This window comes from Lycium barbarum, chromosome 8, assembly GCF_019175385.1.
Source record: "Lycium barbarum isolate Lr01 chromosome 8, ASM1917538v2, whole genome shotgun sequence".
Taxonomy (NCBI): Eukaryota; Viridiplantae; Streptophyta; class Magnoliopsida; order Solanales; family Solanaceae; genus Lycium; species Lycium barbarum.
In genome coordinates this window covers 118002408-118074496 of record NC_083344.1, presented here as the reverse complement: position 1 = coordinate 118074496, position 72089 = coordinate 118002408, and the positions used below count along the sequence as shown (strand labels likewise).

At 35.1% G+C, this 72089-nt stretch overlaps 1 protein-coding gene across 1 annotated transcript; it reads left to right on the top strand.

Moving 5' to 3' along the window:
* Positions 1 to 37248: 37248 nt before the first annotated feature.
* Positions 37249 to 42544, top strand: LOC132606884 (adenosine kinase 2-like). The gene is made up of 12 exons (XM_060320553.1): positions 37249 to 37405; positions 38163 to 38216; positions 39388 to 39434; positions 39553 to 39584; positions 39675 to 39776; positions 39937 to 40001; positions 40224 to 40300; positions 40376 to 40473; positions 40558 to 40628; positions 40708 to 40774; positions 40855 to 41038; positions 42008 to 42544. Exons 1-12 carry the CDS (start codon positions 37323 to 37325, stop codon positions 42145 to 42147), a joined length of 1020 nt encoding a protein of 339 aa, XP_060176536.1. The 5' UTR covers positions 37249 to 37322; the 3' UTR covers positions 42148 to 42544.
* The last annotated feature ends 29545 nt before the right edge of the window (positions 42545 to 72089 follow it).

The window sequence follows — 72089 nt, the reverse complement described above, 5'->3', positions numbered from 1 at the left end:
ATTCAAGAAGAAATCAAAGGACGACATTAGGTTAGACAACCTAGTTTGCAAACTTTCCTTGAACAAGCGTACGAACTACGTTTCGACCTGATTCCCGTGGTGGGATACGTAGGCAGCCCACATAGGGTTCGGTTGCATTAAAACAGAAAATCCAAAAAAAAAAAAATCCTTATACAAGGAGAACTATGCTTAGCCTGATTCCCTCGACGGGATTCGTAGACTATCAACATACAGGTCAATCATATTTAGATAGAAATCCTACCAACCTTTAGCCAGTTACATAACAGAACTACGCTGACCTGACTCCCATGGCGGGATACGTAGGCAATCCATATCGGGTTCGGTCCCTTTATTAGAAAATTTCGAACCATTTTTTTTATGTACTCATGAACTACGTTCTGACCTGATTCCTTGGTAGATATGTAGGCAACCTTTACAAGGTTCGGTCACACCACAACATAAGTTTAGCATACCCTTTTGAACCCAAAACTGGGGCATATTTTGAAAAGATATAGACGAAAGAACGGTTGGACATCGACAATATTGAGGCTATCAGACAGGAAGTATTATAGACCAATTACTTTAGAGGTGTCACAATCCGAAGTTGGCAAAATATTTTACAACTTACATATATATACATTTACATATATATCTTTCCTTACATACATACATTTACATATACATATTTCACAACTTATATACGTATAGTTACATTTCCCTATACATATACTTACATACCTACCTTTCAAATGAAATACTTTCTTTCAATTATTTCACTACTGTTCATCTACCGAGGCTTGAACGGAGATCACAAGATCCAAACAAACAAGACAAATGGAACGCCAACAACGTCAAGCTTCGAGTCAACACGAATCAACTTCCCCCTCCCAAACTAAGAATTTTTCTTTGAGTGCAGGAACCTAAAAGCGCGAGATCAACAGTCAAGTCTATCAATCATGGCAGAAAAGCATCCTTTGGCCCATTGTGGCCTCGCCTCAAAAAAATCCATACGACTTTACTTCCAACCTTATCTTTTAAATTATTTTTATCACAATAATTTTATGACTTTATACACCTGTTTTTGTAGGTTGACGAGATTGAAGGCGAATTAAATCAGGATTACGTGCCCTGAACATCATGAGCCATACGGCTATTCCACCACTTTACTCCATACTTTGTCAATTAGTTTATCATATACTTTACCAGCTTTAACCATTTTACTCTGAACTTTGCAGGAATCATTGTTAAGTCTCCGAAGACAGCTGGAGGCATCAATATCACCATCTGAGGATAACTACACACTTTAGGCTCGTCCGCCTTTAATAGGACATTTTAGGCTCGTCCGCCTTTAATAGGATATCATTTCTTTAAATGTCTCACACGACATATGCATCATGTCCTCGAAAACAATCGGAGACATACTTGGGTTTGTCCACCCTAAAATAGGACATATTGGGTTCTTCCACCCTAAAATAGGATATTGGGTTCTTCCACCCTAAAATATGATGCTTGGGTTCGTCCACCCTAAAATAGGATATTGGGTTCTTCCACCCTAAAATAGGATGCTTTGGTTCGTCCACCCTAAAATAGGATATATTGGGCTCTTCCACCCTAAAATAGGATGCTTGGGTTCGTCCACCCTAAAATAGGACATATTGGGTCATTCTACCCTAAAATAAGAATTCACATTTTTTATCTTGAATTTTACAGGATTGGCGTCGAGTCTTTGAAGACAACCGGGGGAATCATTCGGCTATACAGTCTCATATGCATAAGCACACTATCCACTATCGCCAGTCCCAACCGTAAATGAAGTGTACTCACCCCTTTCCACTCCATCTCTCAGCTTTGCCAAAAGTTCATCATCATATTGCTTGAATTTAATCCCTTCTACAATGTCAGACCGTGATGGAGTGATTCCCACTAACTCTCCATCTTCAGTTTCATCAAGCCTAACCCCAAGACTGGCGAGCCTTCGAATCTCTTTCCCCATGGGCATGTCATGGGCACACAAATAAGCCAACGTGCCCATAGATTTTCTACTCAAAGCATCAGCAACCACATTAGCCTTACCAGGATGATACAGAATATTCAAGTCGTAGTATTTTAACAACTCCAACCACCTCCTCTGCCTGAGGTTCAACTCTCGCTGCTTGAAGATATATTGCAGACTCTTGTGATCAGTAAAAACATCACAATGCTCACCATACAGGTAATGACGCCAAATTTTCAAAGCAAATACCACAACAGCCAACTCCAAGTCATGAGTCGGATAGTTCTTCTCATGCTTCTTCAACTGACGCGAAGCATAAGCAATCACTTTACCGTTCTGCATCAACACACAACCCAAACCAATTCTAGAAGCATCACAATACACCACATATCCACCAGACCCCGAAGGTAACGTCAAAATAGGAGCCGAAGTCAACCTTGTCTTAAGCTCTTGGAAACTCTTTTCACAAGCTTCAGACCACTGAAACTTAGCAGTTTTCTGTGTCAATTTAGTCAATGGAGAGGCTATTGATGAAAAACCTTCCACAAACTTTCGGTAATAATTTGCCAAACCCAAGAAACTACAAATTTCAGTCGCACTAGTGGGTCTAGGCCAATCCTTCACCGCTGTAATTTTCTGAGGGTCTACTTTAATGCCGTCACTAGTCACCACATGGCCCAAGAAAGCCACAGAATCAAGCCAGAACTCACACTTAGAGAATTTTGCATAAAGCTAGTTCTCCTCAAGTGTTGTCAAAGTTATCCTCAGATGATTAGCATGATCCTCACGATTCTTAGAGTACACCAAAATGTCATCAATAAACACAATAATGAATCGGTCTAGATACGGCTTAAAACACGGTTCATCAAATCCATGAATGCAGCAGGCGCATTAGTCAAGCCAAATGACATGACTAAAAACTCAAAGTGCCCATAACGGGTACGGAAAGCAGTTTTCGGGATATCCTCCTCCTTTATCTTCAATTGATGATATCCAGACCTCAGGTCAATCTTCGAAAATAACTTAGCACCCTGAAGTTGGTCAAACAAATCATCTATCCTAGGCAAGGGATACTTATTCTTAATGGTCACTTTATTAAGCTGACGGTAGTCAACACACATTCTCAGGGAACCATCCTTCTTCTTAACAAACAAGACTGGAGCACCCCAAAGTGGAACTTGGTCGGATGAAACCCTTATCCAACAAGTCCTTCAATTGATCCTTCAATTCCCTTAGCTCCGTTGGAGCCATACGATAAGGTGGAATAGAAATAGGTTGGGTGTCGGGGATAACATCAAACCCAAAATCAATAACTCTATCAGGAGGAATACCAGGAAGATCTTCAGGAAATACTTTGGGATAATCACTGACTATGGGAACAAATGCAAATTCGGGTACTACAACTTTTGTATCATTAACAGCAACCAAATGGTAAATACACCCCTTAGTAATCATCTTATGAGCCTTAAGATAGGAAATAAATCTACCCTTTGGCTTAGCAATTTCACCCTCCCACACAATAACAGGCTCATCAGGAAAGGCGAAACGAACTAACTTATGGCGACAATCCACATTAGCACAACACGCAGACAACCAGTCCATCCCCATAATTACATCAAAATCCACCATCTCAAGTTCATACAAATCAGCCACGGTCTCACGACCTTTAATCACAACAACACAATTTCTATACACTCTAGAAGCAATAACAGGAACACCCGAAGGCGTATCAACCGCAAAGGGTTCCAACAAAGTTTCGGGTTTCATACCCATATCAAGAGCAAAATAAGGAGTCATATAGGATAAATTTGAACCCGGATCAATCAATGAGTAAGCATCATGAGAACAGATGGTAAGGATACCTGTAACCACAGCGTCAGAGGCCTTAGCTACCTCCCTACGAGTCAGCCCATAAAGTCGAGCTGTCCCTCCACCAGAAGTATTAGCAACTTCCTTTCCTTTGCCGTTGTTACGAGCATTCTGATTATTATTGTTAGCATTACTAGCAGGCGGATTTCTAGCAAATGCAGAAACAGGCGGAACCTTCTTTTGGTTATTCATAGCAGCCACCTCACGTAGCCACTTTCTGCATTCCCTCTTGACGTGGCCTGTAATCCCACAATGATGACAAATACGCTCTTCCCACCCTGGCGGACGACTACTTCTTTGCGAAAACTTACTATTATTATTGTTTTTCTGGCCTTGCTTACTAGAAGGCACACTAGCATGGGAATAAGCTCCAGACTGAGCAGGTGCAGAATACCCTTTACTCTGCCCTCCCTTATAATTATTACCACTGAAACCACCCGCCGATCGGGCCTTCTTGTTTTGATCTCGATCTATTCTCTCCTCATTTTTCCAACTCTCTTGTTGCTCAGCAAACCCAACCAAAGATGAGAAAGTACAAGTAGGAGACATAGAAACAGCAGCACATGCAGACTTGATACGTAGTACCAAGCCTTTCAGAAAGCGAGTCAACTTATGCTTTTCAGTCGGGATCATGTATAAAGCATACTCTGACAGATGAGTGAACTCCAGCCTATACTCACGAACCGACTTGTTACTCTGCTCTAGCTTTTCAAACTTCGTAGCCATAGCAATTCTTTCCCCATCAGACAAGAACCTTTCCACGAACGCCTCTTTAAATTCAGCCCACGTCAGAGCTAAAACAGCGTCACCTCTCTCAGATTCCCACATCTCAAACCATACGTGAGCAACATCCTTCAACTGATACGAAGAAAGCCTCACAGCTTCTGGATCCTGGGCATCCATTGCCCTCAATGCCTTAAAGGTCTCATCTAAAAAGTGTTGGGGGTCATCCACCTCTCGTGACCCAAAGAACTCTTGTGACCTTAAGTCTAGGAACTTCTTAATTCTGCCTCCACCATGAGGTCCCACACCTCCACGCTGCTGCTGAGCCGCAACCAAAGTAGTCAACATTTGAATAGCCGTTTGCATAGTACCAATCTCAGGCACACCCGCAACAGGAACAACAGGAGCAGGCGGTGCTGGGGGTATTTCCAGCTTCATTTCCATTACCAGCATTCGTTCCCCCAAGATTTCGGTTAACTTTCATGGGACGTCCTCGTTTACCATTTTTGGATCGCATCAGAGTTATTTCTGCAAGGCACGAATTAACGAGCGAATTAGAACGATCTAAAAGGACTTTAAGCTCTACAGCACAATCTAGAATCAAGAAGAATAGGAAACACCTATAAATGTCCTGGGAGTTTCTCGGTCATGCAGGTGATCAGGCTGCACAAGGAAAACTCCACTAGACACAGCTCCACAGACACCGACAATAATCCTAGGACGTATTTGAACCTAGGTTCTGATACCAAGCTTGTCACGCCCCAAAACCCACCCTAGACGTGACCGGCATCCGACGTCATGAATAATATCGGAAGAACCCAAACAACACAATAACAATACTTGAACCCGCCAGGTTCAACATTCGCCTCTAACAGTTTATAAAATAAAGGTAAACAAATCATGCATATAAGAATTAAATCAGCGGAAGTCTTTAGTTATCTATACTTGTCAAACATGACAACGTGCCCAAGAGTTAATCAATAACTCAATAACTACCCACAATGTATACTAGGGAGCTTCTAAGATAAAGGAATAATAGTCTGACTCATCGGGACGCAGCCCGGACAACTAATGTAATAAATAAGCAAATCAATAGGGTGTCCCACGAATGAATGTGTTGGCTCACCAAATTAGCCGCAACAGCAAGTCTTTCCTAAGCACCGGGAGTATCAAGAACCTGCTCTTCTCCGTTACCTAACATACCATAAAAAACAACAATGGTATGCCTGAGTACTTCATACTCAGTGAGTGCCTCGGGGACAATGAATAATACGAAAATAAAGTTAAATAATACATGAAGAAATCAGTCTTGGAAATCATATGAACCCAACGTAAGAACAATTATTCAATCTATGTATCTCAATAGTAAGTATCAAAACCCATTTATAAAGCCTCTTGTCAAGTTACAACTTCAAATATGCCTTTTTAATCAATTAAGATAGTCCTCAACAATTCCATAAGAGAATAAAATGTCACACATACCACACCGGAACATATAATTCACGATACCTATCCTTCCTCCTGAATAGCTAGGTATAAATCACACCGGACTATGTAGTACGCGGTGGCTATCCTTCCTCCCGAATAGCTAGGCATAAATCACACCCTGGGTAGCGAACCCAGCGGTGGCCACTCTTCCTCCCGAATGGCTAGGCAATGACACACTAGGATCCATAGTGGCTACTCTTCCTCCCGAGTAGCTAGGCCAAACATCACAACAAAATTCATAGCATAGAAGCCGATTCACAAATTGTCTCAAAGTTGTCACACCATCAATAACATTAACGTTCATTATGCATATCGAAAGAATAAATCATTCCAATCAATGTTTTGAAAACGTACAACTCCTTTACAAAGATTTCCATGTCCCAATTCACCAATGAGAATGTCATTACCAACTCTTAACTAGCATTACTAAGCATCTCTCATAGAGGAAAACATTCATAATAGCTTATACATACATAGGGTTTGTTACAATCTAGGTTTAATGTGGGTTTTTCCCCTCACACACATTAACCACCATTTAGACATGAATTAGAGTTCAAGGAAACATGAAAATATTGCTTTTCCTTTCATTCATTAAAGAATCTTGAATAAAATTTATACTTCCAACAATAGTTTCAAAAAGTGATTTTCATTCAAAATAAGTTTTTAAAAGAGAGACATACCTTAATTTGTTAAACAAGGTTTAAAAAATCACTTTTCTAATGAAGAACACCCAAAACCTAGCTTGAATCACTTTGGGAAGAATTATGTTGCAAACCCTAGGTTTTGATCACAAAAATCATGTTAAGAATCATGGGTTTGATGTTAGAATGATTTAGTAATGTTAAGGATGCCCTTACCTTTAATTTGAATACTTAGGGGAATGATTTTCGTCCTTAGGGTTGTTTAGGAAGTGGAGGAATAAATAAAACAAAGGTCTTATTTATATTTTTCTGGTGAAAACGGGCCTAAGGACGCCTCTGAAGGACGGACCGTCCTTCGTGTTACGGACCGTCCCTTAGTGGAAATTTCCAAAGAGTTTCTGGAAATTTTTGAGACGTTACGGCCCGTAACACGTGTTACAGTTCGTAACACAGGCAAAATTTCCAGCGAAGACAGGCTTCAGTAAAACGGGCATAACTCTTTGTACGCAGCTTTGTTTGGGCTGGACGACCTACCATTGGAAAGATATTTCAAATATATACAACTTTACTCAAGGAAATGTTTCCAACTTCGCAACACATTTTCATGAAAATCGCCCAGAAGACAGACCTACCAAAACTTAGGCGAATTTAAGAGCCCTTAAGAACTTCACTAGTTGGTTTGACTTCAAAACAACCATCCTCCACCAGAATTCATCAAGAATGGATTCATATAGATATAATATCATCTTAATACTAGATTTTTGCACATTCACACCTAGTTTAAGTTTACGAGGTGTTACAAATAGCTATTGCCGCTTGACAATCACAGCGCATAAACACAGGAGGCAACTCATCCTTCATTGAAGGGATATTCGCTAAGAAATTTATTAGGCAATCATCCTCAGAACCAACTAACTCCAGAGTTACAAACTTTGACTCCATAGTCGATCTAGCAATGATCGTCTGCTTAGCTGATTTCCACGATATTACACCCCCACCAAGGGTGAACACATAGCCACTAGTGGATTTTGTATCATCTGAATAAGAAATCCAAGTTGCATCACAATACCCTTCTAAAGTAGAAGGGAATCCACTATACAGGATACCATAATTAATGGTTCCTCTCAAATATTTCATCAGTCTAATTAATGTAGATCAATGCTCTTGATTGGGATTATGAGTATATTTACTCAATCTACACACACCATAGGATATATCAGGCCTTGAAAAATTCATTAAATGCATCAGACTCCCAATAATCTCAGCATATTTAGACTGAGCAACTTAGTCACCATTATTCTTTTTCAATTAAGAGTTAGCATCATAAGGAGTGGCCACAACTGTCACCTCAAAACATTCAAACTTCTTAAGAAGTCTCTCCACATAATGTTCTTGTGACAGCAATATATTATCATTACTGCTCACAACTTTTATCATCACTCCTTATAACTTTAACTCCCAATATCATATTTACTTCACCCAGATCTTTCATATCAAAGTTAGTAGACAAAAATAATTTGGTACTTTCCACAATATTTAAATTTGTACCAAATATGAGCATGTCATCAACATATAAGCATATTATCACTTAATCTTTGTCTACCACTTTAGTATAAACACATTTATCCACTTCAACAGAAGAAAAACCGTCTCTCAATAAGACTTGATCAAATTTCTCATGTCACTGTTTAGGAGCTTGCTTAAGGCCATAAAGTGATTTCATTAATTTACAAACTTTATTTTCTTGTCCGGAAACTACACATCCCTCAGGTTGACCCATATAAATCTCTTCTTCTAAATCACCGTTTAAAAATATTGTTTTTACATCCATTTGATGGATAAAAAGCTTGTGAATTGATGCTAAGGCAAATAAAACTCGAATAGAAAAAATTCTAGTCACTGGTGCAAATGTATCAAAATAATCAATATTTTGCTTTTGAGAAAATCCTTTTGCTACTAATCAAGCTTTATATTTATCTATAGAGCCATCAGGATTAAGTTTCTTTTTGACAGTCCATTTACAACCAATAGGTTTTGCACCAAGAGGTAAATCAATTAAAACCCATGTATTATTTTTCATGATAGAATCAATTTTCATTTTTATTGCGTCTTTCCAAAATTTAGCATCAGAAGAATATATAGCTTCAAAATAATTTGGTGGTTCATTATCGACAAGAAAAGTTTGAAAATTATTTTCATAAGAAAAATATTCTTTCCTAGGCCTTTTGCTCCTTCTCAGTTCCTCATTAGAGGTAACCTCATTATTTATTTCAATAGGTGCATGAGAAATTTTATCAAACAGTGGAAAAATATGTTCAAAAAATTCAGCATTCTTTGTCTCAATTATAGTATTGCAATCAAGCACATCACTTTTCAAAACAAGAAATCAGTATGCAACACTATGTTCAGCATATTCAATCCACATGCAATCAGCTGTCCTAGAACCTATTTGAACCTATTTTTCTCTTTTTTGATTCAGGCAAAAGAACTTTAGCAAGACAGCCCCACACTTTTGAATATTTCAAATTAGGTTTATAACCTTTCCACAATTCATAAGGAGTTTTGCCAGTTCTTTTATGAGGAATTCTATTTTGTAAATGACATGCAGATAAAATAGATTCACCCCACAAATTATCAGGTGCATTAGAACTGACTAACATGGAATTCATCATTTCCTTCAATGTTCTATTTTTCCTTTCAGCTAATCTATTAGACTGATGTGAATATAACTCACTTTAAATCACCTAAATCAGTGTGAATCAAAGATAATAATTCAGTGTCTCTATTTACTGAAAAACTAGACTTTTTAGTAATTTTAGCTTCAACGCATATTTCACACTACCAGATATTAAACCCAACAACTGCATCTTCTTTATATATGCGGTATTAACATGTCCTAGTCTAGCATGCCATAAAGAAATAGACTCAACCATATAAGAAGAATTAAATTTTCACAGATATCAATAGAAAAACATTAAACATAAATAGGCCATGGTTACAAGATCCTTTGCCTACCAAAATATTATTTTTGGTCAACACAACCTCATTTTCTTCAAAAGAAACCTTCACTCCAACTTTTCCTAATAATCCCACAGAGATCAAATTAGTTTGGATATTAGGAACATGCAACACATCACTCAATGCTAGAATTTTACCAGATGTGAGTTTAAGAAGAACTTTTCCTTTCCCAAGAACTTGAGTTGTCCTTGAGTCACTAAGATAAACAATTTCTTCTCCTTCATCAACTCGGGTGTATGACACAAAATTGTTTTTATTTACACAAATGTGCCTACACTACAAGAAACTTAACTTTTAGCGACCATTTCTTAACGAAGGGAGATAAATTCGGTCGTTCTAAGTATATTTATAATGACTAAATTCTTTTCCAGTTGTTAAAGATATTTTTTAGTTCAATATTAACGAGGGGACAATATCCAGTCCTTAAAAAACATAATATCCGGTCGTTCCAGCAAATAAAATAGGGCGCTAATTTTTCCCACCTTTTTTTCCTCAACCCCACCCTCCCCATATTCCCACCATTTTTCCTCAACCCCACTCCCCTTCATACGCAACACCCACCCCTCAAAAGAAAATAAAACGACTTCTTAATTTATAATGCTTAGATATACATTAATTAATTATTTCTCTGTATGCTCAATTTTTTTAGAGGAGATTCACACTAACTTAATTAGTTAGAAAGAAGGGTAACTATCAGAATCAAAAGAGATAATTGAGTAAAAATGCAGTAGAAGGAGTTTGCAACACTGCTACACATACGGCTAAGTCCTGGCAAGCGGCTCTATTTCAGGAATCCCGCAACAGATTCTTTGGATAAACACCAAGGGCTGCTGAACAAACTGATCTGAAGATAGGATTGAAAGGTAAAACAAATTCGTTGAGATATTTGGGGAAAGAAAATCCCGTTCTTTCTGCACTGAAATTTCAATTTGGATAACAAGCAAAATTTGTGGTTTGGGTGTTATGCTCCATTTCCCAGCCCAACCCATATAAAAACCTAATTATTTCTCTCTATTTTGATTACACAGACAGTTTGGTACAACTTAGTGAAAAGAACCAGCTTTCGAGAAAGAAGCTTATCTCAACAATTTTACAATTTCCTTCTCCTTCACATCAAGGTAAATATCTGTCAATTTACTAAATATTGTAATTATTGATTGTGAAATTGGGTATTCCTTTCCTGTTCGTATGAGTTCTCTGTTTGATTATATTTTTTCGATTGTATTGATTAATTGGTTTAGTGATACATTTTACTATTAAATTGGACAAACATGGATTGCTGGTATTTTGTGCTTGAAGTTGTTTTCCTGGATATCAATAATTTGTCTTGAAAGCCTTTTTCTGATTTATAATGAGCTGAACCCTATATCTGTTTGCGCTCTGCCTTCGAATGATATTATTTTTATTGGTTGTCATTCTACTAATAATGAAAGAATCGAATCTTTGCTTTATTTACTGAAGTTTTACCTTATTTTAATCAATTAAAAAATAGCACAGAACTTTGAAATTTTTCAGAAATACACTAAACGCATGCCTGAGTAACGTTTATACATTGTTTTATATTACATTTCGAACGATGAAAGTGTCACGCCCCGAACCTAGGCCTGGACGTAACACGGCACCCGGTGCCTGACTGCATGTGACCGAGCGAACCAACTGGCTGACTGAATCAACATGTGATATCAAAACATAACTGAATGTGGAAACAACTAAACACATGATGATATACTAAAGGTCTGACTGAAATCATAATGCGGAAATACTTAGACAATCTGAAATATATCTGACAGTAGCTAACATGGCTAAACCAAAACGATTGAACAACTGCCAACAAGGCTAACATAATAAATATCTGACTGTCTGAACTGTGTCTATGAAGCCTCTAAGAGTACTGAATGATAGAGCTGTCTAAGAACTGAAATAACTGGATAGCTGACAGCGCCCCGAGGAATGTGGGGCTCACCAGTAGCTGATACGTGCACTCCTAATTAGCTGAGTCGTCAACCTGTGTATCGTTACCTGCATCGCGAGATGCAGGCCCCCAAGCAAATAAAAAGGGGCATCAGTACATTTGAATTGTACTGGTATGTAAAGCAACTGAAGCAATAAAATACTGGAACTAAAACTGAAACTGAACTAAACAGGAAAGCAAGAAGCTGAAGTACTCCCTATTCTGGATGAAGAATCACCTGTAAAACTGTAAATATAACTGTGGCCTGGGGCCCAAATAATGTGCACAAAAACTGTGGCCTCTGGCCCAAGCAATACGTATGCATAAACTGTGGCCTAGGGCCCAAAAGTACAGATACAGGTGTTCAACATTAACAATTTACAAAACTGAGACTGGCTATAGCTGATAGCATGATAACTGTTTCTGATTATAGGACTTATGCAAATAACTGGTTATACACTGACTGAGACTCATGTGATAACAATGCATAAGTCTATAAAGATTACGTGTTGAGTTCATGATGTTTAAAGTGACAACCATGAACGAATTCTGTAACTGCAACCCTAGAAGATAACAGTTCTATATCATATCATGAAACTAGGGCTAAACTATATTCTGAGTCAAATTGCAGACAAGTATGAAAAATGAGGCGTAGGGAGAATCATGAACATTCCCTAACGTAGATAGTTAGCCTCACATACCTTAATTCCAGCCTTTGAGCGTAATACAATGTCCTTCAATCCCTTCAACTTTAATCTATAACAATACAGGTCATAGGGATTCTATATTAGCAACAATATCCATGCTTTGATCATCTAAGCATTTTATCAAACACTTGGTGGGCATGAAACTCCACAACCTTCGTTAATGGTGTTTTCTTCACCAAATCCCCATTCTATTACTTTTAGCTGATTCTACAATCTCAATTAGATGTAATTAACATCATTCTTCATCACCCATATGAATACAATAATCCCAAGTCAACAATCCAAAAACCCTAGCATAGTTCATATAATTCTCTTTATCAAACCCATTTACTATTCTCCCAAGAATTCATCAATTCACAACTATAAATGATTAGGGAGTAGAAACATTACCTTTTTGAAGTCCAATCCTCTTGAATTCGGGTTCTAGGGTTTTCCACATCCAACAATAATGTTCCAATCCTAACTCTATGGATTAGAAGAGTTTACTCAAGTTAGAAAGGGATTAGGGACTTGGATTCAACCTAGAATTATGATAAAAACTTACCTTGGAAGTTCTTGAAGTTTAGGACTTGTTCTCTCTAAATTTGGAGTGAGTTTTCGTGAATGGGGTGTGAATAAATGAAGTGAAAAGTGTTAAATGAAGTTTTAAACTTATTTTCAGACCCATTTTACGCCCAATTTTACGTCCCGTACAATTTGTACGGACCGTATATCATACCGTATAATCATTCCAGTGATTTGGACATTCTGGACCAATTATACGGCTGGAATATACGACCCGTATAATTTTTACGGTCCGTATTTTCCACCGTATAATTTTTACGGTCCGTATGTTTCCACCGTAAACTAACAGAACTCTGTTTAGTAAAACGGGCATAACTCTTTGCACAGATGTCCGTTTGGGGCCCATAATATACCGTTGGAAAGATATTTCAAAGGGATACAACTTTTATCAAGGAAGGTTTCCCAAATTCCAAATTAATAATGGGTTTATGGTCGTTGGAAGTAAGACCTTCTATAAACTCACTTGCAAACATGCCCCATAGAGTGGTTTTCAACTTTGCTTTGCCCAAAGACTCTTCTCATGTATTGATTGGGTTTCAAACATCATTTATACACTACTCAAATTGGGTTTATTATACCCCCATCTTATGACACAAATCTTAGCCCGAAGCTACGAGGTGTTACAGAAAGATTAACTGTTGAAGACATTTGAAAAAATATTCGCGTAACCAACAGTTACAACACATAGTTAAAACATATGCACTAGCAACGTTTATTTACAGTAGGGCTGGGTGTTGACACCCAATTTCGTCTCTCCTTTATTCCTATTTATTCCATTGGGTTTCTAAATTTATTAACGAGCTAAATACTTTATTTTTCATCACTATTTTAACACTACTACTATTAATACTATTATTCTTTTTATTGTTATCTTGACTATTTTATTGTCAATGACAATAGTATTATTTTATCACCATTTTAATAGATTGTGGTTATTTCATATCAAGATTCGACTTGTTAAATTAATTATGATTCCTACTACTATATTAATATTTTTAAGTATTAATACGTCGTACATCGCTACGTACTTATTATGTATTGATCATAAGATATAACTTAGGTAATATTTTTACTCTATTATTACTTTGCTTATATTTTATATACTAATGATAAGATTATTATATTAACGCTAATTATGAAACTTATTATTATTGTTATTATTATTATTACTACATAATATGTTTGATCTAACTTAGAAGCCCAAAATATTAATTCAGTCCGTAATTAACCCTAAAACCCATTTGGGCTAAGGCCTAATTCGGCCAGCCCAACTCAAATGACCAACCCACAAAATCCGCATCCCACATGTTAAATTCGATCAGCCTACGCCCGTTTCCTACCCGATCCAGCCCACTCTTTCTACCCGACCGGGCCCACGTCGTCTACATCTAAACCTATTCTTCACAAAAGATCTGCCGCATCCCTCTTTCTTTCCCCTTCTCTCTGCCCTCTCTCTCTCTCTCTCTCTCAACCGACGAATGGAAAATTCGCAGAGACCTTTCGCAAAAAACAGGCCATGCACGGCTATTTGAGGAAAAGGAATTAATGGCCGGTCCTTTCCCCCTCAGAATTTCAACGACTGAAGGTTGGGTTTTTTTTGTTTTCTTTCGCTGTCCTCTGCTTGCGATCTGAAACAACTTTAAATGTTTTTCGTCCATTTGTGAAGGAAAACCTTTTCTTTATCTGTTCCTTTGTACAAGTTTTAAAGGGATTTTTGTCCATTTTCTCTTTTGTTCTGATCGTGTAAGTTGAAATACACACAATATCCGAACGTTGAACAAAAGAACCCGGCCCAATTTTTGAACCCCGAAACCCTAAATGCTTTGCTATAAATAATCGTTCTCAAGTCATTTAGGACAGTTCTTTCAGCGGCCTTAACCCCTCTTAAAGTATTTATATTTTAATCACTATATCTTGAAATACTCATTTTGGAGTATTAAGTTGTTCACTCTTACCAATTCTGCTACTACTTTGGAGTCGAGTGTAGATCGGAGACTTGAAACCCCGTTCACTGCACCCGAAAGAGGTGATTTTCTTTCCTTTAGTTTATTTTGGTATTTTACCTACTTGATGGTTGTGTGTGCCGAATTACTAGTGTATGCATGTTTGTGTTAATTGCTCTTCCTATTCGGTCAGATTATGTGTTCAACTACTAGTTTAGGCATATTTATGCATGTTGGTTTAATTCTTGTTTGATTTAGGTTTAGTATGCTTCTGTTGTCTAATGGATAATCTGGTCCTCATTATGTTGTTTGAATAATATTAGTATGGACATGAATGTTTTGTTTGAATCTAAAACTTGGTTATTGTATAAGTTATTCAAGTAGAGTGCATAATATAGTCAAATCTAGTCTTGGTTTGCTATTTAGTTATTAGTTTAGTCTTTATTGTGTTTTAGCTTAATTTAGGCAGTACTGGATACTATTGCTGTGTTTGGTTTAGTTTGTGCTCCTGAGATGCCTGCGTAGTCAAGACATATGTTATGCTTAGTATAGTGGTTGATTGGTTTGTGTTCATATTCGTTTGAGCATGATTAGTTAGCTGTCAAACTCATATTTTAGTTTAGACTAGGTTAGTCATATTCAACTGCTCTTTAATATCTGATTAATACATCGTTAGCTTATCAATCATAGGAGATTAGTATGCATGCATGTTTGACTGTCTGAAGATCACGTATGCCTAAATGTTTCTTTTAGAAAGCTTAAGTCTGAATGTTAAAGGGGGAGTTTTGATCTGGTTTGAGCTAAACTAATTTACACTTTCTCTTCCCAAAATAGTTGTGAATGCCTTCAAGAATGGCCGCATTACCCTTTCCTTCGACAAAACACTAACTTCAGCATTAGCCTATCTTTCATTTTATTTAAAGTATTGTTTCTAAGCTGTGTTAACAAGCCCATGTTGAGTTCTACATGATTTTCTGTGAAACTTTGGCTACTGATTGAATCGGTTTCTTTGAGTTGAACATTATTTCTTTTCAGTCTCCCTTTCCTGACTTGTTTAAAGAAGTGAAAATTTAGCTTGGTTGTTTAAGGTTTTCATTCTTCACTTGAAATGTTGGTTTCTTATGAAATTCAGGGCTGAATAGTTAAGGACAGAATTGGTGCTCTCTGACCATTTTAACTAGTACATGATATGTTGAGGTGCTTAAGCATTGAGTTTGTTTAATATTCTCCTTTTCTGTCTGCTTCTTCTGCGGTCATTGAGTTCTTTGCTAAAAGATTGGAGTAGTGACTAATACACCATGAAAAAACTATAACTTAGCAATCTTAACTGGTAAAAAATCTGAATGTATTTATCTTAGAAAATGTGCTTTTATTCCTTTCCTCCGTCTTCTGTCTTTTTTTTTCCTACTTGGGATTTTCATAATACATATGAGGGAGGTCTTATAATTGCCTAAAATTGTTCATGGTTGTTGATTAAAATACTGTCTGTTAGCACTTCCCCCATTCTGCCTAATTGCTAAAAAGATCCAACATGTATATGTGAAGAAACCTTGGTTATCTAGATAGAGGAATACTAAAATATGATACGCTGCTTTTGTCTGTTATTCTGTTCAGTGTTCGTCAGCTGCTGCCCTTTTAGATACATCCACTGCTACTTTGTATTTTCCATGGTGTCCTGATACATCCAATGATCTGTTCAGATAATGAATTTGTTTGAATATACACAGTATATGTCCAGTCCACTGATTTGTCTTGAATTTGTGTCATATACATTTTACCTTACTTCATGGTTACATGCATTTCTAATTATTTATTTTTGTTTTTTTTTACATGTACACTTCGGAGCGAAACGGAGTCTTCACAAAGACTCATTGCCCGAACAGTCTCATTTTGAGACTAGGCAGCCATTGGACTTTGAATGCGCATTTCCCTTCATGTCTCTCGAACGTTTCTGAACAGAAAACAGGAAATCCAAGATTTTCATTCGTTTCTCGATTTGCCCCTCTTCCTTTTCTAGAAATGGTTTGAACGAAAGCAAGAGGAGGAAGGGAGAGGACAAGAAAGGCTACTATGTTTTAAAACATACTTTGGTTTGCTTAATTATTTTGTGTTTGTATGTGATTTGTTTTAGCTACCTTAGAATATCTAATTTAGTCGGGTTAATGGGACATTATAATAGTGGAAACATTCTAATTCATTTCGCAAAATATGTTAGCGCATCTTCAAAAAAGAGATAAGTTTTCAATGTTTAGAAACTTTCATTTTTGCCAAATGCCTGAATTAACCAAAGAAGGGGTCTTCTTATAAAGTTATTTTCAAATTTATGTTAGCTATTGACCCATCTTATATGATCACTCAATATATTTCTAAGTCGTTAAAATCAATTGATACCTCGCCTATAAGCTATATTTTGACCTATAATCAAAATCTTTTCTACAAACTATTGTCTTATTTTAGGTAGTATTATTATATTTCCATTTATAACTTTAATAACATTTGCGAGCTATTTTCTTAAAATATTTAAAATGCTATTTTTGTATATTTTTAGTCCTAATTAATTAACATAAGTCCGGTCGGTTAACCATTGTTAATGGGTCTTAAAGGATGCCTAATACATTCCCTTTAGATTAATTGAACCCTTACCTAGAATCTTAAGTTTCGTAGACCTTAAAACGGAGTTAAATTTTAGAAAATAGCTTTAAATGAACTTTAGGTGTAATTCACCATAAATAATTAGGTGGCAACTCCCTAACTTTAATTAACCCCAGAATTACCGAAATGTTATAAACCATTTTGACTCCAGTTAAAATGGGGTATAACACTGGGCATAAACACCGAAAATCAAAAAATCGGACCGAACCGAATTAATTCAGTTTTTCGGTTTTGGTGTTTCTGTTCGTTTTTTTTATAACAAATCCGGTGTTCGGTTCTGGGTCACCAGTTCTTCGATATTTAAATTTCACTGAAGAGTTACTCAAAACAATTTTTTTTACAATTATTTTTGGTCTATGACTGAATCTGTGACATGAGAAATTTTGGAGAACATGTTATGGGCTTATGATTCCTTGTTTCTAGTGTGGATATAAAGTGGTGCTTTTATTGAACTATATGGTGCCACGTAATAGATGGTTTTAAACCAAGCTGGTTGTACTTGTTTACTGAAACGTAATAGCTTGGTTTATTGGTATTAAACCAAGCTGATATTGGTTTTGCTTTTGGTGTTTCCCCTGAATTATCCATATCTGAAAGTTTGTTTTGGCTAGTTTAGAATGGTAGTTATAATCAGTAATAGATGGACTGCCTCTTTAATACCTAACAATTGTTGGAAACTTGGAATTATCACTTTTCCATAGTAGCTTAACAAACGAAATTACTGTCGTTGATTGATACGACAATGAACATTGAACACAGTTGAAGTTTCAATCTTGGTTGGTTATATGGAGTAGTAAGTTTTAAAATTTGCTGGTCTTCTGTGAACCATTGCCACTTCTTCTTGTAGTGCTTCATTAACATAGAAGTCAATATTTTGGTGATAATGTTTACTTATCTATTATATGAAGCATCTCAATTTGAAACAATTAATAAGCATTCAATACTCTGCACAACCACTAAATTGACCTTACTCGATAAAATGATTATTAAGTGATAAAAACGCCCACTCCTAATTTCACAAGCAGAAATTTGATTTCAGGCCCATGCTAGAAAAAACTGAATTAGAAAAACCGAAACCGAATCGAACCGAACTTTAAAAAACCGAATTGATTTGATTCGGTGTTCGGTGTCCACTTTCAAAAAATCAGAACTGAAAAATCAAACCAAACTTTGAAAAAATTGAACCGAAAAACCGAATGCCCACCCCTACTTTATACTCGCTAAAATTAAGAACTTAGTTGTCCCTATGGTTGAGTCCTAAAGCATTATCTGGAAATAGAGATTCCCATCCGTCTTAGAGTTCTGTAGCCAGATAATGTCATTTTCAGTGTTCTGTCTTTGTTGCTCAAATCCTATGCCAAGAAGGTTGGCAAAACAGATATAATAGAAAGAGTAGGTGAAGGCTGAGAAGAAAAAAAAATGAAGGCTGAAAATTTTGCTTGAATGTTGTTGAAAGAAGATGAAGGCTGAATAACATATTTCTGGAAATGGCAAATTTCTTTTTTTTAATCTATTCAATTGGAAATGACAAATGTCAATTAGCAAAACTCTGCTTCTTCTTTGGGGATGAAGTATTTATCTATTCTTCTGTTGTGTTATCATCCTGTTCATTCACCCTCTTGTGGATAACTCTTGAATTTGAGCAACCTGAACTATCTTTCAATTCTAAGTCCGTACATCCATTTTCTGAACTTGATTACAATTTATTGTCTTTTGAATCTTGGATTTTGCTGCCTCGAGCAAGGTTGTTTTGTAGCCTATCATTTAACTTCCAGCTGTTTGAAATTAAAAAAAAAAAATGAAGAGAGATCTGGTGGATTCATCATATTCTAGAATTTTAGTTTCTCTAGGATTCATCAAAACAGAAGTCTCAAAAGTAGCAAACCATGAAGGTTTGCAAGGCTGATTTTCCATCTTCATCCCTCTGAAAGTTCATTTAACGGTTTTCCAAAAGCGTTTGCAAGGTGATCTTGAGCTTGCCACCTTGATTTTAGCAACCTCCTTTCCACTAGGATCTTTAATTTCGTGATATGTAGATCTTTCAACATTTTTGTAAGCTTTCTCAGCACATATCTTGCAAAGATTTCTTATTTTCATGTTCCATCAGTGAGATAGTATCATATATAGTCCTAAAGGACCAATATGCCGAAGTTTCTTCATTAGAGCTCTATGATTCCATTATCAATCATATACTTTAGGCTCCAATGATCATATTTATGCTTGTATGACCAATATGCCCATCCAATGGTTGCTCTTCCATATACATCTAACTGTGCTTTGCCAAAGTTCTAATAATCTTGTCATAGCATCTAATCCATGGTTCTACTCATGCTTGGTTGACGATATAGTTGTATGCTGAACATTACTAAGATTAGGAGAGGAACAAATTGTTGCTTCATGGTGTAGTAGATAATACTTGGAATTAACATAGAGAAAATAAGAAGTACTTTTAACTCTTCAAAATTGTCTTATTATTACTATGCTACACATACTTATCAGAATTCTAAAAGATCTATCTTTACTGCATCTTCTTGATGCCATTTACAAAAGTTCTTACTTCATTAATTTTTTTTATCAGAATCCTAAAAGGAATTGACAGTCTGTTATCATCAAAGATTCTGGTTTTTCCTTCAAAATTAAAGAAGAAAAGATCCTTAAATTCAGAATGTGGTGTGCTTCACTTGACCTCTCCCTATGGTGATACCAAAAAGTATGACCAGGTATTATCCCATGTACTATCAAATGTGACCTAACCACCGCACGTGTTCTAGATGTTGCATTACCACATTTGATGCATTGACAACATATCAATTGTGGTTCTCCCAATCTTGTAAAAGCATAATCTAAAAAATTCTCCACCCAATCTATGTAAGCATTAGCAAGTCGATCATTAATAAGTTCCATCTATTGCTTATTTGGTGCCATAATCATGGTACATGTAAAATAGATATAAAACTAAATTAGAATAACAACCAAGGAATAAGAATTAAACATTTACTCTAGAATTATGGATTCATGAGCATTAGATACTTGTAGTTATACTCATTTCCGGAAGCGTGCAGTCACAAAATACATAAATTTAGTTGTAGAGAGAGAATAAAATAGGAGAACGTAATATAAATGCAGAGAGATAATAAAAGAGGGGAACGTAATATAGGGACAAAGCCCCGTAGAAACTCGAGTTAGTTCTGTTATTCGTGTTTCTTATTGGTTTATTAGTCCAATGTCATAGCTTAAGTTATCTCTACCTCTTTTTTTGAATTTTCCTTCATAAAACTCTCTTTGGGTGTCCTTTATTTTTTAAAATTGTCTACTGGAAAAAATTATCATTTTATACCTATAAAAAAGTTCATCGTTTTTCAGTACAACGAAATTTATGTATTTTGTGATGTTGCATGTTTTCGGAGACGAGTATAACTATATGTATCTATTTCTCATTAATCCATAACTCTAGAGTAAATGTTTAACTCTTACTCCTTCGTGGTTGCACTAATTTATTTTTATATCTATTTTACATGAATCAAGATTATGGCACCAAATAAGCAATGGATGGAACTTATTAATGATCGACTTGCTGATGCTTACGTAGATGGGGTGGAATTTTTTTTAGATTATGCTTTTACAAGATTGGGAGAACCACAATTGATACGTTGTCCCTGCATCAAATGTGGTAATGCAAATTCTAGAACACGTGTTGTGGTCAGGTCACATTTGATAGTACATGGGATAATACCAGGTTATACTCTTTGGTATCACCATGGGGAGAGGTCAGGTGAAGCACAACCAGATTCTGAATTTATGTATGATAATGACATTGAAGAGGGTGATGGTGAGGATGAAATACATGGGATTTTGAGAGATTTATATTATAATGGAGATAATATGAACAATAGTGGTGATGATTTTGTCGAGGAGGAACCAAATCTTAAAGCAAAATGATTTTATAAGATACTGGAGAATTTTGAGCTACCTTTATATGAAAGTGCAAAAGTTTCTAAACTTTCTATTTTGGTTAAATTGCTTCACATTAAAAGTATTGGTCATTGGAGTAATGAGTCATTTACGATGTTATTAAAGTTTTTTAAAGAATAATTATTGCTTGATGGAACAAACTTGCCGAATATTACGAGGCAAAGAAGGTTATTCGAGATCTTGGTCTTTCTTATAAGGAGATTGCTGCGTGTAAGAATGATTGCATGTTATATTGGAAGGATGATAATTGTTTTGAATCTTGCAAAGTTTGTGGGGCATCCAGATGGAAGGAGGATAAACATAGTGCGAAAACCAAATTTAAAAGTGGAAAAAAGATACCATACAAGATTTTACGTTATTTTCCTCTAAAGCCCAGACTTCAAAGATTATTTATGTGCTCAAAGACATCTCGTCTTATATCATGGCATCATGATAAAAGAGTTGATGATGGGATTATGAGACACCCAGCTGATTCAATGGCATGGAAAAAATTTGATGAACTTCACCCATCTTTTGCTGCTGAGCCTCGTAATGTAAGACTTGGGCTTGCTAGTGATGGGTTTCAACCATTTGGAATGTCCAGAACTCCATACAGCATTTGACCCGTGGTACTTATTCCTTATAATTTACCACCTTGGCTTTGCATGAAGGAAGAGAATTTTATTTTGTCAATGCTTATACCTGGTCCTGAGAGTCCTAGGGATGCAATTGATGTCTATCTTCAACCTTTGATAGATGAGTTGAATGAATTATGGGAAACTGGAGTGGAGACCTTTGATGCGTCAACGAAAAAGAATTTTACGTTACATGCATCTTTGTTATGGACCATCAACGACTTTCCAGCATATGCAAATTTTTCTGGATGGAGTACAAAAGGAAAATTGGCTTGCCCATGTAACAATAAAGGAACTGTTTCCACAAGGCTAAAAAATTGTAAAAAACGGCCACAGACGCTTTCTTCCTCTTGATCACAAATGGAGGAATGATAAAGCGTCATTTGACGGCACTAAGGAGATGAGACTACCACCAAAAATGTTGTCCAGTGATGATATACTTGATCAAGTTGTTGATTTAGATGGGTTACCACTAACAAAGGATCCAAAGCAGAAGAATAAGATATCACATGAAAGTAGGGGTGATAATTGGAATAAGAAGAGTATATTATTTGATCTTCCATATTGGAAAAATTTGTTGTTGTGACATAATCTAGATGTGATGCATATTGAGAAAAATATTTGTGATAATATATTGGGGACAATCTTAAATGTCAAAGGAAAAACCAAAGACACCGTGAATGCTCGGTTGGATTTGCAAGCAATCAACATACGAAAAGATTTGCATCCAATAAAAAATGGGGATAAGTATGAGTTACCACCAGCATGTTACACATTATCTCCTAAAGAGAAGCAAAAGTTTTTCAATTTCTTAAAGAATCTAAAGGTCCCAGATGGATTTTCATCAAATACAGTGTGTGAACCTTAAAGATCGCAAAATTGCAGGGTTAAAAAGTCACGATTGTCATGTTATTCTACAACATTTACTCCCACTTGCCATACGTGGTATGCTCTGCAAATCTGTGTCTGAACCACTTATTGAGTTGTCTTTATTTTTCAAAGTGCTTGGGGCGAAATGTTTGAGTGTGGATCTGTTGGAACAAATAGAAGCCCAAATACCATTAACTTTGTGCAAGTTAGAAAGGGTCTTTCCTCCTGCATTTTTTGATGTCATGGTGCACTTGACAATTCATTTACCTGATGAAGCTAAGATTGCTGGACCAATTCAATATCGATGGATGTATCCAATAGAGCGCTACCTACACTTTTTGAAGTCTTTTATTGGTAATATGGATCGCCCAGAAGGTTCGATTGCAGAGGGATATTTAGCAACTGAATGTATGACTTTATGTTCAAGGTATTTGAATACAATGAAGACAAAATCTAATTGCCTTGAACGAAATTATGATGGTGGTGTTTTTGAATCTGAGGGAGGTTTGACAATTTTTTGTTAACCTGGAAAACCTATAAAGGGTAGGAAGGGTAGCGAGCAAGATAAACTTGATTCAACTGAAATGGAGCAGGCACATTTTTATATATTGAAGAATTGTGATGAAATTCAACTATTTCTCGAGTAAGTAATGACTTAATCTAATAATTTACTGATACGTTGTCCATATATTTCATTTAAAATGACATGTAGTTACACTTAAATTATTTGTAGAGAGTTTTCACAAATTCATGTTGATACCTCTCAACAAAGTTCAGATGTGGAATGGAATAGGCAATTCATTACTTGGTTGCAAGAAAAGGTGAGTATCATTTAATCAAAAATTTCCTGAATCAAATATGTAAATAGTATTTGTTAAAATATGTAGTCGATGTTGTTAGGTTGCAAGATTACACAAACACGATGATAGTAAGAGAATAGAAGATTTACTCTCACTGGCACGTGGTCCTTTTCCATATATGACAAGATTCAAAGGCCACATTATTAATGGATATAGGTTTCACGTGTAAGAGTATGATAAAGGGTTGAGAACTCAAAATTCTGGGGTGGTTGTAGTTGGTGAGACTGATGAAGAACAAAAAGAAATGGATTACTATGGCGAGTTAACCGAGGTTCTTGAATTACAATTTGTTGAGGGAAGAAGAGTTATTTTGTTTCGATGCACGTGGTTTGATGTGTATGATCAATGGAGGGGAGTTAAAATGGATGAATATGGTTTTGTGAGTGTTAACCGCCAACGATTTTTTAAAACAAATGAGCCTTTTGTATTAGCCAGCCAAGCATCACAAGTATTTTATGTTGTCAATCATTCCAATAAAGATTGGCATATTGTACGAAAGGTTCAACCTCGTGATTATTTTGACATTTTGCAAAAAGAAGATGATGACTTAGAGGAGTTAGATAACTCTACACAAATGAAAAGGAAAAGAACTCATGAAGGTTTGGAGCTTTATTATGATTTCTTTTAATTTGTTAATTATTTTTTGTTAATGATAATTGTTTATGGTATTTGCTCTGAATTTTTTTTCCAATGAATTAATCTTGAATATTACCTCGCTCTTATTATAGTAGTAATGGTTCATGCAAGGAACCTATGTGACATGTACATTGTGTCTTCATTCTGAATGTCGTTCTCAATTTACTTTTCTTCTTATTGAAAACTTGCCAACCTATTGGATCTTTTGTTTGGAAGACTTTGCTCTTATATATTTTTTTTGGTATTAGGTTGACATGATTCCCTCAAAAATCCAGAAGTATGAAATGGGATCAGCTTCGAAGATTGCTAAGCATGAATTCATTCAACCTAGTGCCTTAGCAACAAAGGGACGGGGAGGGAAAAGCTTAAGAGTAATGGGTTCTTTAAGAGTTAATGCTGAACAGAGGACTCTAATTGCCAAAAATAAGAGTTGTAATACAGAAACTTCTAAGTTGAATATGCTAGCTGAGAAAAATTTCAATGTGCATCCTTATTTTGAAGCAATGGAAGACAATTTCCCCCTCTATCAAGAAGCTGAAATGACTCAAGACGCTCAGAGAAGTGACACAAGGGGTCGAGGACAAAGCATAAGAGTTACTGCTGAAAAGAGGACCCCAATTGGAAAAAATAGAAGTTGTACTCCAGCAACTTCTAATATAAATAAGCCAACAAAGAAAAGTATCCTTGTGCCTCTTGGTTTTGATCCAATGGAAGACTCCCTTTATCAAAATGCTGAAGTGACTCTAGATGTTCAGAGAAGTGATACTAGTATTTTATTTTCTTCTGTGTAATATTTCTTGTTGTTAGTCGGCTTGAAATTTTTGTTTTGTTTGACTTACACTATAATTTCCAGGTCCATTTGAATCTCAAAAGGCAAAAAAAGTGGTTGAAGTGACTCGAGATGTTCAGAGAAATGAAACTGGTATTTTATTTTCTTATGTGTAATATCTTTTTGTTTTTAGTGGGCTTGAACTTTTTGTATTGTTCGACTTAAAATTTGCAGGTCCATTTGAATCTCAAAAGGCAAAAAATGTGGCTGAAGTTACTCGAGATGGTCAGAGGAGTGAAACTAGAATTTTATTTTCTTCTGTGTAATATTTTTTTGTTGTTAATAGGCTTGAACTTTTTGTATTGTTTTACTTCAATTAAAATTTGCAGGTCCATTTGAATCTCAAAAGGCAAAAAAAGTGGCTGAAGTGCTCAGATGTCAACTATGAATTATTTAACTTGGTATATTTTTTGTTTTACTGCTTGACTTTTGTTTTGTTTGACGTACTTTAAAAGAGGTCCATTGAATCTGAAAGCAAATAAGTGAAGATGAACGTGAAAGTAGTATTTCTAAAAATGGTGAAATTTCAAATATGTTGTCAAACTACCCTTGTGTCTCCATGTTACATCACACCAGTAGCCTGTTGCACATTATTAGTCTAAATCACCTTGTGCCATACAAAGTGACAGCACCAGGCTGCTCATCTGCTGTGTGTCTAATAGAGGCAGCAGTAGAACCTGTATCTCCTAAGCATGGCTATGATGTTAATGCCATCACAGCAGCCTTCAACTTGGTCCTACTGCTTTGTGTAATATCATTCTGTAGTTTAGCAAAAACCTCCAGACTTCTCTGTATATTCAAACCCCTCCCCCCCTCCCTTTTTTTTTCTTCAATATACTCCCCTCCTGGTTACCACCAGGAATAATGGGTGCTGCATTTCTGATGCTTGCATGACCAACAAGCATCAGCTTACTGCACTGATCTGCAAAAAGCATCAATATGCCCCAGTAGTACTGTGCAATTTACTGCATCGATCTGCAGTTGCACATCCTAGCAACCAGCTTCTTAATTCCTGTCCACCTTTTGTTGCCCATGCCATGGAAATATGCACTTTGATAATCTTCAGTCACCTTTCATCCAACTCCCTTCCTTGTATGACTTATTTCTGAATTTTCCACGTTGCACCTGTCTAGGTGATATATCACCCTCCCTAGCAGCATTAAAAAAATTCTGTGCAGTAGACCTCCTTATCCATACCAATTCTGCTTCTTTCCTCTCCTGCTACTGCTACTTGCAAGTGTCCCTTGAGATTTTTTACTGCAACCTGGTTTTGGCTTTTGACATTGGATGTAGATGCTGCAAAACGTGTGTATCTACTAGTTGATTCTGCTTATTTCCATCATGGTGTACCACCTGAGATGGCTTGCCTCATGTATTACCATTATTATTTATTGTTGCATCTTCTGATTAGAACCAGTTGCATGTTTGTTCCCACTGTTCTTCATCATTCATCTGGCTGCTGTTTGTGAGCTGCGGCATTTTTAACTGTATGCTGCTGCTGCTGCTTATGATTATTAGCCTTGGGAGACACATTAGTTTCAAGTGCCTTGTCTGCTTGTTGCCTTGTTTGCACCACAGCATCCCTCAAGTGAAATGGAGTAACTGAAGCACTCTTAGTAGCATGAACTTGCTGCTGTTTATGTACTATTTCTCAGCCAGCTTCTCGGCACTCATATCCACCTCTTGACTGATTTCCTGCATTTGCACATCAGTGCCTAACTGCAGTTTAGTGCTAATTTCACCAACAATATGCACCTTGTTTTGAGTATCTCTAGCTATACCACCAGTATCATTACACTCTCAACATCCTTTTCCTGGTGTTGAGTATTAATATTACTTTCTCTGCACCATCAGAGTGCACTGCATTATCAGATTTCCTTGCAAAATCAGTGTCATGTATGATCTCTTTGTCGTTAATAGGCTTGAACTTTTTTGTATTGTTTTACTTCAATTAAAATTTGCAGGTCCATTTTGAATCTCAAAAGGCAAAAAAAGTGGCTGAAGTGACTCAAGATGCTCAAACTAGTGAAACTAGTATTTTATTTCTTTTGTGTAATATTTCTTGTTGTTAATGGCTTGGACGTTTTGTTTTGTTGACGTACTTTAAATTTTGCAAGGTCCATGTGAATCTGAAAAAGACAAATAAAGTGAGAGGAATGAAACATTTGTAAGAAAGTTTTGCGACTAAAACCTGGAGAAAAGTTAAGAGGTACTTTCTACCAAAATCGAGTTGTTGGGTCGAATCACGCCTCATTTTCGAGACACTTGGGTTTGCTAGTTCGTGATCGTAATATGTGCCCACTGCGAGTACACTCATGGTTGGACATCGAAGAACATAAGCTTGAGCACATGTGGAAAGCTGTTACTGTAAGTATTTACAACATTGCTTTCTTGATTTACTAGAAAGTGAAATTCTATATGAAAATTAAAGTATTGGTAACGAGGGCTCTAACTAGATGATTTTCCACTTTGCACCTGTCTAGGTGATATATCACCCTCCCTAGCAGCATTAAAAAAATTCTGTGCAGTAGACTCCTTATCCATACCAATTCTGCTTCTTTCCTCTCCTGCTACTGCTACTTGCAAGTGTCCTTGAGAATTTTTTACTGCAACCTGGTTTTGGCTTTTGACATTGGATGTAGAATGCTGCAAAACGTGTGTATCTACTAGTTGATTCTGCTTATTTCCATCATGGTGTACCACCTGAGATGGCTTGCCTCATGTATTACCATTATTATTTTATTGTTGCATCTTCTGATTAGAACCAGTTGCATGTTTGTTCCCACTGTTCTTCATCATTTCATCTGGCTGCTGTTTGTGAGCTGCGGCATTTTTAACTGTATGCTGCTGCTGCTGCTTATGATTATTAGCCTTGGGAGACACATTAGTTTCAAGTGCCTTGTCTGCTTGTTGCCTTGTTTGCACCACAGCATCCCTCAAGTGAAATGGAGTAACTGAAGCACTCTTAGTAGCATGAACTTGCTGCTGTTTATGTACTATTTTCTCAGCCAGCTTCTCGGCACTCATATCCACCTCTTGACTGATTTCCTGCATTTGCACATCAGTGCCTAACTGCAGTTTAGTGCTAATTTCACCAACAATATGCACCTTGTTTTGAGTATCTCTAGCTATACCACCAGTATCATTAACACTCTCAACATCCTTTTCCTGGTGTTGAGTATTAATATTACTTTCTCTGCACCATCAGAGTGCACTGCATTATCAGATTTCCTTGCAAAATCAGTGTCATGTATGATCTCTTTGTCCTTCTCCTGATTAGTAGCAATAATTTCTACAACATCCTTTCCAAACATTAATTCCATAGCATCTAGAGATGAACTAGATGCATCTGTACATCGCTCAATGTCTTCCTTTTGGCCAACTGCAATCTCACCCTCTTCCATGTCCTCTTCCACCTGATCACTCCATAGTTTCCTACCTCCATCAGTGCTACCATCAATAACAAATGCGGTAGAAGGAACCTCTAGACAGGCTTGGTTAGTAGGAACCAAATCCTCAACTGTTTTAGGCCATGCAGTCTGTACCCACTGCTTTGTTTTTCCTGGAGATTGCCTTCCAAGTGTAAAAACTTGAGCATTAAAATTCAAAGGCTTTCCCATCAGTGGCATGCTGTTATTGAACTGTTTCTCTGCACCATGATCCGCATCAGATGCATTAGCAGTCTCACCAATTAGTTGAGCAACCTCAACTAAATGCTTCTCAACATCAGAAGAAACATCCTCAACTAATTGTTTCTCAGGATCACCATGCACTGCACCATTATTATTAATTATTGTTACATCCTCTAAAGCTGCAATATTAGTACTCTTAGGATTAACAGTACCCAATTCCTTCCCTATTGAAACAACCATCTCTTTCCCTGTGCTATATTTGGTGATCTGTCAAAACCACTATGCAAAAGGTGTATGAGTATGCTTTAGTTTGTAAGCAGTAACTTCTATTATGTGTTGATAAATAATACTTTGTTGTTATTGATTTGAAATATTGATTTTTGATCCTAAAACTTCTAGGTTAATGCTATATTTGGTGATCTGTAAATTGATGCCTTGTTTTCACTTGTTCAAGACACTTCTGTTGATATTTTTCTCTATTTCAGGAAAAATTTGACAGTGATGACATGATTGATCATAGAGGTCATGTTCTGCAACATATGAGAAAACTTTGGAATAATTGGAGAGGATCATTGCACAAGAAAATGAAATCAAAGTCATTGCATGAGGTTCTAAAAGATGAGCCGACATGAGTAGAAAGGAGTGATTGGCAATGGTTGGTCAAAGAGAATTTTTTATCTAATGATTTCATAGCTATTAACTAATAGCATTTTATTTCAAGTGGCATGTGATTACTTTTCAGGAACAATTTATGGCAGGGCCAAAAAAAAAATTCAAAACATTTTTGATGTCTTCTTTCCACAGGACCCACAAAATAAAGTTGCAGTGATGTTTTTTGTACTCTTTTTTTTTCTCTGTTTACTCTCTGCTACCTAGCTTCAAATCTAACATTAAAAATAGAATCATTAAACTACCTTGTAATAATTTCACTATTGTGTTGTTAATGCAGGAAGCAAGTACAAGAAACTCGGTCAATAGGTCTAAGGTAGTTATGCCTCATCGTACGGGTAGCAAACATTATAGAGAGTTTAATTACGAAATGGTAAGTAAATTGTGTAACCCTATGAGGAAATCTCCTCTTTGTATGAAAGATTTATGTGACTTGTTTTTTAAATTGTAAAGGGAGGCAAAGATGGTAATCCACCAAACATGGCAACTATTTTCTTTGAGACTCATAAGAAGGACGATGAGCTTGTCGAACCTGAAACCATCGAAAAATATGTATGTCTTTTTATAAATTTCATTTAACATCCTTCCTCTTATTTAGTGTATTGCAATATTTTAAACATTCTTATATTTTATAGGTTGAAATCCAAGAGCTGTTACAATCTGAACTATCTCTTACTAATATTGAGGTAGTGGAAAGGTGCTTTGGACCTCAATGCAAAAGTCATGCAGTTGGATTTGGGGGTGGGATAACCGCTAAGGAGTTGAAAGGTGGTACCACCTCAAAGGCTGCATTGTTGGAAGAGCTTAAAACAACTAAAAAAAGAAAAGGAATCATTACAAAAGCGCATGGATATTCTGGAGAGTAAATATGAACGGCTTGAATGTATATTGGTTCGTCAGCCTTCATCACCTTCACTAGGTTGGTAAATTTTCTGTCAACTATTACATAATGCGTATTTGTCAATGGATTTAGTGATATGTTTTACAAGTGCTCCTCTTTGATAACGACTTTGCTAATACAATAGCCTGTTTTGCTATTATGATTTGATCTAGAGACTAGATTCAAGTGTTTTAATTTTTGAGATAGTTCTACTGTGTACCTCAGCAGTAATGCATTCTTCTGGCGTTTGAGACTTGTGGATTTATTTGTTAATTTTTGATGATGATGATGATGATGGCGTCTGGGTAAAAGAGTAGTTCATCGGATATGTCTATTTGGTTGAACTGTTTGTGAACAATTAGAGTTGCTTCGTGGAAAATATGCTGGATAATGTTTGGGCTATTTATTCTTTCCGGATCATATAATGACCAATGGAACGGGTCGAGATCACCTCCAGCAAAAGTTTGCATGTTACAGCATGTATGTAGAAGATCACACACACACACACACACACACACACACACACATATATATATATATATATTCAGTCGTCTAGTTGCGCACCCAAATTTGTGTAAGGTAATTAAAAATAAATGTATATTGATTGTCCCATAATGCACCAGGTAGTTTATAGTTGTGACTGTTTCAAGATGGAAGAAGCTTATTATGATAGCTTTATTGATCATTTTTATCTCCACATTGCCATCTCTCTATTTTGAGAAATCAAAATGGTATAGATTATAAGCCTTTAAGACTGTGTTAGCTGCTATATGGCTGAACCATTTTTTGTATACTTCAAATACAATCTCTGTCATTTTGTTTGCTCCTTTTGAAATTCCTTTCTTTCAAGTATCAAAATGACAATCTTCATTACTATTGTAAAACAATTTTAGGTGTCAAACCAAAACCTTAGGAAGATGAGTGGTGTATCCCAAACCTTTACTCTTTCAATTCCTTTGTATGCATTACTAATGTGAAATAGTTTTAGGGGTCAAGCCAAAACCTTAGGGTGATTGATAGTGTTGAAATATCATTAAGATTAAGAATGAAATGGCTACGAGTGAGAAGGATCTATTGGTTGGAATGATATATTTACTTTTGACATGTATAGAGGTATATTCTGATAAATCTATGTTTTTGTACTGTTCTGTAGCTATGTGTTGTTTGCTATTCATACTATGTTAACATGTTGATAGCTAATGCATGATTTATTTGCCCCAATTGTTTGGCTAACCGGTGACTAAATTATTCCTTTATTTTTTAAACTAGGAAAATAGCTAGCAAGCATTCTGTTACTAAACTGTCATGGATTGTTCTTTTAACAGATCAAGAACTTGAAGATTGAAGAAATGTCCTCGAACAAAGTGCAGAGCAAGTTGAAGCACATTATTTTATTGTTTTATTAGTGTTGGTGCAGAGACGTCATTTGTACATATGCTACAATTTCCTTTTCTCAATTTTTAGGATTTGATGGATTTATTTTGTTGGACATATATATGTTTTTCAGTAATTAATGTGGTGTTTAGGTTTTTGCACCTAACAATGAAATTTTATATGAATATCAATTATTTGGTATATTTTTGGTTGCATGTGAAAGCATATAAAATAATACTACTTTGGAAGCGCAGGGAAAATTATGAATTATTTAATTATTGTTATTAAAATTTGCAAAAGGAACTTCGGTCGTGAAAAGTATTTTGATCAACGAAAGGAATTTCAGTCGCTAAAAGTACTTAATAATGACTGGAGTTTGTTGTTTTATTTCAAGGTTTAACGACTAGAGAGATCATCAACGAAGGGAAATTTGGTCGTTGTAAGGAAGTACAACGACTGGATTACTTGTTGTCGTTAAAAGATATTTAACGACCGGGTTTGTAATCCGGTCGTTAATTTTTAACGACGGAGCTTTTAATGACCGGTGACGACCGACTTTTACCCCGTCGTTATTGACTTATAGCGACCGGATTTGATCTTTTAACGACCAAATTTTCCCTCGCTAAAGATCATTTCTCTTGTAGTGCTAGTAGCACCAGAGTCTATCACCCAGTTTCTCACATTGGCCTCAAGGATTTATTTCTGAAATGACCACAATAATTATATCATCCGCTTCGATCAATTTATTTTTGACTTAACGGGATTGTCATTTCTCGCAAAAATTCTCTTGCATTGAGGTGTATTTTTCATGAAGGTTTTATTATTGACTTTGAGCTTGTAAACATGTCTATTTACATACCTGAATTTTGGCATAATCATTTGGCTAAATTGTGGACACATTAATCCATCTGCATCACCATGGACATCTGTTTGTGTGTGTATTAGGGGTGGCAAATGGGTGGGTTTGGTTGGATTTGGTTTGGTTGAAAATGGTTTAAACAAAAATGGGTTGGGTTTCAAACCGTCCATATTTTATGTGGGTAAATATGGGTTGGGTGATAAATGGCTGGGTTGGTTATGGGTTAACTCATATTATACAAGTATAATATTATTTCAAGTGTATGTTTATATTTTTTTCTTTTGTCAAGTTAAATTAATTTTTTTATATAAATTTCAGGGGGTGAGGGGTGGGGGTAAGAATTTTTTTTTTCAATAATTTTTTTTATAAAAGTAAAACGTATGAAATTGATTTTTTTTTTGGGGGGGGGGGGAGGGGGTGGGGTGGGGGACCAGAAATTCTTTTCCATTATTTATAAATTTTTTATAGAAGTAATTTATATGAAAATTGAAATTTGGGGGGGGGGGGGGGGGAGGGGGGTCGTGGAGGGGGTGGCGCGGGGAGTAAGAATTTTTTTTTTCCATTTTTTATAAAACTTTTATAAAAGTAAAATATTGGAAATTGATTTTTTTTGGGGGGGGGGGGGTAAGAATTTTTTTTTCATTTTTTATAAAAGTAAAATATTTGAAATTGAAATTTTTGGGGTGGGTGGGTGGGGGGGGGGGTATCGTGGAGCGGTGTGGTGGGGGTAAGAATTTTTTTTTTCCATTTTTTTTATAAAGTTTTATAAAGGTAAAATATATGAAATTGAATTTTGAGAGGGGGGGGGGGGGAAGGAGGGTAGGGATCGGAGTGGGAGGTGAATTTTTTTTTTCTCCTTTTTATAAAAGAAAAATAAAGTATATGAAATAAAAAAAATGTGTGGGAGTGGTGGTGGGGTAAGGGTTGGCGTGGGTGGTAGGGTAAGAAAGAAATTTCTCATTTTCAAAATGAGTTGTTATTGGGTCTAGTGTGTTCTTATATGGATAATCATATTTTACCCATATTTGCCCATATTTTTATGGGTTAAAGAGAGACTTGAAACTCATATTTACCCATCTGAAATATGAGTGACCCAACTCACTAATATGTGAGTAAAATAAGCTAATTTTCTAAATATGAGCTCAAATTGCCACCTCTAGTGTGTATAATGGATGACAATGTTAAGGCTATTTATAATAGATGAGAAATGGTAAAATAATGACAAGTGTTAAAAACACTTGTCTTGAATCAACCATGCATATTGCCACATGTATTTTCACTTGCCACTTCTCCAAGTAATGCCAATAATCACAAAATCCACATATAATTTCACTTGCACTATAGATTATTGGCATGACACTTGGTGTCTATGTGTCATAATCTTTAAAATATCACAACATTCCCCAAAAGAAATGAGATGAAATATCAAATTCTCAACAACTAGGAAGAAAGTTTTGCTACTTCTAGGTGAAAATTATTTTTCTCCCACAATTTTTTTTTACCATTTTCTTTATATAAATCATGACTGAAGTTATCTCAAAGTTTAAACTCTTCCCATTTGATGAAATGAGATTTTAATATATATATATATATATATATATATATATATATATATATATATATATATATATATATATATATATATATATATATATATATAAAGTGACTAGGTCAAATACACAAATAATTCCTCAATTTGAAATGAAATATTAATTAGACTTCTCAACTTTTTTAGTCACCTTTGAACACCCCTTAGGACCCGTTTGGCCATGAGCATTTTTCACTTTTTTTCGAAAAATTATTTCATTTTATTTGAAAATTAACGTTTGGTCATGAAAATTCCAAATACAACTTGAAGTTGTATTTGGAATTTGAAAAACATCTAAAACCTTGTTTTCACTTTTTTTCACTTTCAATACATTCAAACAACCAAATATTCTTTGCAAAAACTATAACCAAACACAACTTCATCTTCAATTCCAACTTCAACTCTAATTTCAAAAATTCAAATAAAGTGAAAAATATTTGATTTACATGACCAAACGCCTACTAAATGTCTCATGCTGAATAGTGTATTTTATACTTGATTTGAGAGTGAAAAACCTCAATGATACACTCCACCCCCCACCCCCACCCCCACCCCCCACCCCTTCCTTCCAAAAAAAAAAAAAAACTCCTTACATACTCGCGAAAACTCCTTGCAAAAGCATATATTTCTTGCCTATGGAAAAGGCCATACTTACTGCGGAACGACTCAAAAAGCTCCATTCACCACTAATTACCACCGTCGTCCACCGCTCATTACCACATTCCACATCTATCATTCTCAGCCACAATTATCTTCGCCGTTAATCATTACAGTCAGTTGTCAAACCAATAGTCACTATTTATAAATTACAATCATCATCATCAATTACAATTCTCCATTAAAGCAACAATCATCAATTACTGTCGACAATTACCACCATCAACCACTACTATATACGGCCAATCACCACTAGCACCAACATCATTGGTTGTCAATATCATCCATCACAATTATTTGTCACCACCATCAACTATCACCAATATTAACCGCTACTAGCAGACATTATCATCACTAAGTACTACCCACAACCAATACTAACACCAACCACCACTCAAAGTCGACATCGACAACTACGACTGTTAGCCATCGCTACTATATATGTTTAGAAAAAAAAATTGTTGATATAATATTAAATTAATTAAGTTTTATTTAATATTATCTTTATAATTTTTAAATAATTTTTTTATACATTGAAATATTGAGAAAACAAACCTTCTTAAATATTTGATATTTAGATCTTGGTATCACATTTTACCATTCAAACATATGTTTTGTTTAGATTCATATTCAGACGTTTTAATTTTAATAAGAATAAATAAGGTCTAACTGACAAGTCAAATTTAGTGGTTTATTTGTGTATTTGGCGAAGAAACTGTTTTTCCTTCTTCATTTCTCTTCCCTTGTTTATTTCCAAAATATTGAAAATCAGCACAAAGAGAAGTATGTGTGGAAAAAGAAATTGAAATGGTTGGTGAAAGGACCCGCCATTGCACCAACACCAAAATGAAGTGGAACCTAACAATTTTTGACTTCGATATCTGAAAAGACCAATGTCTCGTTGAGTTTGGTCCTTTTATTTTTAAAAGTTAGTATCAATTACTTAATGAAATTATGAAGTTAATTTTTCCCCGTTTACACATTTTTATTTTTTATTATTGTAATTTGACCGATCTTAATCAAATTTAATAATATTTTATCTAACTATAAAATTATCAGTTATTTACATTTTTTTCAAATGAATAACTTATTTGTACACAAGTCTAATATCTGCAAATGTTTGCGATATATGTCGACAAATGCTGTACTTTTTTTTTGGGTAGGAAACGACTCTCTAATTGCAAGGATATCATATAATTAGAGACCTCTCTAGTTCAATAAGTAGTTCGACAAGTTTAAGTGGATGTTATTATTCTCATCTCAATTTATGTTACATTATTTTTTCAGTCAGCCATAATAAGATATTTTTTTTATTTTTAGTAACAATTTAACTTAAATGTTTTTATTTGATTCTTGACGAGATAATTAATGCAACAAATTTATATAATTTATTTCACAAATTTCAAAACATTTCTCTTTTCTCTTAATTTTATGTCTAATCATGAAATACCTTCATATAAATTGAGATGACGAGTGTGTTTGTTTTATGATAAGTTATTAACCAGTTTATTAGCGCTAAGTTATCACCGCTGAAGCACTCTAATTTGTGAAGCATTGAAAAATGCTAAGGAAAATGGATGGTTAAATGTGCTGTGGTGGATATGATATTGAAAAGAAGTGTAGATTCATTGGAGCCAGTGATTACTTGTGAAGATATCAGAAAGCTTACGAGTTTCTTTGAAGATATACATGTGGTATATATTCCTTGATCTTGAAATATGCTAGCGCACAATTTAGCCAAGTTTTCTATTTCGATGTTACGTAAGGTTATTTAAATTCAATTTCCCCTAGTTGGATTATAACTCATGTTGCTGCATCATTTAACTATTTGATACCGTTTATGCATTAATACACTAAAATCGTTTATTGTAAATCTTTGTTAGGGAAAATACCACTATATGTCAATTTGGAGAAAATATTTACCCGAAATAACTCATATTTCTAATATTACCCGAAATGAACCTTTTATACAAGGTTTATGCATTGTCTACGGTAAATATATAATGTTATAAATCGTGTGTTTAGCGTTGTTGCAACAAAAAAAAAGGCTACGTGGATATAAATTAAAAATATGGCTACATGAATGTAATATTTTATATTGGATTGTAAATTATTGAAATTATCTCTAAATTTAGCACTAATATTTAGTATTTATTTTCTTAAAAAAGGAATTAACTAAACTTGAACAATAATATAAAATGAAGCGTGTCACCATCGTTTACCCACTAACACCGACGCTATTTCTATATAAACCGTTGAATACCTACACCCAAATTTGCACCTACTTTAAGATCTGAAACAAAAAAACGAAAAATCAGAAATACTATCAAAGAATGGAGAATGAAGGAATTCTTTTGGGTATGGGCAATCCATTGCTCGATATCTCTGCTGTTATCGATCAAGATTTCCTTAACAAGTAAGCAATATTACTCTCACATTTTTTAGCTATACAACAGTGTTCAGTTTTATTAGTTTGGATTCATAGATCTGGTGAATGCTACATGTTTATTTACATACATTACTCTTATTGCCTAGATTTTTGGATTTTGATTTTGAATTTTTTCGTATTCCTAATATTATCCTTTTTTTAGTTTTTAGTTTTAGAGCAAAGTTGTATGGTAGCTCTTAAAATGCGTTAGTTTTACCTGGATTTTGATTTTGAATCTTCCTACTCGTGATGTTATAAGTACATTATTTAATTTTTAGTGTTAGAGTAAAGTTGTGTAGTAGTAGCTCTTAAAATGCTTTGCTTTTACGTGGATTTTGATTTTCAATCTTTTGTATTTCTGATATTATTTGTTGTTTAGGTTTTAGTTTACAGCAAAGTTGTATAGTAGCTCTTAAAATGACTTAGTTCCTTTTAGGGAAATTTACGCTTTATGTCTACTGGGAGAAAATATTTACGCCATGTAGCCCATTTTGAGTATAAACACCTTTTATACACTTTTATACAAGGTTGATATATTATGTGTAATGCTTTCCCCACATATAATGTTGTATAATATTGTATATTGGGCTACGTGGCGTAATATATTTATGTTGGGCTGTATTTCAGTTTTAGAGTAAAGTTGTATAGTATAGCTCTTAAAATGCATTAGTTTTACCTGGATTTGGATTTTGTTTTATTCTTTGTATGGGAGTACGATATCATATTCTTATTTGAATTAACTCAGGTACGACATCAAGCCAAACAATGCTATTCTTGCTGAGGACAAGCACTTGCCTATGTAAGTTTCATCTTAGTTTGATGTGCCTATCCGCATTCCCTAGCTTAGTATAGGAGATTGCATTTTGTGTTTGCACTAATAAGTTTTTTCGTTCCGTTTTATAAGTTTGCCCCTCTAATTAGTTGATTGGATTCAGAGGCAGTGAACTACAGAACTGTTTTCTTTTTATCGACTGCCATTTGAGTGCCATTGTCGGGATAGCTTGCTGTTGATTGTGCTAGTTACTTATGTGCTCTGTAAAACACTAGAAAACAGTTCTAGTTTCTTTCTAATAGGAAAGCAGAGGACTTTATTGAGAAATAAATGACCTTGTGTAAGAAATATGGAATGCACCATGTTTCAGAATCACTAATAATGTATGTAAGGATAAAAATTATTTGCAGCTTGAAGGCAATGAGGATTTTATTCAAAATCATTAGTTGAAGATTGATAATAATATTTCTCGCAGTCATTCCTGATTTCATGTGTAAAATAATACTCTAAATGGATTGCCTCATTGCTTATCCATGTTGAATAATTCTAAAACACCATGTAGTTATTTACAAGCTAAAGTTAATACCAAGCTACTTAAAAAACCTATTTTAAATCGATATGTGCTCATTTTATTTCAGACTGAAATTTGTTGTCAATTTGGAAGTCAAGGATTGTATCACGTAGCGTTATCATTGAATATGCCGATACAAATGGTTCAAGCCATATTATCGCGGGAAACTAAGACGTGTGCCATGTTTTCTTGAGGATTCACTTTAAATTATACCATCATCACAACCTTTGAATACAACTTGTCAAAAACCAATAAACTTTGCGTGAATGTTAGTATTGTCCATGAAATCTCTATATATTTTCTATGAATAGCCTTATTGCTTTCATAAGTGCATGGCTGTTTGCAATACACCCTCATTCAAAAGATACTTGTAAAGATATTTTTCTGGTTACAGTGAATCTTGTTCCTGGTCAATATGAATTGTTCTAATGATGGGCCTATTACTTTTTTGATATTAAAGGTGAAAGGTTTGCTTGCTGAATAGTTGCATGTTTGGAATACAAACACGAAGAGAGAGTAGTTACTAGAACTTATTGTGCTGAAGAAAAAAGTTTGGTCTTGTGCCTTAACAAAGAATAGGAATATGCTTGTTCATTCAAAATGCTGATAAAGTTTTTTATTTCCTAGGTATGAAGAAATGACATCCAAGTATAGTGTTGAATTCATTGCTGGAGGTAAATTGCCATAACTTGATGCTTGCTTACTGACATCTTTATTGATTGATATTTTGCATTGAAGATACCAGGGGATACTGAACAATGTTGTTTTGTTTTTTCAAATTATGAATTGCAGGTGCAACTCAAAATTCAATCAGAGTAGCTCAGGTGTGTTGTCATTTTTGTTTTTCCCTTGGTTGTTGCAATCTTACATGGGCTATTTTGTCCTGAAGAATAACTTTCCATTTTCATTTGCAGTGGATGCTTCAAATTCCAGGTGCAACAAGTTACATGGGCTCTATTGGGAAGGACAAGTTTGGGGAGGAGATGAAGAAAAATGCAAAAGATGCTGGTGTTAAAGTAGATTCTTTGTCTCTAATTTTCTCCTTGTTTGACATTTTCTTTTTGTTGGGGGAAGGGGGTATTAATACTTTCAGATTTATCAACTCATTATTTTGTGTAATAACATGGTAAAGAGAGGCTTTAATTTCATATGATCTTTACACATGGGTGCATTTAGGTTCACTACTATGAGGATGAGAGTCCAACCGGTACTTGTGCTGTCTGTGTGCTTGATGGCGAAAGGTCAGTCTAGAGAAATTTGCTTACTGTCTTTCCTCCTTGCTGTTGTACAATACTCTTAAGCTTATGCTGACTGAAAAAGGAGGGGAAACAAGAATAATTTTCAATTAGGGAAACAAGAATAATTTTCAATTAGTAACGGTTAAAAACATGATAAACTCAAGTCTTCTCAAGGTTTCAAATGCTTCTTATGAACTGATGATGTTTGGAAATTAATTTTTCCAGGTCGCTGGTTGCAAACTTATCAGCTGCAAACTGCTACAAGGTTGACCATTTGAAAAAACCGGAGAACTGGGCTTTGGGTAGGAATCCTTAGTCCTGTTTTTTCTACGCAGATGCCTAATTTTCATGTTAAACTAATGTCTACGTGTATACAGTGGAGAAGGCCAAGTATTTCTACATCGCTGGATTCTTTCTCACCGTTTCTCCAGAATCTATTCAGCTTGTTGCTGAGCATGCAGCTTCCAAGAACAAGGTCTGACCGTTGACATTGATTATGTTTGACTGCTTTTTGTAGTGTGAAAATGAAACAATCATGTAATTTTCCTAATTGCTGCAGGTTTTTTCAATGAACCTTTCAGCACCATTTATCTGTGAGTTCTTCAAGGATCAACAAGAGAAAGTCTTGCCGTAAGGCCAATGTCCCACCTCTTTAAGGTTACTAAGTAGAAGATAGGTACTGATTAGGACTTGCATATCTTGTTTTCAGGTATATGGACTTTGTCTTTGGTAATGAGACGGAAGCAAGAACCTTCTCTAGAGTTCATGGCTGGGAGGTAATGGATGCCTTAGCTCTAGCTTTCTAAAAGTTATTTGGGTTTTGTGTTGTATAGCTAACTTATGGTTTAATGACCAGACTGATAATGTTGAAGAAATAGCTTTGAAGATCTCCCAATGGCCAAAGGCATCAGGAACACACAAGAGAATCACTGTCATTACACAGGGTGCTGATCCAGTTGTTGTGGCTGAGGATGGGAAGGTGAAGCTGTTCCCAGTAATTCCATTGCCAAAAGAGAAACTAGTTGACACCAATGGTGCTGGTATGTTTTTTATATTAGTTTTGTTCGTTTCTACTGCAATAGAGTTAAAATACCTACTCATTTAGTGGAAAATATATGTTTGTACCAATTAACTGATACTTTGCATTGAGGGATTAAATTCACGTGAAGGTATTAAACTATCTTTTGTCACTTTAAAGTAACTAAACTAGACACACTACAACAGTCAAGTTACAAAATTGTTTTTTTGTCACGTTAAAGTAACTGAACCTATAATCGTAAAGTTAGTAAACTTTATGCACTATAGCGACCAAACCTACCCATCAAGGTGACTATATAGTTATGGTTGATAAGTTTTGTGACTTGATTATTAATGGATGAAGTTAAGTTTATTTAATGTGATGAAAATAGTCTTGTGACTTTACTATTATAGTGGGTTAAGTTCAGTTACTTCAATGTCACAAGATAGTTTTATGACTTTATTGTTATAGTGGAAAAAGTTCAATTGGCCATATGAGAAATTAGCGACTGCTATGAATTCTGTCATATTTGCCTCTGTACTGATAAAACTGCACCCTTTAACGCATTTAACAAGCTTTATAGAAAATTCAAAACTAAAGCTGGTATGAACCAGAATTATAAATTTGTGGACTTCTCAATTACCAAATTATTAAAGGCACTTTGCACCTTTCTCGATTAAATCTTTTTGCTTCTCTTTTTGTTTCTGAAAAATTGTTTTCATGAAGTTTTAAAAGTTTTTGGAAATTTAGAATGTTACCAAATCGTAAAGTCATTCACAAAATATTACATTTCCTAAGTGCCTCTGGTTACCTTTTAGAGAATTTTTATTCTTTGGCTAAAGTAACATTAGCTTATTGGTTGAACTGTTTCGTGTGGCACACGAATTGCAGTAATAATTTTCCTTGTACACACTGTTCTACAGCGCTTTTGCTCGGTAGACAAATCAAGAATACAGAAGAAATTACATAATTTGTGTTTACACTTTTTTAGGGGATGCATTTGTTGGAGGATTCCTTGCACAGTTGGTCCAAGAAAAACCCATTGCAGATTGTGTAAAATCAGGGTGTTATGCATCAAATGTCATCATCCAAAGGCCTGGTTGCACATACCCTGAGAAGCCCGATTTTTAAATGAGGGATTTTCCACTTGTGTGCTTTCCATGTTCTTACTCCAGTTAATCAGAAATATTTTCTGGTTTTAGTATTTTTCATTTTAACGGGTTATGCCAGTTGCTCAAGGTATATCCATATCCCAATTCTCATCCCATATGTTGTAAGGGATTTTCATTGCCTTCTTTTTTGGTCATTAAGAATAACATTCTATTTTAATTGCGTTTTATTGCAATTAAGATGGTTCTATAGTTTTCGTTCGTGATAAGAAAGTGTGTTAGGCTAGTTTGTTTCATTTACTGTCCTTGTTTTTATATCACGGAGAAAAGAAGTAAAAGTATATGATCCAACTCAGGCAAAACGAAAGTTGAATGTGTTTTCTACTTCTCTTTTTGTGTTGACAATGCCATTATAACTATCTTGTTAAATTGTTCATAAGATCTTCCGGATTGCCTGGACTTGCCTATATTGTTCAATTGCTCTCATGTGAATTACTACATTTTTGATCATTTAATCCAAAATACATGCATGCCCATACTGCTATACTAATGTTTGCACGCCTTTTGAACTACTTGGCTGAAGAATCTAGATTCAACAAAATGCCTTTTGAGTCACTATGGTGCGTTTATTATATTGACGGTAAGTGCCAAATTTATAGTAAGTAGCTAGACATGGTTGTACACGTAGAAATTACTAGGATTAAGACAACACAGGAAAGATGAGGAGCAAGAAGGAGAAGTTGCAAAAATAAGGGTTGAAGAGCATGGATAAATTTAATAGCATGCTCTTTGTAACAATCTGACCCCTCATTTTGAGTATTTGAGTATTTTAATTTTTTTTGAGATTTGTATAAGTTGGTATTAAGTACTCCCTCCGTCCCAAAAGATTATTCTCTTTTGACTTGACACAAAGTTTAAGAAATAAAGGAAGACTTTTGAAATGTGGTCCAAAACAAGCCTTAGATATTTGTGTAGCTGTAAATCATCTCATAAAGTTAAATTATTTCTAAATATAGAAAGAGGACAATCTTTTTGGAACAGACTGAAAAGAAAAGGAGGATAATCTTTTTGGGACAGAGGGAGTACTATTTAGGACTTCTTGGTATAGTTCGCGTTGAGTGTAACAATTTGACTTCTCATTTTGAGTATTTGTGTTTTTTTTTTTTGGCGGATTACCCTTCATTTGGGTGGTCTTTAATTTTTGACCTTCAAATTGGTGGCCTTTAAGTTTTGCCCTTCGCTTAATATCCCGAGATTGTGGGTTTGAACTCCAATTCAGTAAAAAAAAAAAAAAAAATCGCAAGGCAGAATTACCCTGAGGTTATGGGTTCGAACCCAAGCTCAGTAAAAATAAAATAAAATCGGAAGGCAGAATTTGCAAAATTTTACCTTGCAATTTTTTTTAAAATTTTTGATTGAGTGGGAATTTAAACCCAAAATTATTTTTTTTTTAGCGAAGGGCAAAAGTTAAAAACTACCAATTTGAGGGACAAAAATTAAAGGCCACCCCGTCGAAGGACAAAGCTGCAAATTGTCCTTTGTGTTGGACACCATCACACACAAGAAATGCATAAGGCAACTTTTAGCTCTTCTTTGGACAAAACAAAGTATACTTGCTTCAAAATAAAAAGACAAAGTTAGCTTTTTCCTCTTCAACTCGGTCAATTTTATCCGGTCGATCCAACGTAGAATCAGTTTCGAACTCAACCCAAACAGTTTCAATCTCAAAAACCGCATTCAAATTCGAAATTGATTATCGGTTTCAAAGCTCAAGCTCGACCAACAATAGCTTCATACTTTTTTCTGAACCCTATTCTTTGTTTCTTTGAAATAGTTTCCAGAGTTTAACTTTTCCGGCCAAATGTTAGAAACAGAGCAACATAGTTCGCCGCAAAAACGATCTCCGATCAACCCCAAAGCAGTAAAAAAAAATACAAAATGAGCCCAGATCTGGCCCCTTCAATCCTATTCCGGTATAGATCTGGCCGGAAAAACTTTTCCGGCGGTCTTCATTTTTTCTTCGATAATCCTTGCATGTGTATAAATAGTGTATAATAACTGTATAATATGTGTATCAATTAGTGTATATACATTATACACTGATTCTACATTGATTATATATTTATTATACACAAATTATACAACAATGATACATTTTTTTTATACATATATTGTAGGGACAATAATGATACAGTTGATGATAGCGATACATAGTCTATACAAACGACGATAAAGTTTCTATACATATGCGGAATTAATTAGTTTTAAAAAGGCCACAAAATGATTTTTTTTTTTTTTTAAAAAGGCTAACAATATCTATTAAGCTTCTTGGGCCATCCAGTGTCAATTTTTCACCCGCATGGTTATTTATGTCTTTGTCCTTTGTTACTTTGTTTAAGTTGGTATTATTATTTAGGACTTGTTGGTGTGACTCCGGTTGAGTGTAACCACTCAACCCCTCATTTTGAGTATTTGTTTCTTAAATCATATTTTGTGACTTTGAATAAAATTTAGTTTTCATACTTAAAACAACTAAAGTGATAATGGATTTGAATTCTGAAGCTTGCCCCTAAATCATGTTGACCAACTAAGGCATTTTTCTAAAGCTTTTCAAACACACCTGTAACCTAAATATATCCCGTTCTAACCATCGTGATCTTTTAAATACATGAAAAATGTTAGAGATTGAGATTGAATTAGACATGTCACTACAAGTTTTAGTAAATCATATCTTATCAAAAAACAAACCAAAAGATCACACAATTTTTAAAAGGAGTTTCAAGTACTAATGACTAAACTGACATTAATAACCACAGATTAATTAGACATGATCAAACAATGTAGGGAGAATAACCGATATATACGTAAGAAGAGGGTATATTTACAAAATATGACGATATTTTTCAGTTTACAAAACATACCAATAGATTTCTTACAAAACATATACAAAATTTTTGTGTATGAATACTGTATGAAATGTGATATCTTGCTCAAAGCTTAAAATTTTGGCTCAAATTTGTGTATGAAAATTATACTATGAAATATGTATATCTTGCTCAAAACTTAGAATTCTCACATTTTTCGTGTATGAAAACTGTATAAAACCGGTATGAAATATATATATAATTGTATAAATTTTGTATAAAGTTCATGTTAGGCTTTTGGAAATTTAATACAACTACAACAACATTTTATACAAATTTAATATAATTTTGTATCTCGCTTCAAATTTGGATGAAATTTAATACAACTATAATAACATTGTATACAGATGTCATACAATATCAATACACTCCCAAATAGCCCAAAATCAGAATAGAAGGTTTTATTTCTTCCGAATTTCTAGAGGGGCAATTAATTCAACTATCTTGTGTACCAGTAAATTTGTATAAACAAAGTTCTATCTAATGGGCAAAATTGAAAATGAGGAAGCCAAAACATAATGAAAAGCCTATTTTCTGTAAACAAAGTTTTCATCAAAAAGCAGAATTTGGTGTTTTAATTAGGATAAGATTGTGAGAAAGCATAACTTGAAAGATGACAAATAGAGAGGTATACAAAACACTTTCACATGGAGAAAATCTCAAAAGTTATTTGATCTTGCAAAATTAAAATTCAGAGAAAACAAAAGGCTGGGGTGATACGGGAAAAGTAGCTATTCCCACGTAGTCGACTTCTTCTTTTTGGCTTGCAGCTGTTTTTATTTTTTCCAAATCTGAGCAGATTGTGTGAGAGAAGGGGAAGGGAAGGGTGAATTGTTTTTTTTTTCCAGATCTGGACAAATTAGAGAAGGGGAAGGGAAGGATGAGCTTTTATTTTTTCAGATCCGTTATGTTTTGTAAATAAGAAAAAGTATTCTTATGTTTTGTAATATAGAGTCTTAAGTAGTATTATTAGGTCATGTCTCGTATTAGTATGCTTCCTAATGATATAAACTATTTATGAAAGAAACATATACTCGAAACATAAAAAAGAAACCTTGCAACATTAAATTGAAAAAAACATTGCTAAAGTCTGTAAAAAAGACACAAAAATAATTCAGTTGAAACAATTATTACACCATCAATGTCATGAGCTGACTTATCACTAATAGAGGAAGATGGAATAACATGCAAAATCTTTATGCCTATATACGAATTGATCTAAAACGGACATATGTAGTCTAGTGACTTCTGATTTGACTTTCTTCCATGTTTAATGCTTGGTATTAAGTCGAGGCTTGATGTAGTCTATCTACTCAACATGATCTTATTCTAAAAATTAATTGGTGAGCATATTTTTGTAAATTTGACACAATCATAGGTGGATCTTACTTGTACCTTTCGATTTTCCCCCCAAAACTTATGAATAGTGATGTATTGATTCCTGTACTCTCAGCTACCAAATCAAAGTACGCAGCAGCTACAAGAGAAAGGAATTGACCCTCTAGTTCCTCAAACAACGTTGGTATCTCATCATAACTCACACAATCTTAAATGTGAGACTCTTCTCCAATTTCTTCATTCCATTCATCACAAACAGATTCTTCAAGCAAAAATAAAAGAAAGTATATGAGAGAGCAAATAGCTCAAAGCCATACTGAGCAGTGAGCACGAAAACTAAAAAACTAAACTACGATTGTTCTCATCACTTCAGCATGTCTTCCTTGGTTGGTGTTGATCCACATATCAAAAGTGATCCATACATACATATAGCAATGATCCACGAAACGAAATTTCATATCCACTATTTATAATCAAAGTTTAAAGTAATTAATTACTATACGCCAAAATAGCAGAGCAAGTATTAGTAGCATAACAAAAAAGCCTTCCTCATCATTAATATCTTTGCTCGCGGCCATGTATCTTTTTTACGGACTTACTGTTGATGATAATACAATAATAATAAAATTACAATTGAAAAATAAAATAAAAAATGTCTTTGGCTGAGGCGCGAATATCTCGCTTTCTTTAAGGAGATTCAAGCCCACTGCAGCAAATCTTTACCGGTCCAGCAGTAATCTTTCTGACTTGTCCCCTCTAGAATACAACAGTCCGATCACGTCGTATAACTCAACAAACTCTGGACAAGAAGTTGAGTCCAAAGCTCCACAAAGAATAACACCTTTCTTCAACTAATTCAACTCTCTTTTATTTTCCTCACTCTTTTATTTTTCTTTCTTATCCCCACAAAGAGAAAGGGTGATTTCTATTTATAGAAGAAGAAAGTCATCCTTATAATGAATTGGATGATATGTATGGATACAAATGTACCAAGAGAAATAATTGCCATTGTCTTGCTCTAATGATCCCACTTCAGCCAATAATGGCTACCAAGAAATGATCCCAATGATCCCACTTCAGCCAATAATGGCTACTAAGAAATGATCCCACTTCAGCCACTTTTATGGTCACAACGTGTAGGATTTATAAGGCATTTTAACAATAATATTTTGCAACATTAAAAATGCTCCTTAACCTAACAATCCCCCACTCATTTTAATATTGAAATAAGAGAGTTATCGCCAATTTAGTTGAAGGGAGACTATTGTGCATAATCAAGGTGTGCTCTGCATTGAACCTTCACTTAGTAAAACAATAATTTTTATTCTAGAGCTGTAGTGGTCTCAGACTTAAACTATGACTGCTTAAGGGAAATAAAGAATTACTGCTTACACATAATAATCAAGGTGTTGACATGAGAATTAGCCCAATTCTCATAGGAAGCGGTCTACTTCCACACTTACATAGGTAAAATCTGTCAAGGGTGCTTATATAACTTAACACCCCACTCATACGAGCTACAACATTTCATTAAGAGTTTATATACCCAACCTCCACAAACTGTTACAAAATAATGCACTCACACCATAGGGAGGGAATAAATAAAATAGTGCAATTTCTCAATAAGTCATCATACGATTAGTTTTTCCCATTGAACCTGGTTATAGGATGTCACGCCCCGAACCATGGCTTGGGCGAAACATGGCACTCGGTGTCTTACTGTATGTGACCGAGCGAACCACATGGCTTGCTGAATCATCATGAGCGGAATATAACGTGAATGTATGATGAACCTTTATAAAACGTAGTAAGTCATAATACTTAATAAAAATACTTGTTTAAACATGAGTGCGGAAATAACATGAATGAGCCAAAATGGCTATACGGCTCTGAATGTCTGACATAACATAACTGGATTGTCTAGTCTATGAAACCTCTGACTGGAAAACATACTTACTGGGACAAGGCCCCAAGCGTACCTTAGATGCATAACTAATCATAAAACAAAAGTTGACTAAACCCCGAATGAGATAGGGCTCACCAATAAGCTAATACGAATGTTGTCCTACTGAGCAGATGTGTCATCCTGTATGTCAGTACCTGCATCGTGAAATGCAGGCCCCCGGGCAATAAAAAGGGACGTCAGCACATTGAATGTACTGGTATGTAAAGCAATTGAAAGAAATAACATGGGACATGGAATAACATGATAAGAACTGAAACTGAAAACCTGGACATGAGCATGAGCATGGGCATGAGTACATATATATATAACATAAGTAAAACATGATAAGTAGGAAGAGCATTTCATAAACCGACATGTGATATCACCACGTGGGTACGTGGAGTCTGGTACCTCGCCGGACCAGCAGAGCCCTCATACCTTGCCAGGATATAAGGTGGTAACGTGCCTGATGGATCCATTCAGTGTAAAATTAAGGTATCGTCCTATCTGGGTGGAGCGATCCTTGTCCTACGGTGGCTACGTAGTTTCAGGCTATTTGAGCCTTCTCGGTAATTCGTGCAACTCCCAAAAACATGAACATGATATAATTGGCTAAGAAGCTCATGATTTTCATGAATTAACTTGTACTTGACTTGTAAACATGGTTTCATGAAATAACTTGTAAACATGGTTTCATGAAATAACTTGTATTTAGCATGTATGTATCTTGTATCATAGCATGAAAGTAATTATATAATATAGTCGCATGAAAACTTGTAGACATGTAGGATATTCATGAAATAATCATTTTATTTAAAAACATGCATGCAAGAACCCATGGAATACAAGATATGAGTTTTCATGGATTACGGAGGGATTCTCAATAATCATAAAGAAATATTAAGAACTCAATGATGGAATTATAACAATTCATACATAATATAATCATGGACATGGACCTAGGGTTATCATGAACATGGTATAGAAACTCTAGTTTTAGTAGAGAATCATAATTTATGGATTATGAGGCGTGGGGAAGAACAATGATGTTCCCACACGTAGATAGTAACTCTACATACCTTAGTCGCTCCAAAATTTGAATTAAAGACTTGAGCTTTAAAGAAGATTTCCAAAATCTTGAATTCTTGAACCTTGAGCTGGGTTTTCTTGAAAACCCTAGTTTAGGAATGATGATTTCTTGTTTAGATTATTAGAGTATATGTTAGAATTGAGTTGGAATAATTAAAGTCGGCTTACCTTGGTGTTCTTGATGATGGAAGAGGGTAGGAGGTCGTTCTAGGGTTTGAAGGAATGAAAAATAATGATGTGAACTGATATGGACGAATATATACTGTTCTGGAAAAGTAAAATTTCCGCCCAGTTAAATATTGGTCGTATCTTGAAATACTGGCCGTATTTTGAAATACGGACTGCACTGCGTCTCTTCAGTAAAATGGTCATAACTCTTTGTACAAATGTCCGTTTGACCCCCATAATATACCGTTGGAAAGGTATTTCAAAGCTCTACAACTTTCATCAAGGAAGGTTTCCCAAATTATAAATATATTTTGAAATACGGTCCGTATTTAACCATTTGACATCCAAATGCCAAATTCCAGAATGCTTAGAAATCCTTGGTACCAGTATACGACTTGAATTAAGGCCCGTATACTGAAATACGGTCACTGTTCATGGCCGTAAACCCCCATCTTACAACTGAACAGGGAAATTCCAATTCCCACATTCTTTATCTGATTTTTCTAAGCCTAGGATCATGGTCGAAGCTTACGTTAAATGTACGGGGTGTTAAAATATCTCTCCCTTGGGATCATTCGTCCTCGAATGATGAGTCATGGTTAAGAACGTGGATGGACATGGCTAGAATACATGAACATGAAGGAAACATGACGTAAAACATAAGAACTTGACATGGTTACGTAGGAACATGGTCATGGATCATCAGAACCGAATACGTGATTACATGGAAACATGTACATGGGGAAAATGAAACTGAGTAGCACCTACATGAATGAGAATCATGAAACATTTGTCCTCGATTTATGACTAGTGGTTAAGAATCGCTACTAACTCTGGAATCTACAAAATTTATGGCAGGACTTCCTTCATAATTCGGACCCTCACGACATTTCTAAAATGCTTGTCAGCTAACTAAAATACCAACACACAACTCACATGGTATCTTAATACGCATGATGTGACATAATCGTGATTACTGCATCTTGTATGTAGCTAACATAAATACTAAGCTGGCTTGAACACACATATATTGGCTGAATGATTACATGATTACTATACATGGGGTTTGGAAGAATTGCGTAGGCACGAATGCCATGAGTACTGGAAATAGGCACGAACATGACATGATTACCTGGGCGTGAGATGCATGACGTAGGACATAAATACACGAAGACTAGATGACATGAATACATGAGTGCTAAACTGTCATGAGATACGAATACGTGTGAAAATGGATATCGTAACATGGGATCTGAATGTCGAAACATAATTGTTACAACATGTGGGTTGAATACTAAGCGCGTGTAGGATTTGGATAGTTAGAGACTTAATCACAGACGTTCGTATGTCACCATAGTAATATGAGATAGGAGTGTGACTTAGACTTTGAATGTAAGCGCAACTCGATGTGAATGCGACAAACTTGAGTCGTTTAACAAGAATATGATCCTAACATAGGTGTTCATAAATCTCTAGCATAGGCATGACATGAATACGTCGAATCTGAGTAGAATACTCCCGAGATAAGTACCATAGGGTACATGAAAATATATCTATTTGAATATAGGAATACACCTTACTTCTGATTATCTTGTTAGCTGTTAATCATGATTCTGAATACCTTAGCTCATCTTGCTCATTCTCGTGAGCGAATTATAGAGAATTGAGAGAAAAGAAATTATTGGTACTATTCATATAAGATACTTTGCTTTAGAGAACAGACATGACATGGTGCATTGTATATGGAGGACGTAACGTGGAACATACGTCCATGGGAACGTGATTCATATGGCATGAAACGTGAATACGTGAATAGCATGACATGGGACATGGGTACATGAAAATATGGCGTTCACATAAGTATCTGCATACCATGGCGTATAGACTTGAGTTCATGAGCCTTGAAGTAAGACTAAGGCATAAGTGTGACTTGCGTGGAGTACAATTGTAGGCTAACTCTTGGGTACTCAGAGACGTAAGGCATGGATAAAACATTACCTTTAGGATTTAGATATACCGAAAGAATAGGACATGGTTCAACATAGCTTACTCTTATCACCGTGAGTAAACACCCTTATTATAAATAATACACATGGAAGAATGGATTATAGGCATGTATAACTCGTTCCTCGAGCATCTAAGACATGGGTAGAAAGTCACCTTGAACATAACGAGGCATAGATACTTAGCGAAAGGAAAAAGGAATCATGTCATCATGATCGTAAAACATTAGCTAAAGGAATATAAGCACGAATTACATAAAATCATGGGTAGGACATCCATCTTGGTTCACTTTCATTATTATCTCACAAAATCATTGTTACGATACCGCTATAAGTGGAATGCATAGCGAAATGAATTGGGGCACGGGTATGTGGTAACATGGATAACATAATCATAGGGGTCAAGATCATCATCAGATTTAAAAAGAAATTGGATGCTAGAACATGGATATGAGTATAAAAACATGATAGATACGTGAGACCTGAATGCGGTTTTTAACTTTAGACATGAGCACACTTGATGTGCGAAACATGAAAAGACATTCCTTTGCATAGCTTACTATCGTATGAAGTCTTAATTCTTGTATCTTAAACGTGGAGTGTAAAGCTCTAACATGGGCATGATATGGGTACGAAAGGCACAAGTAGAGTGCGTCTGGGCATTAGTACCACATAGTACATGAATTACTTTGGAATTGGAACCGTTATACCCTTAAAACCCGCTATTCGCTCTAGAACTTTATCTTATAACATAATTACCTAGTACTTGATCTCAACAGCATGACAAAGATCACATTCTACGCACCTTATCTTGGCTACATGAAACTGTGACCCTCTGACATAATCTCCTTAACACCTATCAACTTACAAAACACAAAGTTTATATCGGCATCTTATCGCACGATCTCCCCCTTAGTTTAAAAGCTGACGTTTAAAGCCTGTGAATCCCTTGAGTTAGCGATAAGTGGTCATCTAGTGGTTCTGCTAATTTCCTCTAACATACTGATGACTCATTTCTTCGGCTTACTTCAAGCAAGTCTTACTAACTAGGAAAACTGGATTACTTAAATGAACGGGTTTCTAATGTACATAATTGGCATACTAGCTTTGTTAGTCTTGAGGAAAACTATTTTCTGATAACCCTTAAAGGCTCTTCTTCTGTAGCTTGCTCTCTTATTGCTTAGATGGTTTTCTTCTTTCACCAATTTCTATACCTCAAATTTAACTTAAACCCTTTGGGTTCTAACACACCTTTGGTGTATTCAGACAGTTACCTTAGTAGTGCTGACTTGACTAAGTAACTCAAATCGTACTTCTACTAACTCTGCTAAAATTTTCTAATTCACGGTGTCTATTCAAACTTACTCACTATGCTTTTGTTAACCATTTGCTAGCATCATATTCTCTAATTCTTCTCTGAGTACTAAAGTGAAGCATAAGGTTATTTCTAACTTTTTCTCCTTATCTGACTCTATTCTGGGGTTGTATACTATCTTTCTGAACTATAGACACGAATCACACTTAGGAAACTTCACTGTCTCAGACAAGGAATTGGAACAACTAACCCTAAACTCCCTATACACTTTCCAAAATTATACATACTATACACATCAGGGATAAATACTTAATCACATAACCTGAGAGGGAATTGTTATATATTTTATCTCATAGTAATATCTGTTTCTTGTAGTAACTTACTAATGTCTCTGATCTGAATAAGCTTAAATAATTTAAAACTATCCGTAAAAAAAATTCAATATCGTCTGCTCGTGGTTTTCTTATCGCATCAGTCCCTTCCTAGTCATATGCATAGATCATATGGCAAAAATATATATATCCTTGAAAAAGACGAGACTTTCTAGTATTACAGGTGGTTAGCTCTTAGGCTATTTCCTACTCAAAACTACCGTGGAAAATTTATGTCTGCTGTGATTAACTTCATAACATGCTACCTCGTGGGGTCTTAAATATGAACCATCACCGTTATACTATAGCTCCATGGTCAAAGAGTCTAAATAGACTTACTCTATAGGGTATATAACCTATGTGTGCTACCATATCGAAACTTGTCTTTCAAATGTACTAACACCTGATAAACACACCATGCACTATTTGGCAAGTCTTGGGTCTCGAATTTCCTTCTTGCCGCTTACACATTTGATACGTTCAGAATTCGGTGGAAAAAGAATGTTATTTACTACTCTAAGCTTCATGGCATGAATTAGAATAATTCCTCATGACTCCATCCGAAAAAAACACATCGATAATGATTAGATTTATATCTTTCTCATCCATTAAGACGTGGCGTATTCGGTAGAATGGGGAAACAACACACGAGTCCGAGTGATTTATGAGAACATAGCTCTATTGCACGATCTAGAGTTGAAAGAAGTGAGACAACTTAAATGTCTTGGTGGTCAACTGTTTATATGTGTGGCGCGCACACACATATAAAAGTATCCCCACTGGACACGGTTTCATAGACTCCCTAAGACACTTGAACCTAGGCTCTAATACCAAGCTTTGTCACACCCCGAACCATGGCCTGGGCGAAACACGACACTCGGTGTCTTACTGCATGTGACCGAGCGAACCACATGACTTGCTGAATCATCATGAGGGATAACATGAGCGGAATATAACGTGAATGCATGATGAGCCTTTATAAAACGTAGTAAGTCATAATACTTAATAAAAATACTTGTTTAAACATAAGTGCGGAAATAACATGAATGAGCCAAAATGGCTATACGACTCCAAATGTCTGACATAACATAATTGACTTGTCTAGACTATGAAACCTCTATCATGAGTCTGACTGGAAAACATACTTACTGGGACAAGGCCCCAAGCATACCTTATGCATAACTAATCATAAAACAAAAGTTGACTAAGCCCCGAATGAGATGGGGCTCACCAATAAGCTGATACGAATGTTGTCCTACTGAGCAGATGTGTTGTCCTTTATATCAGTACCTGCATCGTGAAATGCAGGCCCCCGAGCAATAAAAAGGGACGTCAGCACATTGAATGTACTGGTATGTAAAGCAACTGAAAGAAATAACATGAGACATGGAATAACATGATAAGAACTGAAACTGAAAACCTGGACATAAGCATGAGTATGGGCATAAGTACATATATATATATATATATATATATATATATATATACATAAGTAAAACATGATAAGTAGGGAGAGCATTTCATAAACCGACATGTGATATCACCACGTGGGTACGTGGAGTTTGGTACCTCGCCGGACCAGCAGAGCCCTCATACCTTGCCATGGTATAAGGTAGTAACGTGCCTGATGGATCCATTCAGTGTAAAATTAAGGTATCGTCCTATCTGGGCGGAGCGATCCTTGTCCTATGGTGGCTACGTAGTTTCAGGCTATCTGAGCCTTCTCGGTAATTCGTACAACTCCCAAAAATATGAACATGATATAATTGGTTAAGAAGCTCATGATTTTCATGAAATAACTTGTACTTGACTTGTAAACACGGTTTCATGAAATAACTTGTAAACATGGTTTCATGAAATAACTTGTAAACATGGTTTCATGAAATAACTTGTATTTAGCATGTATGTATCTTGTATCATAGCATGAAAGTAATTATATAATATAGTCGCATGAAAACTTGTAGACATGTAGGATATTCATGAAATAATCATTTTATTTAAAAACATGCATGCAAGAACCCATGGAATACAAGATATGGGTTTTCATGGATTACGGAGGGATTCTCAATAATCATAAAGAAATATTAAGAACTCAATGATGGAATTATAACAATTCATACATAATATAATCATGGACATGGACCTAGGGTTATCATGAGCATGGTATAGAAACCCTAGTTTTAGTAGAGAATCATAATTCATGGATTATGAGGCGTGGGGAAGAACAATGATGTTCCCACACGTAGATAGTAACTCTACATACCTTAGTCGCTCCAAAACTTGAATAAAAGACTTGAGCTTTGAAGAAGATTTCCAAAATCTTGAATTCTTGAACCTTGAGATGGGTTTTCTTGAAAACCCTAGTTTAGGAATGATGATTAGAATTGAGTTGGAATAATTAGAGTAGGCTTACCTTGGTGTTCTTGATGATGAAAGAGGGTAGGAGGTCGTTCTAGGGCTTGAAGGAATGAAAAATAATGATGTGAACTGATACGGACGAATATATACTGTTCTGGAAAATTAAAATTTCAGCCCAGTTAAATACTGGCCGTATTTTGAAATACAGACTGCACTGCATCTCTTCAGTGAAATGGCCATAACTCTTTGCACAGATGTCCATTTGATCCCCATAATATACCGTTGGAAAGGTATTTCAAAGCACTACAACTTTAGTCAAGGAAGGTTTCCCAAATTCCAAATATATTGTGAAATACAGGCCATATTTTGAAATACGGACCGTATTTAACCATTTGACATCCAAATGCCAAATTCCAGAATGCTCAGAAATCCTTGGTACCAGTATACGACTTGAATTACGACACGTATACTGAAATACGGTCACTGTTCATGGGCGTAAACTCCCATCTTACAACTGAACAGGGAAATTCCAATTCTCACATTCTTTATTTAATTTTTCTAAGCCTAGGATCATGGTCGAAGCTTACGTTAAATGTACGGGGTGTTACATAGGATCTCTAGTCCCCAGGTTGGGTTTCCTCATCTATGACTCATGAATTTATGGGCTTCAATCCCATCCTCCTCGATGTGCTCCAGACCCTTTCTCTTGCTAAGGCCTTGGTTAGTGGATCTGTAAGATTATCGCAAGATTTGACATAATCAACGTTAATGGTACCACTTGCAAATATGATCTCACAGTACTGTGTTTTCTCCTTATAGGTCTGGATTTACCGTTGTAATAACGGTTTTGAACTCTACCAATTGCAGCGGTGCTATCACAATGAATTAAAATAAGAGGAATTGGTTTTTCAAAATAAGGAATTTGAAATAATAAATCTCTTAACCAATTCGCTTCTTCACTAGCTGAAGCTAAAGCAATTAGTTCAACCTCCATGGTAGAGTTAGCAATAATAGTTTACTTTTTTGATTTCCAACAAATAGCACCACCTGCCAACGTAAAAATATAACCAGTGGTAGAACAGGAATCACCAGATAAAGTGTTCCAATCTACATCAGAAAAGCCTTCAAGTACACCAGGATATTTTTTATAAAACAAGGCATAAGATATTGTACCAACTAAATATTTCATAACTCTCGTTATGGCATGCCAATGTTCATTACCTGGCTTGCTTGTAAACCCGCTAAGTACTCCAACTGCATACGCAATGTCAGGCCTAGTGCAATCAGTCACGTATCTCGAACTTCCAATTAAGCTATATATTCCTTTTGATTTATCACATCATTTTCACTTTGAATAGGAAACAAGTGAACACTTGAATCAAAAGGAGTTACAACATGCTTGCAATCAAGAAAATTATAAATTTTTCAAAATTTTCTCAACATAATGTGACTGGTCAAGGAAAATTCCATCACATGTTTTAGTAATTTTTATTTCAAGAATAAAATTTGCTTCACCAAGATCTTTCATGTCAAAATGTCTTCTTAGAATAATTTTAGTTTCATCAATAATATTCATGTTCGAGCCAAAGATCAATAAATCATCAACATATAGGCAAATATGTGAATTATTGCAAGACTTATGATGAATGCACTTATCCCACTCGTTTGTTTTAAAACCATTCTCAATCATGCAGGAATCAAAGTTCTCATGTCATTGCTTTGGTGCCTGTTTCAAGCCATATAAGGATTTAGTAAGTTTACACATTTTGCTTTCTTGACCTGCTTCGACAAAACCTTCGGGTTGTTCCATATAAATTTCCTCATTTAGGTCCCCATTTAAAAAGGCAGTTTTACATCCATTTGATGAATATGCAAATAAAAAATTACTACAATAGCAATTAAAAGTCTTATGGATGTAATTCTAGTTACCGGAGAAAAAGTATCAAAAAATTCTAGGCCTTCATTTAGTTGTTTAAAACCTTTAGCAACTAGTCTAGCCTTGTATTTATCAACTGAACCATCCGGTTTTAACTTTTTTCTTAGGACCCATTTGCACCCAATTATTTTATAACCCGGTGGTAACTCAACTAACTTCCAGGGTTTATTGGAAATAAGTGATTCCATTTCATCATTTATAGCCTCTTTCCAAAAAATAGCATCATGTGAAGATAAAACTTCACGTAAGGTGATAGGGTCATCTCCAACATTAAAAACATAAAAATCAGGACCAAAATCTTTTTCTACTCTAGCTCTTTTACTTCTTCGTATTTCAAAATCATCCTTTTCTTTATTTTTCAAAACAGAAGTAGAAGAACTAGGTAGTGACAAAATATTTTCTTCAGTCCTATGACCCCTACTATTTTTAGAATCAAATGGAAATTTATTTTCATGAAAAATAGCATCACCTGATTCTATTATTATATTATCTTCAAGACTAAAAAAATCTATAGGCTGTACTATTTGAAGCATAACCAAGGAAAGCACAATTAGTAACTTTTTTACCTAATTTACTTATTTTGGGATCCATTAGCCTTACATAAGCTAGACAACCCCAAACTCTTAGATATTCCAAATTTGGCTTGTGACCTTTCCACAACTCAAATGGTGTTAATTTAGTCTTTTTATGAGGCACACGATTCAATACATAACAAGCAGTTAAAATAGCTTCACCCCAAAAATTTAGAGGTGCACTTGACTCAATAAGCATGGCATTTGTTAACTCTACTAAAGTTCTATTTTTTCTCTCCGCTACACCATTAGACGTAGAAGAATAAGGTGGAGTAGTTTCATGAATTATTCCCAATGATCTAATAAAAGAATTAAACTCATTAGACTCATATTCACGGCCTCTATCACTTCTAATTCTTTTTATTTTTCTACCAAACTGATTTTCAACTTCTTGGAGATAAACTTTAAAATTTTCAAAAGCATCACTTTTATTTTTCATCAAGAAAACATATGTATACTTAGAAAAATCATCAATAAAAGTGATAAAATATCTATTTCCTCCACGAGTTAAAATTCCTCCAAGTTCACAAATATCAGTATGAATCAACTCTAACAATTCAGTTTTTCTTTCAACTTGAAAATGAGGCTTTTTGGTGATTTTGGCTTTACAACAAGCCTCACATTTTTCAAAATCCTTTTTAATCAATGGGATAATCCTAAACTTCTCATAATTCTCACATAACGATTATTAATATGACACAAACGAGCATGCCAAAGTTTAGTAGAAGAAAGCATATAAATAGAATTAGTAACTTTATTCATTTCAACATTCAACTTAAACATCTCATCACAAGCATACCCCTTTCCCACAAAAATACCTTTTTTCACTATTACATATTGATCAGATTCAATAATTTGCTTGAAGCCCGCTTTATTAAGAAAAAAACTTGACATCAAATTTTTTCTCATGGAAGGAGTAAAAAGTACATCTTTCAATGTTAACACCCTTCCTGAGGTAAAGCTCAACTCGACATCTCCCTTTCCAAGCACTTGAATAGTGTGAGAATCACCAAGCATGATGGTTTTGGGCTCTTCAAATGGAGTATACATTTTGAACCAATCTTTGTCATAGTAGACATGACGGTTTGCACCAGAATCAGCCCACCATCCATCAACATTTTCAATCATATTTATGTCTGTTATCATCGCCACAAGTGGCTCTTCGGTAACTTTTGCTTGAGGTATAGGACCACGTTTCTGAAACTTGCAAAATCGAGCAATATGCTCACTCTCGCCACAGACAAAGCATGGTCCTCCATTTTGTGCTTGTTGATTTTGTGCTTGGTTTTTACCACCATTATTTTTCTTGGGAGGTCTACCATTATTTTTCTTGAATATTTTCTTCTTAGGCTTCATATAGGTATTTTAGTTAGCATTAGGAGCAACATTATTAGAAGTAATTAAATTTAACTTATTTTTTGACGGGTTGTAAGTTGCTCTCTTCCGTTTGCAAAAGTGCATCTTGGCCCTTTGCCTCTTTTTCCATGCGGATTCGCATAATCAACGTCTCAAGCGAAGTTTCCTTTTGTTTGTGGCGCATAGTTTTTTGAAATTCCTTCCATGAAGGTGGAAGTTTATCTATTATGCCATAAATAATAAAGTTATCTCCAATTTTTATCTCCTCAGACCTTAGTTCTCCAACGATCATTATAAAATCTTGAGCTTGGTCTACCACTGATTTGTTGTCCACTATTTGGAAATGAAAAAATCTACTAGCAGCATATTTTTTTGCTCCAGCCTCCTCGGTATCATATTTACTGTGCAATGCTTTCCAAATGTTCTTTACAGTAGAGTAAGTTCTATCATAATAATCATAAAAATTATCTGATAGACAATTTAGTAGATAATACCGACACTTGTAAGAATCCTCATCGTACTTTTCATTTTTTTCTTGAAGAGAAATAAGAGCTTCATCATTCATGGAAGAGTTATCTACTTTGTTTGGATTCTTCTCAGTTAACACATAAGAAACATTGAGAAGACTTAAGTAGAAAAGTACTTTACCCTTCCATCTCTTAAAATGAGTACCGTTGAACCGAAATGGCTTGTTAAGATCTCTCACTTTGACATCCGCGGATTTTTCAATTGTAGTCAATTGAATCTCCTTAAAATTGTTGATGATAATACAATAATAATAAAATTACAATTGAAAAATAAAATAAGAAATGTCTTCGGCTAAGGCGCGAATATGTCGCTTTCTTTAAGGAGATTCAAGCCCACTGCAGTAAATCTTTACCGGTCCAGCAGTAATCTTTTTGACTTGTCCCCTCCAGAATACAACAGTCCGATCACGTGGTATAACTCAACAAACTCTGGACAAGAAGTTGAGTCCAAAGCTCCACAAAGAATAACACCTTTCCCCAACTAATTCAACTCTCTTTTATTTTCCTCACTCTTTTAAGAACTCTCTTTTATTTTTCTCTCTTATCTCCACAAAGAGAAAGGATGACTTCTATTTATAGAAGAAGAAAGTCATCCTTATAATGAATTGGATGATACGTATGGGTACAAATGCACCGAGAGAAATAATTGCCATTGTCTTGCTCTAATGATCCCACTTCAGCGAATAATGGCTGTTATACCCCATTTTAACCCGGGTTGAAGCGGAGTACAACATATTGGAGATTCCTATGTTGCTTTGTTTTAAGGAGTCGCCACCTAATTAGTTTAACGGTGAATTAGGACACCTAGATATTAACTAAGGTAAAGCTAAAACTAAACCTCTATTAATGGTCTGCTTAATCAGTGTGATTCTAGGTAAGAGTTCTATATTATCCTAAAGGGAAGGTGTCAGGCATCCTTTAGAATCCGTTAACTACGGTTATCCGGCCAAAACTTAGGTTAATTAATTAATGATAAATAAGGTGCTTGAAATTTGAAAAAAGGGGCTAAGAAATGTTGCTAAGGTTTTTCAAGAAAATATAAGAATGTTGCTTAAGATAAGATTTAGAGAAAATATAATAATTTGCATAAAAGTAAATTTTAAATGCCATTTAAAATAAAACTTATAAAAGTTAATAAGGCTTTAAATAAAAATCCTATTTAGAATGAGATTTGTAGAAAATATAATAATTTGCATGAAAGGAAACTTCAAATGCCATTTGAAATAAATTTATAAATATTGCAAAGACTTTAAATAATAATGCTATTTAAAATAAGATTTGCATAAAATATATAAGTAGAAAAAAATGCGAGTTTGTGCAATGTTTTAATAAATATTTGAAACAACTCAAATAGTGAGATATTAATTGATTTTGCGATTTAAAGCATAAACAAAATATAAAAATGTGAGCTTTCTTTATCCTTTTATTAACTATGCTTAAAGATATGCGTAATTGACTCAAAAAAACTTAAAGAGTTATTTATAAAATATATTGGCGTATTAGTGAAATTCTGAAATTCTTAAGATAGTAAGAATAAAAATGATTCCTTTAACCCAAAATATATAGACATGCTATTTTGCAAATCGATTATTCAAATAAAAATAAATACTATATATGCTGTAAATATAAAAGAAACTTAGGGGACTAATGATGAATTTCTCTCTTAGATTAACTACCCGTTATGCTAAAGCTAACCCACTAATTTCGCTAAGGTTCATTTTATCTAGGGAAACAAAGTAAAGTATTAATTGTGCAATACAAAATTTAAGGCATAAAAAAAAATAGAGGGGCAAATGCTGTTAAATGGGCTCAGCCCATTTTCGGACTGTTAGTCATGCTGCTGTTGGAATGGGTTCAGCCCATTTTTTTTTTAAAAAAAATGGCTGCTGCGGATCTGTTTTGCTGCTGTTGGGCCTCGGCCCAGCGGAGATTTTATGCATTGTTGCGGATGGACTGGACATGGAAGATGACCCGAGGAGATTATGTTGGGCTTTTAACCCAACACCAAATGCGGAAGAAGATGAGTCCGAGGGACTCGTATGCGATGGTCATGCATAAAAACGAAAGGAAAAGGATTAGGATATAATCAGATGAATAAGATAAAAAAATATACACTCAAAGCAGATCACGTATATGCGGTATGTAATTAAGCATACTTCATGTATACATACTATCAAATACAACATGCTTGCAATGTAAAGACATAAAAAAAATCGAACAGGCAGGAACACAACATGCCTTATAGATATGACCCCTTTTACTTCTTGATAAGTTAACAGAGATTAAGCACACCAATTAGTTGACATACATCCGATGGTATAACCCGAAATGAGGAAGATTAAACACTGCCTAATCATGTGGAATTTAAACAGGTGCCGAAACATTTGGAACAAGGAAAACAACAGCCCAACACTCCATAGAACATTGACTAAATGCATCAGTCTATTAACAACTTAACAACTTTCAAAACCCTTAACTAAGTGTAGCAATCCAGCACTCTATATTTCACTCGAAATAATTCAGAACACACAGAATAAAACAGACAAGCATACAGGTGTACATCATAGGCAGAACTCGAATGAGGTATATGGGGAATATTCATGCATATACAGGACTAACAAAGTTTTCTAGAGACTGATATCAAACCACAGAGACTTACAGGTATATTTAAATCAGAAACATACAGATATCTCATGCATAAGTAAACAAAACAGTCCATTAGAGGATCAAATATATATAAGAACTAACCAGGTTGAGACATTTGACAGACTTCTGGGCCAAAGTATGACTTTAAACAAGTATCAATTAATCTAGCAATGTTTGGAACTGGGCAACATATAGCTTCATGTTTGAGAAAGAAGGCTCATATTCAATAGAGTAAACCTTTTCATATATACCATTTTTCCGAGATTTGTGACTTTGAAACATCAATAAGCTAAGTGACACAGGCCTCGTAGCTTAAAACAGACATCGGAAGGGACACACAAAGATTCTGGCCACTATTAAGCCAAGTAAGCAATCATTTTAGCCTTAAGGATGCTGTTTTTAAGCCTTATAGGCATAATGGGTCCATTTTATCACACATAGCATAGAATGAGGGCAGTGTCCAATTCAGACAGCATAGTAAGATGACAAACAAACTAGTGTACCAAGTAGGGGTCACAAATGATTTTAAACCTAAGCTCTGAGCAAGTATAAGCATGCGTCAATCATCAATAAACTCTAGGTCCATAATTTAGTGTACTGGTCTGATTGTAACAAAAAGAAAAAAGAAAAAAAAGAAAGAAAGAATCAGGGGGCATGTTGGACATACATTTAGACAGGGTGGGCATACATAGTGATATTTTACCTAAAGCAATCAACAAGATCAATAATCATACGAACCTAGGTCCCCTTAGTATATGAGCAGACTTCTAAACTAACAGAACATAACACTGGTCAAGTATGATCCAAGGCAGGCTAACTTTCAATTTACCAAGATGTTTCTAGTATTATTCTCATTTGTCATGCCATCAGAATGCCTCTAGCATAATACATGAACCATATAAGATCTTGACAGGACTACACAATACAGCTAGGAAAGGCAATGAACAAAGGTCAAAACAAGTAAACAGATCCCAACTGCTAAGCATTAACTAAGGCAGAGGGACATTACTCATCTAGTATAGCTGCCACATGAACACACTAAGCTTGTACATAAAAGCACATTTAATTGGGGTGAATTAAACCAAACATCATGTGACCAACATTTTGGGAGTAAGAAATCAAATGCAAATAGCCAACAAGACAGCTTAAGCATGATGAAACTAACTATATCAATATACTTGGCAGGCTTCTAAATCATATTTGGATATGGCAATAGACAAACATCATTATCAGTAAATTCTAGGTCCATAGTTTAACCTAGATGCTAACAACAATCATGCCCTCACAAGAGGGCTTAACCAAACTGAAATAACACTTGTAAAGAACAGGCTTGGCTCAAACAGGTTAAACTAAACCCTGTTTAACATAATAGAGGTATAAGACTAGGCTAAATTGATATACAGGGCCAAATTATCCACTAAAGAGTAAAACATACTAAACTTAAACTAAACAAGAACTAAACAGAAGATATGGATGATGGACTCCTTATGGTCCAAAAGGTCATTTCCTTAATCCTCATAATCTTAACTAATTGTGATTAGCTCACTAACAGTAATAACTGATTAACTAACAACATCATTCGAGAATCAATCATATCGAAGCTAATAGCCGAAACAAATGGAGGTCATAACTGATTATTTGTAACTAACTAAAACAATATTCATGCTCATAGTTATAAGTTTACCACTTTATCGGATTAAACTAATTTAAACAAACCAAGCAATTCCATTGGCTAGCAAAACAGGAAGATCTTTCTACTTCGATTACGATCACTATTTCAGCAACCAAATAAAGCAATATATATCATTTTTTTCACTAAGTCAATGATCATATCTATACCACCACAGTCGTTTCAACAAATCATACCATATATGCTTAGCCACATAAACAGGCTAACACAGAAACATATTTAACTAAACCTGAATCGAACTTGGCATATAAACACAGGAACACATCTTGACTGCTAAAACAGAAATTAAGTAAATAAAGAAGAGTTGTTTACATACTTAAATAGACCAAACTAAATTATCCTACATAAACATGTTTTACCACATAAACATACTAACACGGAAACGGATTTATCTATTAAACTAGAATAACTTAATTAAAACTAACATACTTGAATTATGAAACAATAAACTAACACAACACAGAACAATAAAAATGCAACAAAAATAAAAAAGGGGATGGAGAATTACCTTCTTCGGGTGCAGCGAAGTGGGGCAGGGGTCTCCAATCTATACGAACACTGTCGAATCCAAATTTGCGATGCTCGGATTTGCAACGATACCGAGGCAAACGAAGAATTGATTTAATATTTTTTCTTGATAACAAACAAGATTAAAACTGCCAATGGAACTCGTATTTTAGGGATTTTTGCGACTGAAAGCTTTGATTTTTAGGGGGAGGGGGTTTTCTGCCTCTCCAAAACCTCAATTCTTTGGGGGGTTTCTGAATCCAAAAAAAAAATCCTCGTTTTTTCTCGTTCCTGTTCGTGTTTTTCTCCTTCGTTCCCGTTTTCCGATCTCTATCCTCTTTTTTCCTCCTTGGTGAAACTGGGAACAAGTCTTTATAGGAACGACTAGGGTTTGCTAAAGAGAAGAGTGCGAGGAGAGAGAGGAGCGGGGGGACAATGGTGAGTGGAGAGGCGGGGAACAGGGCGTAGTGGAGCGGCGGAAAAAGGAGGAAAGGAAGGAAAGAGAGAGAGAGAGAGCGGCGAAGGGGAAGGGCAGGAGAGAAGCGGCGGGGGAAAGAAAGAAAAGGAAAAGAATGAGGGGGGAACCCTAAAAGGGTTTCCCTCATTTTTGAGCGGAAATGGGCCGGACCCAGTCCATTTCTGGACTGGGTCAAATTTTGGACTGAGTATTGAAAGAATGGGCTAGAATTAAAAACATAGACTGGTCTAAAAATTGAGATAAAAGATATGGGCTAGTCCAAAATATTAGGAGTTAATCGGACTTTGGTTTGGGGTCCGGTAAGTAAAAAATACGGACTGAGCGCAAGAAATAGTTTGGCTTCTAAATTTGAATAAGAGACACATTTTGATTGACGATGTACTAAGGGTGCCAGAATATCACCTAATACGGAAATATGTAATTATAAAAGATCCGGATAATAAAATTATATGATGTTGCAATGACCGTGCAATAATATTTAATAACAACGCTATCATTAAAATGTGCGAAATAAATGCGATGTGTATGCGCCAGTTGGTAGAACGTTGAGAAATGCAAGTTTCAATAATACTAAATAATAGCAGCAAATAAATAGCGGTAGTAATACTGCTAATAATGATAACAATAATGATAATGGTAATAATGATAATGCTGATGATAATGGTGATAAAAAATAATAATAGATATAATAATAATAGTAGATAACAAATATTGATAATTAATAACAAATAAGAATAATGATAATAATTAATAATAATAATAAATATGGTAGTAATTAATAATAATAAAAAAAATGACAATTATTGATAATAACAAAAATGATAATAAATTAATAATAATAACAGTAATAGTGGTAATAATAAAATAATAATGATAAAAATAATAAGAAATAATAATGATGATAATAATAATAATAAATAACAATTATTGATAAAACAATGATAATAATTAATAATAATAAATAACAATTATTGATAAAACAATGATAATAATTAATAATAAAAATAACGATGATAATGATGATTAATAATTAATAACAAAAATAACGCTGATAATAATGATTAGTAATTAATAATAATAATAATAACAATAATAATAATAATAATAATAATAATAATGGAAATAACAAGAATAATAATAATTAATGATAATTAGTAATAAATGATAATTTAAGAATAATAATAATAATAATAATAATAATGATGATAATAATAACTACAGTAGAATAAAAACGTGGGTGTTAATAAAAGACTAATAATTATAGTAAAATTAAAATGCATATTTTTTAATTTCTCAAAATATCAGAAGTATAAATAGGTATTTCGGGGAGAGGCGGGACAAAATTGGGTGTCAACAATGGCTACTAAGAAATGGTCCCACTTCAGCCGATAATGGCTACCAAGAAACGATCCACTTCAGCCAATAATGGCTACTAAGAAATGATCCCACTTCAGCCATTTTTATGGTCACAACGTGTAGGAGTAATAAGGCATTTTAACAATAATATTTTGCAATATTAAAAATGCTCCTTAACCTAACAATTACCACCATTGCTTTGGTTTATTTGGCCAACGACCTACAGGGCCGTCTCAACAAGATTGGGGGCCTCAGGCCAAACTTCATAGACATGCCCTAATTTTTAAAAAGAAGAAGAAGAAGAAGAAGAAGAAGAAGAAGAAGAAGAAGAAAATATCGTCATATATATTTTTATTTAAAGTCTATTTTTCTAGCTTTTTTAGACGCAAACTCATTAATTATTGTTTTATAATCTATTTGTTCTAACAATTGTTTTTCAATTGATAATATAGCTAATCCATTCAATCTCTCTTTTTGCATAACCGGATTCATATTTTCTAGTTAACATATTTAAATTGAATAAATTATAATAACAACTAAAACAAAAATATTTACTTATGAAATAAGAATATCAACAATGACAAATTTTCAATGAAATAAAAGATAAAGTTAGAAAAATAAAACTGTAACACCCCGTACCTTTAACCTAAGCTTTGACCATGATCCTAGACTTTGAAAACTAGATAAAGAAGGTGGGAATTTGAAATTTCCTCTTCAGTTGTAAGATGGTGGTTTACGCCCATGAACAGTGACCGTATTTCAGTATACGACCCATGTTTCAATCGTAAACTGGTACCAAAGATTTCTGAGCATTCTGGAATTTGACACTTAGAGGTTACATCATTAAATACGGACCGTATTTCACAATACGACCCGTATTTCACAATACGACCCGTATTTCAAAACGTATTTAGAATTTGGGAAAACTTCCTGGATGAAAGTTGTAGAGCTTTGAAATACCTTTCCAACGGTATATTATAGGGGTCAAACAGACATCTGTACAAAGAGTTATGGCCATTTTACTGAAGAGACGCAGTGCAGTCCATACGGAATACGGACCGTATTTCAAAATACGGCCAGTATTTAACTGAGTGTAAAATTCAATTTTCCAGAACAGTATATATTCGTCCATATCAAGTCAAATCATTATTTTTCATTCCTTCAAGCCCTAGAACGACCTCCTACGCTCTTCCATCATCAAGAACACCAAGGTAAGCCTACTCTAATTATTCCAAGTCAATTCTAATACATATCCTTCTAATCTAAATAAGAAATCATCATTCCTAAACTAGGGTTTTCAAGAAAAACCATTCAAAGTTCAAGAATTCAAGATATTGGAAATCTTCTTCAAAGTTCAACTCTTTAATTCAAGTTTTGGAGCATTACCAGGTATGTAGGGTTGCTATCTATATGTGGGAACATCATTGTTCTTCCCCACGCCTCTTAATACATAAAGTATGAATCCTCATGAAAACTAGGGTTTCTATACCATGCTCATGATAACCCTATGTCCATGTCCATGATTATATGTCCACGATTATATTATGTATGAATTACTGTTATTCTATCATTATGTTCTTAATAACTCCATATGATTATTGAGAATCAGTCTGTAATCCATGAAATCCCATATCTTGTATTCCATGGGTTCTTGCATGCATGTTTTTAACTAAGAATGATTATTTCATGAATATCCTACGTGTCTACAAGTTTTCATGCAACTATATTATATAATTATTTTCATGCTATGATACAAGATACATACATGCTAAATACAAGTTACTTCATGAAATCATGTTTACAAGTTATTTTTCATGAAACCATGTTTGCAAGTTATTTCTGTTTCATGAAACCATGTTTACAAGTTATTTCATGAAACCATGTTTACAAGTTATTTTTATATCATGAAACCATGTTTACAAGTTATTTCATGAAATCATGATTACAAGTCAATTACAAGTTAATTCACGAAAATCATGGGCTTATTAGCCAATTATATCATGGTCATACTTTTGGGAGTTGCACGAATTACCGAGAAGGCTCAGATAGCCTGAAAATACGTAGCCACCGTAGGACAAGGATCGCTCCGCTCAGTTAGGACGATTCCTTAATTTTACACTGAATGGATCCATCAGGCACGTTACCACCTTATACCCTGGCAAGGTATGGAGGCTCTGCTGGTCCGGCGAGGTACCAGACTCCACGTACCCACGTGGTGATATCATGTTGTCGGTTTATGAAATTCTCTCCCTACTTATCATGTTTTACTTATGTTATATATATATGTACTTGTGCTCATGCTCATGTTCATGTCCAGGTTTTCAGTTTCAGTTCTTATCATGTTATTTCATGTCCCATGTTATTTCATTCAATTGCTTTACATACCTGTGCATTCAATGTGCTGACGTCCCCTTTTATTGTCCGGGGGCCTGCATTTCACGATGCAGGTACGGATTTATAGGACGCCGCATCTGCTCAGTAGGATTTGCTCGTATCAGCTCATTGGTGAGCCCCATCTCATTCAGGGTTTAGTTAGTTATCTTTATTTTACTAGTCATGCATTTAAAGGTATACTGGGGGGCCTTGTCCCAGCAAGTACGTTTTCCAGTCAAGATTCACGATTGCAAGGTGTTTAGCCATCTTTGGCTCAACTCATGTTATTTCCGCATTTATGATTTAAACAAGTATTTCATTAAATTATTATGACATCTCATGTTTTATAAAACCTCATCATATTCATGCTATATTTCCGCTCATGTATGCCTCATGATGATTTAGCAAGCCATGTGGTTCACTCGGTCACATATAGTATGGCACCGAGTGTCGTGTTACACCCAGGCCATGGTTCGGGGCGTGACAAAGCTTGGTATCAGAGCCCTAGGTTCAAGTGTCTTAGGGAGTCTATGAAACCGTGTCCAGTGGGGTCACTTTTATATGTGTGTGGCGCCCACACATATAAACAGTTGACCATCAAGACATTTAAGATTGTCTTACTTCTTTCAACTCTAGATCGTGCAATAGAGCTATGTTCTCAGAAATCACTCGGACTCGTGTGTTGTTTCCCATTCTACCGAATACGCCACGTCTCAATGGATGAGAAAGATATAAATCTAATCATTATCGATGTGTTTCTCTTAGATGGAGTCATCAGGAATTATTCTAATTCGTGCCATGAAGCTTAGAGCAGTACGTAACATTCTTTTTCCATCGAATTCTAAACGTATCAAATGTGTAAGCGGCAAGAAGGAAATTCGAGACCTAAGACTTGCCTAATAGTGCATGGTGTGTTTATCAGGTGTTAGTACCATTTGAAAGACAAATTTCGGTATGGTAGCACACGTAGGTTATATACCCTATAGGGTAAGTTTATTTGGACTCTTTGACCATGAAGCTATGGTATAAGGGTGATGGTTCATATTTAAGACCCCACGAGATAACATGTTATGAAGTTAACCGCAGCAGGCATAAACTTCCACGGTAGTTTTGAACCGGAAATAGCCTAAGAGCCAATCACCTGTAATACTAGAAAGTCTCGACTTTTTCAAGGATATATATATATTTGCCATATGATCTATACATATGACTAGGAAGGGACTGATGCGATAAGAAAATCATGAGCAGACGATATTGAATTTTTTTAGGGTTAGTTTTAAATTATTTCAGCTTATTCAGATCAGACCTAGAGAGTATGACGTTAGTAAGTTACTACTAGAAGCAGATATTACTATGAGATAAAAGATATGGCAATTCCCTCTTAGGTTATGTGATTAAATATTTATCCCTGATGTGTATAGTATGAAATAATTTTGAAAGTTTATAGGGAGTTTGGGGGTTAGTTGTTCCAATTCCTTGTTTGAGACAGATGAAATTTCCCAAAGTGTGATCCATGTCCATAGTTCAGAAAAATAGTATACGACCCCAGAATAGAGTCAGATAAGGAGGAAAAGTTAGAAATAACCTTATGCTTCACTTTAGTACTCAGAGAAGAATTAGATAATGTGATGCTAGCAAGTGGTTAACAGAAGCATAGTAAGTAAGTTTGAATAGATACAGTGAATTAGAAATTTTCAACAGAGTTAGTAGCGATTTGAGTACTTAGTCACGTTAGCACTACTAAGTGGGTAACTGTCTGAATACACCGAAGGCGTGTTAGAACCCAAAGGGTTTAAGCTAAATTTGAGGTATAGAAATTGGTGGGAAAAAAAGAAAACCATATAAGCAATAAGAGAGCAAGCTACAGAAGAAGAGCCTTTAAGGGTTATCAGAAAAGAGTTTTCCCCAAGACTGACAAAGCTAGTATGCCAATTATGTATATTAGAAACCCGTTCATTTAAGCAATACAGTTTTCCCAATAAGTAAGACTTTCTTGAAGTAAGCCGAAGAAATGAGTCGTCAGTATCTTAGAGGAACTTAGCGGAACCACTAGATGATCACTTATCGCTAACTCAAGGGATCCACAGGCTTTAAACGTCAGCTTTTGAACTAAGGGGGAGATCGTGCGATAAGGTGCCGATATAAACTATGTGTTTTGTAAGTTGATAGGTGTTAAGGAGATTATGTCAGAGGATCACAATTTTATGTAGCCAAGATAAGGTGCGTAGAATGTGATTTTTGTTATGCCGTTGAGATCAAGTACTAGGTAATTATGTTATAAGATAAAGTTCTAGATCGAATAGCGGGTTTTAAGGGTATAACGGTTCCAATTCCAGAGTAATTTATGTACAATGTGGTACTAATGCCCAGACGTACTCTACTCGTGACTTTTGTACCCATATCAAGCCTATGTTAGAGCTTTACACTCCACGTTTAAGATACAAGAATTAAGACTTCATATGATAGTAAGCTATGCACGGGAATGTCCTTTCATGTTTCGCACATCAGGTGTGCTCATGTCTAAAGTTAAAAATCGCATTCAGGTCTCACCAATCTATCATGCTTTTATACTTATGTCCATGTTCTAGCATCTAAGTGCTTTTCAAATCTGATAATGATCTTGACCCCTATGATTATGTTATCCATGTTACCACATACTCGTGCCCCAATCCATTTCATTATGCATCCCACTTATAGCGGTATCGTAACAATGATGTTGTTAGATGATAATGAAGGTGAACCAAGATGGATGTCCTACCCATGATTCTATGTAATTTGCGCTTATGTTTCTTGGCTAATGTTTTAAACCATCTCGTAGCTTGGCAAAAAGGATGTCGTTATCTTTTCCGAAGTACCTATGCCATTTTTATGTTCAAGGTGACTTTCTACCCATGTCTTAGATGATTGAGGAACGAATTATACATGCCTATAATCTATTCTTTCATGAGCCTTATTTATAACAAGGGCGTTTACTCACGGTGATAAGAGTAAGCTATGTTGAACCATGTCCTA

Excerpts from the sequence above, each read along its gene's own strand:
- LOC132606884 (XM_060320553.1), top strand. The coding sequence starts at position 37,323 with ATGGAGAATGAAGGAATTCTTTTGGGTATGGGCAATCCATTGCTCGAT. Across the intron at positions 40,474-40,557 it reads ATGCAGCTTCCAAGAACAAG|GTTTTTTCAATGAACCTTTC; the intron begins GTCTGACCGTTG and ends TAATTGCTGCAG. Across the intron at positions 41,039-42,007 it reads AGTTGACACCAATGGTGCTG|GGGATGCATTTGTTGGAGGA; the intron begins GTATGTTTTTTA and ends ACACTTTTTTAG.